The 72,089-nt window shown below is 33.9% G+C and overlaps 6 protein-coding genes across 6 annotated transcripts; 2 read left to right on the forward strand and 4 right to left on the reverse strand.

The window, feature by feature from the left end:
- Window positions 1-769: 769 nt before the first annotated feature.
- On the reverse strand, window positions 770-13,792 carry LOC149416708 (uncharacterized). The gene is made up of 3 exons (XM_089641304.1): window positions 13,671-13,792; window positions 12,531-13,583; window positions 770-1,826 (listed from the first exon to the last, which is right to left on the reverse strand). Exons 1-3 carry the CDS (start codon window positions 13,683-13,685, stop codon window positions 906-908), a joined length of 1,989 nt encoding a protein of 662 aa, XP_089497430.1. The 5' UTR covers window positions 13,686-13,792; the 3' UTR covers window positions 770-905.
- A 1,546-nt stretch (window positions 13,793-15,338) lies between these two features.
- On the forward strand, window positions 15,339-16,600 carry LOC149416709 (uncharacterized). The gene is made up of 2 exons (XM_089640900.1): window positions 15,339-15,387; window positions 15,471-16,600. The coding sequence occupies exons 1-2, from the start codon at window positions 15,376-15,378 to the stop codon at window positions 16,455-16,457; spliced, it is 999 nt and encodes a 332-aa protein (XP_089497026.1). The 5' UTR covers window positions 15,339-15,375; the 3' UTR covers window positions 16,458-16,600.
- Window positions 16,601-21,072: 4,472 nt separating this feature from the next.
- Window positions 21,073-22,113, reverse strand: LOC149416710 (uncharacterized). The gene is made up of 2 exons (XM_089640901.1): window positions 22,090-22,113; window positions 21,073-21,803 (listed from the first exon to the last, which is right to left on the reverse strand). The coding sequence occupies exons 1-2, from the start codon at window positions 22,099-22,101 to the stop codon at window positions 21,120-21,122; spliced, it is 696 nt and encodes a 231-aa protein (XP_089497027.1). The 5' UTR covers window positions 22,102-22,113; the 3' UTR covers window positions 21,073-21,119.
- A 9,158-nt stretch (window positions 22,114-31,271) lies between these two features.
- Window positions 31,272-38,778, reverse strand: LOC149416711 (uncharacterized). The gene is made up of 2 exons (XM_089641305.1): window positions 38,641-38,778; window positions 31,272-31,871 (listed from the first exon to the last, which is right to left on the reverse strand). Exons 1-2 carry the CDS (start codon window positions 38,776-38,778, stop codon window positions 31,272-31,274), a joined length of 738 nt encoding a protein of 245 aa, XP_089497431.1.
- A 14,397-nt stretch (window positions 38,779-53,175) lies between these two features.
- LOC149416712 (uncharacterized) lies at window positions 53,176-53,952 on the reverse strand. The gene has a single exon (XM_089641306.1). The coding sequence runs from the start codon at window positions 53,944-53,946 to the stop codon at window positions 53,176-53,178; it is 771 nt and encodes a 256-aa protein (XP_089497432.1). The 5' UTR covers window positions 53,947-53,952.
- Window positions 53,953-54,968: 1,016 nt separating this feature from the next.
- LOC149416713 (uncharacterized) lies at window positions 54,969-57,019 on the forward strand. The gene is made up of 2 exons (XM_089641308.1): window positions 54,969-54,980; window positions 56,264-57,019. Exons 1-2 carry the CDS (start codon window positions 54,969-54,971, stop codon window positions 57,017-57,019), a joined length of 768 nt encoding a protein of 255 aa, XP_089497434.1.
- The last annotated feature ends 15,070 nt before the right edge of the window (window positions 57,020-72,089 follow it).

Genomic DNA, 72,089 nt, shown 5'->3' on the forward strand with positions numbered 1-72,089 from the left:
TACCTGCTAACACAATTTTCAAGACATTAAAATAATTTGGTGTAGGAAGGTACAACAACCATTCAGTGATTGTCAGCATATAAACCATGTCAAGCATGACATGGTTTGTCATCTTGTATGTCAAGTGGAGAGAGCAGAGGCATCAGATATTTGAAGCAATTCATCTGGTAGCAGTGCTTCATCCGAAGTAGATTTGCAGGAGAAAAACAATGAAGATAAAAAAAAGGAGACTAAAGCTCCACAAAGCTGTATGACCATTGGACTTGAGTATTTGATTAACACTGGATATAAACATAATCAATTGTACTCATGTGCACAATATAATAAAAACTAAGTTGGTACTTGGTAAGTCGAGTGGCCCTGTTTGTATTTTGCTTGTTTGTGTATTGCTGTACCAAAACAATTGATTTTTTGTAGGTATGAGTATCTAACTGGTATTATGTCATGTTATTCTATGGTTTAAAAATAATCCAGGAAACAAACGTCTGTCGTGTGATCGCATGGTACAATTTCTATGGAACGGATGTTTGCATAGTTACATTAGATTAATTATTATTCTTTGGTAATAATGCAGTAATGTATTTTATCAAAAAATGATATCTCTTTCCGTGTCAATTACTTTGATGAACATATTATTAGATAACACGATTTTAATTATTTAAAAACTTATTTATTCAATACAGGTTCAAGAAGAATATAGAAATAATTGAGATCTCAAACAAATGCAACTCAATCATTAGTTAATAATATTAAATATAACATTATCCTAGCTTCAGGTAACAACACGGATGCGGACATCAGTGAGATGAAAAGTCGCAAATGGTAGGCGGGATGATGATGAATTAATGGTGGACGGTGTGCTGGTGGGATGAGACGCTCGAGCCGGAGTGGCCGGAGTAGCCTGATTACCCGGAGGAACCGTGAGACGAATATCCTGATCCTGAACCGTATCCGCCCGAGCTGTATCCACCGGAGCTGTGGCCTCCGCCGAATCCTCCAGATCCTGATCCGTATCCTCCTCCATAACCTCCAGATCCTCCATAACCTCCGGCACCTCCAAATCCTCCGGCTCCCCCGAATCTTCCAGCTCCTCCAAATCCTCCAGCTCCTCCAAATCCTCCATCTCCTGCGCCTCCGAAATCTCCACCTGCTCCTCCAAATCCACCACCGCCATTTCCTTGGTTGACGTAGACTGGCACTTGGCTCTCAACGACAACTGGTCGTGGAACGGGAACTGCGTAGGGCCTGTCGACTGGGACGGGGTATGGCCTGGGCACTGGGACCTCTACTCTCTGAATGACAGGGACTCGAATGGGCACTCTCACGGTGTAGGGGACTGGCCTGTTGACGGTGACGGGGACTGGCCTCTCTACGGTGACGGGGTATGGCCTGGGTACTTCTACGGTGTAAGGCCTGTCAACTGGCACCGAAACTGGGACCGGGACTTGCCTGTCCACGGTGACGGGGTAGGGCTGGGGAACTGGTACTTCGATGGTGTTTGTGATCACTTGACCAGCGCCTCCATCATTACCACCGAATCCACCGCCTTGTCCGAATCCACCGCCTTGTCCGAATCCTCCGCCTTGTCCGAATCCTCCTCCGTTGCCGCCGAATCCTCCATCACCGCCGCCGAATCCACCACCATGGCTGGAGAAGCCACCGCTGGAGCCTCCGTATCCACCGCTAGAACCTCCAAAGCCTCCGCCATGTCCAGAGAAACCACCGCTGGAGCCACCATATCCCAGGTCGTGGAGTCCTCGCTTTTCCTGTTTTTTCTCCGGAGCTGCTCCAGCGCAAACCACGAGAGCCACAAGCCCGATCCAAGCCTACAAGTAGAGTTTCATTTATTATTGTTAAGGTTTACATGTTTATGCAAAGGTTGTTAAATTTTCAAAACTTATAAATAAAGTTGGATGTTTTCAAAATACTTACAATTGATGCCATTTTCTCTCACGTATGGTTGTGAGTTGCTACCTGAAGCAACTGATGTAAAATAAACAGAGTACAGAGTATTTATAGTGAAATGATTAAGATATCCCTCTCACCAAAATTATTCATTTTGATTACATACAGTAAACATGAATTTGGAGATTTTTTCGCGGTGGACTGATTTTGATAGTTACATTATATCATCCATTCAATCAAAAGATTTTTCATGAATTTAATAATAGATTGGAATATTAAACGTCCCCAACGAATTCCTCAGCCGATTACAAAATCAAACCGGAACAAATAAATTATAATCATTATCTCTCCATATTCCGCGTCCGTGTTACAATTAAGTCGATCTTTAGTAAACGTCAGGTTAACGGTAGCCACAAATAAATTGCTTGTACGGATGTTAAGAAGATTAACATCATAGTTTAAAATACATTATTTCGATAATTGCTTGAGAATGCACAAAGTGCAACCATGCAGAAGATAGACCAACGTTTTTGGTTGTCACGAACAAGTTCACCAACCCATCAAAATAAGAATTAGAATTCTCTCATAATAAATCTAGGCAAACAAAAAAAACTTTTTGTCGATACAGGAAACATCGCAAAATTCGCAAACGATGGGAAATTTATAAAAAGACTGGAACACTGTGAACGGAGTAGGGTCACATGTCAAAATATTTATTTTTTTATTTTATTCTAATAAGTAGGTACCCATTTCTACAGACCAGGGTAGGAAGTAAGATGTCTGTGGCAATCAGTGGAATGCCACCAAAGTTAGTAGAATCTATTATCTTTGTTTGCCACCTCCTTTGAAACAACCCGCCAATACACAAACTCTTTAGTTTTGTTTTTTAACAGAGTGGATAGTTAACACATTTTTCCGAAACCTTTTCACCCGAAACCAAACATAACACATTTTACTTAGCTTGTTAATTTTGTTATTAGATCAACTAAATAGGTTTTGTTGTAAAGTTATTTGGTAATGTTTTTAAATACTTGCGTTATCTAAATATCTACCTATGTTTTCATTCATTCTATTTTTGTCTTAATTGCATCATTAAGTAGGTACACTTCATGGGTAGTTATCCTTTCCTTTGACAAAATTGGATCTATGTAATATTATGATGTACTTCAACATCTACTGACCTACTGAAACCGAAACCTTTTTACCCCAAACCAAACATTAGCTTGTTAATTATTTTATTAGATCAACTAAATAGGTTTGGTTGTATTGTTATTTGGTAATGTTTTTAAATACTAGCGTTATCTAAATATCTACCTATGTTTTGTTTCATTCTATTTTCGTCTTAACTGCATCATTAAGTACACTTCGTGTGGTAATTATCTTTTTTACAAAATTGGATCGATGTAATATTATGATGTACTTCAACTGCTACTGACCCACTGTGCATACAACACAGCCGCCATGGGTGTAACCACAGTAAACAACCCTCCTTGAGAATCTCAAAGATGATGCTGTGCATTTTTGTCATGACGGCATAATACAGTCTAAGATAAACCTAAACATGCGAATACCTCAGCAGTACCTCTCCTAGTGAGGTGTTAAAAAAATACTACTACTAACCCTTCAGTTACTGATAATTAATATGGGTAATTATTCGGAATCGCTGGACACGGATTATATGAAATATTTTTAAATAAAACCTTCTGATTTACCTTCATTACTATAAAAAGAATCTGACTGCATTAGGGATATTTTTAATTTTTAATTACGTAAATCGAAAATTCACTTTCGTTGTATGGGATGACAGCTGGAATGATTTCTGTTGATAACATTTTCTTTTGTTGGTATTCCTGATACGAGTGGCTAGATTTTTTACCATTTACTCTATGCAAATACTAGGTAGGTACTATTTTGGCCAAACTCGAATAATAAAATAAAGATATTTAGGTATGTTTTATAAATAAAGAAAAATTAAAAAAGGTAAGGATATTATAGGTTAGGTTAGGATAAAGGTTGGGTTATTGTAGGTTAGGTTAGGATATAGGTTAGGTTGGATTATTGTAGGTTAGGTTAGGATAAAGGTTGGGTTATTATAGGTTATGTTAAATAAAACAATAATTATAATAATACCTAAATATAAATAATTTATGTTTTTTAAGTAACATAAAAATAATTTATTTTTCGAGTTTGGGCAAAATATCAGGAATACCAACAAGAGAAAATGTCATCAACAGAAATCATTCCAGCTGTCATCCCATACAACGAAAGTGAATTTTCGATTTACGTAATTAAAAATTTGAATGCTAAAATCAAAAATATCCCAAATGCAGTCAGATTCCTTTAGAGTAATTAAAATAAATCAAAAGGTTTTATTTAAAAATATTTCGTATAATCCGTGTCCAGCGATTCCGAATATTTACCTTAATATGTTTTATTATGTAAAATGTATGTAAGAGAGTAGAAATAAATCCATCCTCTGCCCAACCGTACAGTGTAATGGCGTGATGTTTCATTAGTGAAATTAGTTCGTTTTTAACTGAAGTTAATGACAAGGTTAGAGCCGTGTTAATTATCCCAACTTGGCTGTCGATATTATTATGATAGAATGTAACATAACAATTCTCCAATCTAGAAAACAGCGGATGTCTAAAGAATTTTTAAAAGAAATTTCAATATGTTCATGGGTAAAAAACAACTTTAAAATTCAATACGCTTGCTTGAAGAATATTTATTTCAAATAAAGAATTATACAATTTGTCCAAAGAAAGGTCACTGAATGAAAATTCTTTTTTCAAACTTTCGGGCAGGTAGCTGTGTACGACGGGATAAGATAGTCCATAAATATACCACTCTCTAGATCGATATCTTCGGGCTTTTTGTATACAACAGAATTATACAGTACTTAACCACAGATATACAAGCAGTACCTACCGTGCGGAGAAGAGCAGTAGACAAGGTAGAGGAAACTCAAGGCCATTTAAAAAAAGATGCGACCATAGACAACATAATTGCTCTCAGCCTACTCTATTCATTCACTAGCCCAAAAAACTGTTATAAAAATAAAAATGTCCTTGAAGCAGAAAAATATTGAAATGTTTTCCAAGGGCAAGGTTCATCTGACTAAGAAAATAAACTTTTACAGTGCATTTCCTTAAGATGAAACTTGTTAATCTGAGAAGAAGAAACCCAAAATGACAAGAAATTTGCAAAAACACTGAAGAAAATTTCCAAAACATGATTTTCCGACAGTACGACGAAAAATTCCGACATTTTTCAGCCTCATGAACTCATGGTTACATATGTTTAAAAATCTTATATTTCACCAAAACAATAAGATAATACAGGATAACACTAATCAATAACATGAATAAGTTTATCGATATAATAAATAACATTTATACGTTGTGGAGGAAGACATATGTCAAGTATGAAGCATTGTTCAAAAAACCGAACGAATAACCTAAAACTGTTAATTCACTTTAAACTTGAACTTACGTAGGTAGGTTGAATATAATATGTTTGTAACTCGCTAACACTATACTGGCTTATATTGTATTTTTATCACGAACAACTTTAACACGCAATATTTTCGACGGAAATGATAGTATTTCGGCAGCAAATGACAACCCGCGTGTATAAATAAACCACTGTCATTTTGTTTGAATGATTTGAAAACTGTCAAACGGCAAAATTCCGTCATCTCTCTCTGTTACACGAGTCATTATGGTAGAGAGCGAGAGATCAAACCAATTCTTCTGCTCTCACCAATGAGATCTGAGCTTTTAGCCATATTATTCGTTTTCTATAAGAATTTTGAGGTGGGCGTGGCGGTTTCAAATGAGTTTCAAGGCCAAAGCTTAGTTAAATGCCCCTGAGATAGTCCAAATAAAAACGACGATTTCCTCCAAATTAGCGAAAGCAGTGTGATATATGAAAATCAAACTAATATTGTGATTTTTTATGTTGAATGAAGTGGTTATATATAGTAGGGTGACTAATAAGTTATGGAATGATATTTTTATGTAATAGGCCGACTTGATTCGGTGTCCTGGCCTGGGTTGAGGTGTTGAACCAATTAGGACAAGTGTAAGAAGATGAGATGAGATTAACCTTTACAAAGATTCTAAAGATATTACAATTGACTGAGCATAACGAAGTTCTGTTTTAACTCGACCTTTTGGCGTTTGATCTGTCTGTAAATTTGTTGTGTGTTCCGTTTCCGTCTTCGGAAATTTGCTAAATCCACTTTACTATTTAATAAAGTATCACTTTGAATAGATGGCTAGCATTTTTCAAAATTATGGTAGGTAGCCTGAAAAAAGTTTGAAAAAGGAAGTATCTTTAAGATTTGCGGCACATCTGCCCTGATGATGGACACTGTAACGTTGTCCGAAACGTTAGCTAAAGAAGGAGTTAGCGCAACACGGCATAACACCCCAAAAACAAATAACAAAATTTTTACTCATTAAGTTATTAAGTAAGTATCCAGGAAGGTAAGTACCTACTTACAAAACTAACTATCCAGGAAGGTAAGTACCCACTTGTAAAACTAAGTATCCAGGAAAGTAAGTACCTACTTACAAAACTAACTATCCAGGAAGGTAAGTACCTACTTACAAAACTAACTATCCAGGAAGGTAAGTACCCACTTGCAAAACTAAGTATCCAGGAAAGTAAGTACCTACTTACAAAACTAACTATCCAGGAAGGTATGTACCTACTTACAAAACTAACTATCCAGGAAGGTAGGTACCTTCTTACAAAACTAAGTATCCAGGAAAGTAAGTACCTACTTACAAAACTAACTATCCAGGAAGGTAAGTACCTACTTACAAAACTAACTATCCAGGAAGGTAAGTACCCACTTGCAAAACTAAGTATCCAGGAAAGTAAGTACCTACTTACAAAACTAACTATCCAGGAAGGTAAGTACCTACTTACAAAACTAACTATCCAGGAAGGTAAGTACCCACTTGCAAAACTAAGTATCCAGGAAAGTAAGTACCTACTTACAAAACTAACTATCCAGGAAGGTATGTACCTACTTACAAAACTAACTATCCAGGAAGGTAGGTACCTTCTTACAAAACTATGTATCAAGGAAGGTAAGTGCCTACTCAAAAAAAACTATGTATCAAGGAAGGTAAGTGCCTACTCAAAAAAAAACTATGTATCCAGGAAGGTAAGTGCCTACTTACAAAACTATGTATCCAGGAAGGTAAGCACCTACTTAAAAAACTTATTATTTCAGTGGATATTTTGGTTTATTAAATAAGAAAAAAATAGCAACATACTTCTTTGAATGCTAGGTCTACTGTTCATATACTAGTAGTACATTTATCATTCTGAAAACATCCACCAACGATGCTCAACATTTTCTAACCTATCAGTTGTTAATCTAAATCTACGACTTATTTTGTGTCTTGCCTTCGCCTAAAAACGATATTAAAATTGACATGATTCAATTTTTAATAATTAATGAGTGCGTAATTAACAATTAATATGTAAACTGCGTGTTTAATTGATTAATTTAGATTTTTACAAAATAATTAAATAAATTATATGAATAATGAAACTGATTATTTTTAACACACATTAAAAATAAATAATGATTTATTGCTTGCCGCTAAATTTGGTAATAAAAATAATGACTTTACATTAGCATATTTAGTATAATTCCACCTCAAGTGCGCTTTGTCCTAAATATGTAGATGTAGGTTACTATAATATACATCTATATATGTACCAACGTCACTAAACCCGTCCGTAAGTCGTCCGTCGGTAAGCAATCGACATAAACCAATGCTGTAAAACCATACGCATAAAAGTTCCACACTGAACTGCGCTGCAGACCGTTACTTTAATATAGGGAAATTAATTTTCTGCGCAGGTTCTTACAGCTTACCCCGTGGGGCAATGGGCTAAGACCCGTTTTTCTAGCTTGTCCAGCCTTTTGTCTTGCTAACGCCTCGGTACTTATTGTTATTAGCGAGAAAGGGACAACAATTATATTCGAAAACTGCTTACGCCAATTATACATAAAAAACACTACTAAACTACATTTTGACCAAAAAAAACAATATTTCAACATTCACAAACGATCATTAATAGACCAGTTAGACTAGCGCACAAAAAAAAACTCCTACGGTTAATACAAGCTTTGGACAAAGACACCTCAAATACCAGGTAATAAACGCACTCGACACAAAAAAGGGCAGCAAAAAACATTTCAGATACAAAGTTAAAATATGGTTAAAAAAACAAAAAAGGCAATATTACAAAATAATCTTTAAAAAGAAAGGTTGTAAAATCGTCACTCATGTACCTACGTCCTTACGGTGCGTATCGACAAAACTTAATAAGTGTTTTGATTTTTTTTGAAATTTCCCATTATTCCCACATTAAAAAAATGACGTTGTATTCTCGATACTTCATTCTTCTCGTTGAATGTGTTAAATAAAGATAAAAATGAATACTTCTTGAATTATTAGCAATGAAAACATAACGTCACCGTTCTGCCCCCTTCACCTACTTTCAAAATAACTCCGTATCGGTTGTCTGAAATATTAACCCTCAACTAGGACAACTTTTCTTATTTATAATGCAAAATTTACAAGCTTCATCTCCAAAGTTGTTTCCGTAGGTTATATATTATGTTTGTATGTACAATTCTCGCGTACTCTGGACCACTGTTATTTAAATTTATTAGGATTAACAACATATTGAAGCTTATAAACCTCAGTGCAATATTATATACAGTTACCCTAATAACTAATAAATCATTCAAGTAAAATATTGAAATCTACAACTCTCAACGAAAATATGAAACAGCCGTCACGGGATGATTCGAAACATCGAAATTGATTTGAAGATGAAGGCTTTCACACGTATACAATGTTTAAGGTAAGCTGATCAGAAGTACCATAATGAGTGTATATTACATAGTAAAATAGACCGAGTACAGACAATATAAGCAGGTAGGGACAATACAAGTTATCGTTGAGTGTTGCTGTACATTCTAAAGTGTAAGATAGGTACTTAAGTTTCAATGATAGTAGTATCGGACCAATAATTAATAACATTGTTGATGTTAGTAAAATAAATATGAAATGTTTATTGTTGAGGATGTTAGTATTTGGCTAAACTTTATAATGCCAGATTGGGTATTATATAGAATGAAGCTTTTCATTAGTACGGGAATAAAATAGTTGTAAAGCAAATTTGTAATCAACAAACATTGAAGAAAGTGAAAATATAAAACAACAAATCTTTAATATTATATAAATACTCAAAAAGAAATATATTATAAATTAAAAATTCATCATAATTTAGTTTAGATCCATTGCCAATTTAAGCGAGAATAGAAAGAAAAAAAATACCTCGCACAGAGTTTTGACTTGCCTTGCCACGCTTGTTACGCAAGAGTCTTAGTTCCCTAGGCGCGCCAAAAGATGTTTCATGTCTAAAAGGTAATGGTCGCAACTGGGAATCGAACCCAGATCCTGGACAGGGACTGACGTATTTTAGTATATTAGGCCATTCGTACACCGAGATACAGATACAAACGACTCTAGTTTTGTGCGCATAGCATACGCGTCGCTCATGAGTATCCGCCATACTATTTTACCAGTGTTCGAAAATGGCAGTTTGACGTCAGTTGCAAGCTACTCTGGGGATAAGTCCCCAGATTTGGGGGGGCAATTTTGAATGTCAATGAAAGAATGGGAGTTTTTTAGGAAAAAAGTAAGAAATCTGGAGATTTTGAAGTAGAGGATCTTGTGCAATCATGCATTTTGATAGTGGCTATCTGTGAGCGATGTGTCAAAGGCTGATCTGAAGAAACGAATGGTTTGTGTTTATGAAATATAACATGTTTTATTTCCAATGTTTCCATAAACTGATGTAGCCATCTGGCATATTTTTCCAGGGCTCCTACTGACGGACGTAAATCTTTCTCATAGCGAAGATAAATGGGCATGTATATCAGTTGCATTTTAAGCTTGGCTTGAAAGATATTTACGTCTGTCAAAAAAGTTTTGTAAGAAGATTTTTTTTAATTCATATTTCGTAATATTTTGAAAGCCAAAATATTACGAAATAAAACATTATTACAATAGAAAAATTCACTTTCCCCTGCTCTTCGATAGCTGTTGCGCCTGTTTTAATCCCGAATTTTGCACTTTCGCATATTTCTTAAGGTGCAGTACAGAATTTTTCGAATCTGGGGAGTTTTGGCGAAAAAGCTGAGGAAATTTGTTTTTTCGGCATACCATCATTGCCGGTGAGTTCCATCCGCATCTACTATTCGCTTAACAAAAATGACGTCCGAACATGATTTCAATGTTAAATTAGTTCTGGAGTTGGAAAAATATCAATGTTTAAATAACTATAATTTGACGGAATACGTAAGAAAGTATTTAGCGGAGAAGATGTGGATGTAGGTTGGAAAGAAAAGTCTATTTGATATTCATTTTTTATTTATTTATATATTCTACACCCATTCGAGCTTTTACAAACATTTAATGAACATAATAGTTTAGTGGAACAATAAACAAGAAGTAAAATTTATTATTAGATTGATATATAAAAATTCAATGCAGAAGAATAGTATTATGCTATGCTTAATTATTACGATTAATCAGGTATGTTTTGTTTTGTTCCTTTAAAGCGTAATCTAAACCTGCACTTGAAAATGTAGTTTTAATGATTTGTCTTATATTTAGCATTGTTCTAGTTTCTATATCATTTTATGTTACTGTTACATGTTTTACTAATATTGTTTCATATTCAGTTTATTACTTTAACGTTATTTCATGCTTTAAAAACTTCGCGTATTATTTTCGATAGCTCACTAGGTATGTTCTGTTCTTAAAATCCACGTAAAAGCCTGGCTGTGCGTAAAACAAAAAATGTTACTATGGCCTTGTTGAAACTATATTTCGTGCAGTTGAACACATCTACTATTTCTGCGAAAGTTTTGACAGCTGCATTTAATCTAGGTACAAGCGAGTATCTAAATGACTCATATAGTTTCTTGGCGGTGACGAATGCCGTATAATTAACAATTATTTCGTTGTATGGGTGAACCCAAAATCTTCTTTAAGATCGTTTTTCATGCTTGCAAATATAAATAAAAAAAGTCTTCGTCGGTAGAGTCTTTGCACTTCGCATTAATCACTTGAAAAATTGATCAATTTCTGTAAAATTGTGTAGCTTTAAAGCAGAGGTTCCCAAACATTTTTGCCCCGTAGACCACTTGCCAAATATTTTTTTTTCCGTAGACCCCCTGCCTGCCGAATATTGAATTTTCCTAAAACTATTAACGTCCCATGTGATAATCATTTATTTTTTTAGTAAAAATATTCTCTTCCCTTGCCTGCCCAACAACCGGGTGGCGGTATAGTTGCTCTGTCTTTACATTGTGCAGACAGGGGCCTGGGGCACCCTTGTGAGGTATTACACCAAATGAAAATGAAGCAGGATAAGCAACGAGAATTTCTTTCTGTAGCTGGCCCTACAGAACTGCCCCTTAAGTTCTTTGTCAGTGCTTATTCCGGTCAGTTCTTCTTGTCACATGATATCCGATTCTTCAACGTTGCATTTCCACAGTCGAAATGTCTTCAAACTTAGTTTTGAAGTCTGTGTGAAGTCCACTTAAATGTTGAACGTCATTATTACCCTGGACGTTTTTCAAAAACAAGTTGGGGATCTAGGAAAATTCAAGGCTTTCAATGTGCAATTTTTTGCTTGAATATATTAATTCTGATGAGAAAAGGAACGTAGACTCTATTTATATACCTCAATTAACAACTTTACGAAATATAAAAATACAAAAATCAAATAAGTAATTTCTTAGTCTATTATATTTGTGTTAGGTCTATTGTTTCATTTACGAAACTCCTAAATGTTGACTTGAGGTAAATGGGGGTCCGCTCGTATGTACCCCCATTTGAATCTCGTGGACACCCAAATTTTTTTCTCGCTGACATAGACCCCCAGCATCCCGATATCGACCCCTGGGGGTCCATATAGACCACTTTGGGAACCTTTGCTTTAAAGAGTAATATGTCAGTAGGGTACTTTTAGTTGCTTCATAGTCACGTAGCTTGTAATTATCTCTCTGTGGGAAGGGCCTAAGTCCTACCGGGACTGGCGTAGCGTAACGACGTCAGTCCTGGTGAGATCTAGGTTGAAGTCCCAGATACGTTCCGTTTAAAAATATATATTTTGTGACTTTGTTTTGATCCTTTCATTATATTCCTTGATTATTGAAGTGTTGACTTTATCTTCTTCAATCAATATTATTTCGTCCGTCTTCACGTGGAGGACTAAAGAAACACAGTACTTCAGAACACCTTACAGCCATGTCCTTCGCACCATAGAAGAAGCATCGTTGAATCCATAATGTTTGTTTGTAACGAATTTCTTTAAAGTATTAATAATAATATTAAAAAAAAACAATAAATGCTTGCAGGTTTTTTTATTGTGTAAGTTTGCAATTACAATAATTTAAATAAGATTTATGTTCATCTGTAATTCATGCCAAGGTCTGATTAAAGTATAAGAACACCGCTCTGCTGGTTTTGCAGGATGTTTTTCATGCACAGAAAATGTTTTCATTAATGATGGATGGTGATCTTTTGGGAGGAAACTGCCTTTCCGTGTCCCTGAGATGAATATCCAGATGACCCAGAATTTCCAGAAAATCCATGAGAAGAGTATCCTGATGACCCAGAAGAGTATCCAGAAAGTCCTGATGATCCGGAGAGTCCATGGGAAGAATATCCAGAAAGTCCGGAAGATCCATATCCAGAGAGTCCTGACGATCCATGAGAACCATATCCAGAAAGTCCCGACTGTCCCGAGAGTCCAGATTCATAACCAGACAGACCAGATCCGTACCCACCGGAGAGTCCGGAAGCACCAGAGAATCCAGAATCACCACCACCAAGTCCGCCCGAGAATCCACCCTGACCGATTCCGTTTGAGTTGCCGCCCTGGTTGATGTAAATTGGTACTTGTCTTTCTACTACGTAGGGCTGGGGTACTTGCACTGGTACGGGCCTGTCTACGGGCACGGGGTATGGCCTGTCTACTGGGACCTCCACCCTCTGTACGACGGGCACCCTGTACGGAACCTTGACGGCGTATGGCACTGGCCTGTCTACGTTGTAGGGCACGGGCTTTTCGACGCGGACGGGGTAGGGCTTGGATACATGTACTGGGTAGGGCCTGTCAACTGGAACTCGGACGGCTACGGGTACTTGTCTCTCTACAGTGACTGGGTAGGGTTGGGGAACGGGGACGGTATTAGTGATCACTTGGTTACCTCCTGCTCCTCCAAATCCTCCAGCGCCTGATCCTCCAAATCCACCACCGCCAGATCCTCCAAATCCACCACCGCCAGATCCTCCAAATCCACCACTGCCAGATCCTCCGTATCCTCCGCTACCGGATCCTCCAAAGCTGTGCCCTCCGTAGCTCTGACCACCGGATCCTCCAAAACCTCCGCTGCCAGACCCTCCGAAACTGTGACCTCCATAGCTTTGACCACCGAATCCTCCATCTCCGAGATTTGATAATCCTCGTTTCTCCACTTTGCTCTCCACTTTGCTCTCAACTTTGCTCTTTTCTGCTGTTGCAGACAGAACAAAGAGGGTTACCACAGCCCAACAAATCTATATAAAAAAACAGAATTAATATTTTGAAATGGTTTTAAAAAAAATGAAAACGAAGATATTTTGTGTTTATCTAGAAATACTTACAGTTTTAAACATCATGATTTATTTGTAGATCAGGAGACGAGCTACTGCTGTGAGCAACTGATGAAGATCTATTGTTGTTGGGCTATTTTATATCAGAATCCAGTTGGGCTACTGCAATCACGATCAACTCAGAGAGGTGAATGTTTCGGATCTAAAATGAATAATTACTTTGATTTTCCGCATTACAAGTAGATCCGCAATTGGATTAAAAACAATATTATTGTTATGTATTCTAGTACCTTGAAGCTTTTTTTTACTTTTCAAAATATTTGTACCTAATTATGAATAAATATTTATGAGATACCAAGACAATACAATTACAGTCAATTATTAAGCAACATCCCAAAATTAGTTTCGTTTTCATCAATCCTTAATTCGCTATTACTGTTTTTGTTTGTATACCTAAACAAATCATCTTCCTTACAATTAGTTGTCTATCGTATCGTATTTTAAAGGTATAAATTTTATCCTGATATAAGTTCGAATCTGAAGAAAGCACATGCTGCAATAAGAAGTCTTGCAAATAATTATTTAATTAAAAAATGTGTCGTGTTGAATCGCTTTCACGAAACTTTTCGATATGTATTAAAAAATTTCACTGAACTTAGAAAGAAAGAAAAACCCAATACTAAACTACTCTGAAATTTATTTTCCCAAAGAACTTTGTATTAACAACGATTAAAGTGTTTTTAACTTTAAAAATACTAGTCAGACGGCCTTCGTGGTTAAGGGGTAAGGTTCTCGGCTTGCAATCCAGGGGTCGCGGGATCAAATCCCGGCATTACTTCACAATTTAATCATTAAAAATAATATAGGGTGTATTTGTGGCAGGTTCCAGAGTGAAAGATACTCTCAGTTGAAACGTTGCTTGAATGGCTTTCGTCGTGTTTGGTAACCAGATCTGAATAGCCATGTACTTCCATGCCTTCCTCTTCCCCATCTCTTACCCCTCCTCACTACCTCCAGCATCTAAATATACCCCGATCGGGGATGTCATAGTCTAACTGAATCCAGACGGTTAGGAGTAGTTGAGACTCTTGTGAGGTAGGTATTCAGATAAAAAGTAGGATTTAATTTTTGCGTGAAATGAATTTCTTTCAACTAAATAAAGCTTGAAAATATATTGTCAATATATGCGACAATAAGCTGCCTAATAATTATCTTTGATTCATTGTTAATTTCATATTTAATACATCACCAAAATGATTGTCTCTCTTTTCTGCTTTTATTTAGTAGCACACACTCAAATGGGGGTGAATATAGTGACCTCATTGTAGTTGTTAACTTGTGCGATGTTGAGCCCAAATGAATTCCAGAATTCACTTAAAAATGATTCAAACGATACGACCGAAACACGAGAAAGCAAAGCTAGTAAATTATTCAATATAATACATAACTTCACTCTAAAATTCAGATCAAAGATAATGCACTCAGCATTTCACTTCGCAACACGAGAAAATTGTGGAATCATATATCTCTTAACCAAAGTAATTCTTCTGCGCATTAAATTCATACGATATTTTGGGAAATGCAATGCCATGCTCAGATGGCCGTAGATAATTCATTAACTAATACAATAATTAAATTTGCTGCTCTCATTATCCGGTGAATCATCGGAGGCAGTTAGAACTATAAAATGTGGGTGTTTTGTCTTATTCTGCATCAGTCGCACAGGTAGCGGCAATCAAACATCACACAGGATAACATGGCTTCGTGGGTTAGTCTAACTATTCCATCTGTTAAGTAATTTGAAAATTGGTTAATCCGAATAGAATATTAATAAACTTTTGATTGTTTCAGAAATTTATTGGTCTGCTGGCGCTTGTCGCTTGCGCGGCAGCAACGGAGAAGAAACAGGAAAAGCGAGGACTCCACAACCTGGGATATGGCGGCTCCAGCGGTGGTTTCTCTAGTCATGGGGGAGGATTTGGAGGTTCCAGCGGGGGATACGGAGGTTCTAGCGGGGGATACGGAGGTTCTAGTGGCGGATACGGAGGCTCCGGTGGTGGCGGATTCGGCGGCGGTGATGGAGGATTCGGTGGCAACGGAGGAGGATTCGGACAAGGCGGTGGATTTGGCGGTAATGATGGAGGCGCTGGTCAAGTGATCACAAACACCATCGAAGTACCAGTTCCCCAGCCCTACCCCGTCACCGTGGACAGGCAAGTCCCAGTCCCAGTGTCCGTGCCAGTTGACAGGCCTTACACCGTAGAAGTACCCAGGCCATACCCCGTCACCGTAGAGAGGCCCGTCCCCGTCACCGTCAACAGGCCAGTCCCCTACACCGTGAGAGTGCCCGTTCGAGTCCCCGTCATTCAGAGAGTAGAGGTCCCAGTGCCCAGGCCATACCCCGTCCCAGTCGACAGGCCCTACGCAGTTCCCGTTCCACGACCAGTTGTCGTTGAGAGCCAAGTGCCAGTCTACGTCAACCAAGGAAATGGCGGTGGTGGATTTGGAGGAGCTGGTGGAGACTTCGGAGGCGCAGGTGCCGGAGGATTTGGAGGAGCTGGAGGATTCGGAGGAGCCGGAGGATTTGGAGGAGCTGGAGGATTCGGAGGAGCTGGAGGATATGGAGGTGCCGGAGGTTACGGAGGATCTGGAGGTTATGGAGGAGGATACGGATCAGGATCTGGAGGATTCGGTGGAGGCCACAGCTCCGGTGGATACAGCTCCGGCGGATACGGTTCAGGATCAGGATATTCGTCTCACGGTTCCTCCGGGTCATCAGGCTACTCCGGCCACTCCGGCTCGAGCGTCTCATCCCACCAGCACACCGTGCACCACTAAACTTGACTGGACTGCCCGCTGCCTTGTGATCGCTGACATCACTCATAGTACTGAATCAATACGTCTTTGAGTTGCAGTTAGGCTGAGATCTCAAGGAATATTTATTTTGTCATTTTTTGCACCAATTACTGTCTTTTAAACCAAAAATAAATATCTGTTCATTCCAATATTTTACTTTTATTACCGGTTACTTTAATATGAATAGCAAATTAAAGCACGGCATAAAATGCAATCTTCATTATTTTATGCCACGCAACTGATGGTTTTTCTTTTACTCGCGGAGACCAATATCACTTCAATATGGTATTATTGACTGGGGAGGAACATATGAAAATATTTTTTTATCTAATTAAAATAGTTCCTACATTGATAATTAAGTTATCTTGAAATAAACCATCCACATTTTCCATCGAAATTCTCTTTTCAATATTCAATGTACTCACAATAGACAAAATTTATAAAAAATATTCAATTCAAAAAAATTTTGAAGGAAACGCAATTAAATAACTTACAATGCAATATATCAGAATAATACTAAGATCCCAAAATTGAATACCTAACACATTCAAAATACCTATCTCTTTCTAGTTATAACTTACTTTAACAACCTTCCTTTAAATCTAACAACTTAATTGACAATCCTGCCATCGTTGCCACTATTAAATTCCATATTTCGACTAGACATACAAGACTAAATATAACATTCTTCTGCAATACATGCACAACCAACTATCAGACACACTCACTGACCAATAGGATGTATGATCTGGGCAACAAGTATGGGGGTACTATTGATATATTTATTGACTCCATTTATAGAACTAAGCGTAATCTATACCAGTAATCTGTTGAATCCTAGAAATTTGAGTAGCGTTGGTAATGTAGTTTTAGTGATTTGTCTTATATGTAGTATTGTTCTAGTCTCTATAATATTTTATTTTACTGTTACATGTTTTACTAATATGTCACAAGGAGAAAAATAAGTAATTCTGATTTATGAAAATGCTGTTAAAATCGGGGTTGCAGTCCGTTTCCTAATAATATTTTTTTACATTCATAATATATCGGAACACGTATTCGTGCACCTGCCTCTGTCCTGATATAATGACGTCATGCGCAAATATTAGAATTTTTATGAACACGTTTTCCGATGTCGCGATATCACATTCGTATTTTATTTAAATTTATTATGAAATCTGCCAATTCATTAAATAAAGGCCTGCAATCCCGTTTTTAACCATATTACGAATAATTTGAAGATATTCTTAATAAATTAGCTATATTTTATATCAGTAAGTTTCTCCGGGTAAACTATGTAATGATTCGTGACAAGATTTTAAGTTTGGACTTGGGGACCTTAAAAATACTGTTGCAAATATGGACACACAAATTCAGTGAAAGAAGGCAGGCGTCAGACCTTGTGGTTAGGTTAGGTTAGGTTAGTATTAACATGTTTCCATTTCTTAACAGTCATTGGAGCCGATCTATCTATCCTGAAAGATCTAGGTCTAGATGGTACCTATCCAGAGATATTTTGGGGGGTTCCATGATAACTCAACACAGTGACAATTCAGCACACTTTTAAAAAGTGATATAAAGTCATTACAAACGATAAAAAAATATTTTTTTTAACCTAACCTAACCTAACCTACTTAACCCAGTTAATAAAGTTTTTGTTTCATCACTTTCCATGACTTAATATAACTTTTTAAAGATGTGATGAATTATCAGTGTGATGATTTATCCGGTGACCATTTTGGGGAATCACCAATACTCGAGTCTGGAAAACTCATAGACACTGGTTAAATGGATTTAGTTGACAAAGGACCAGTTTTTTGCAGATTAAAGTTAACGTGGCCATTTAGAGCAATTTTGTTTTTTGGAAATTAGAATCCCATCCCCATTCCATCCCTATCAAATTATTCGTTTTCCTGTTAACAATGGGACAATGGGTATTGAAAAAGTTCAGTAAAAAGTTAATGTTTTAGAAGAAGATGAAGAGTTCATACAAATACTGATGTGTGATCAGAAAAGAACAAGTGCTCTCGATATATTCTGAATGACTTATATTTTATCAGGATGTTTGAATGATGTCACTATTTAACAGGATAATTTTTCTCCATGTCGGTACGTTTCAGCTTTCTATTAAATTGTAATAATCTGACAGGCTTAACAACATGATAATTGTCCTCTTCTGCTGATCACAATTTGTTCAAAATCTGTAATAAACTTAGAATCAGCATTTGACGGGAACCTTTCGACTGTCAGAAAAAAAAATGGTGCTGATTAGCCATTTGTTGACTGTGTCAAAACGTGAATTTGTGCAAACATTTAGGCATAAGTCTCATAATCATCCAGTTATCCATGCAGCATAGAGTCGCGGGGAGTGAAAGATCCTGGTTTGCAACCTCTGTCTTCGCAACCTCCATGGCAGAGTGGAATTTGCTGCCTCACTAAGCCACAGTGCATAATTAGTAAACTAACTTTTTAGATACTTCCCAACCTTCATCTAACGCTTATCCTTCGCTCATCCAACTTCTACGAGTCTCTTAGCATTCTCCAGATGAGGATGGTATAGTTTCATTAGCTCACGGGTAGTTTGCACTATGAATGAATGAACAGCTGGAGAAAAGAAAAGGATTCATGTGCTTTCGACGTAGTAATTTCCTCAATATCTACCCTCAACTGCAAAAGTACGTTGGTAGATTTACGTGAACATCATCGACATCACATAATTATTAAGCCTAAAAAATGAAGCAAATGAAAGTAATTCAACCCGACAAAGAAATGAAAAAATCGAGTGAGAAAAAATTGGCTAATTTGTACGATGTGTGTTTATGATTAATGATTGCCGAAACATTTTGTTAAATAAAATAATTATCTAAGTTTACATAAAAAACGTATCAATTTATATATATGCTATAAATAACATGGATTAGATGCTTCAAATGAATATTTGAAATAATTTATAAATATTTTGAATATACCTGAGCAAAAGCATGCCAGCGTACCTTATGGCTAGAGATGGCAAAATATAGCATTAATTTTCAGATTTTTTAGCATTAACAATTGGAAATTTAGCGTTTTATAGCATTTTGAGGCATAATTTAGCGTTTTGTAGCAAAATAGAAAAAATGTATTTCCTGAATGTTTTTAGCGCATATTTTAAGTATTTTTGGCAAGTATTTCCGTATGAAAGATTATAAATAATTAATTTTAATATTAAATTAATAAGGAAGGAAACTCTAAGTACGGGTCGAACACAAACACAACAAATAATGCAGATTGCGATTAACATCAATAGGCGTAATTTATTTCGCACAAATTGTGTAATGTCAAAAAGCAATTTTAGCCTACAGTACAAAAATATTAAATATTTACACATAAAATAGTAACAAAATTATAAAAAATCGTAGGAAAGGCTTCCAAAAATGAAATAAAGTAGGCATAATACTTTTCCCTGCACATTCACATGAAACTACCTTCCTTATGCATTTTTCTCAATTCTTCTTTAGTTGTACTGAACTAAATATTACTGTATCAGCTTCTCCAATTTGTATGGTTCTTTGACTTCTGAAATACGCTATATTCTCGGAAAGGGTTTACGCACACAGTCGGTGGAGCGCGAGCTGAAGTTAGAGATGATTTTTAATCACTTATTTCCGCTGATAAATATCGATTTTTTGAAATTCTCACATATTATTTTAATACCCGGTATTTTCGGGAAATTCGCGCCTATTTCGCTAAATAGAATAATTTAGCTGAAATACGGCCAAAATCACGTTTTTCGCGTTAATTCGCGAAATAGAAATCACTGGAAACACTTTCAAATGCCTTGAAACGCAAAGAAAACTTATAAATGCCCTATTTTCGAACCATAAATATTTTTTCGCGTTTTTAGTTAAAACGCAATTTTGCCATCTCTACTTATGGCACCTTTAGTAACTTGCAAATCCGTTGTTTTAATCATTTTTCATGCATCCTGTTTAAAAAATCTTTAGCTGAAAAACTAACTAACTAACCATCATAATTTTTAGAGAGGAGGGAACGGCAAACAACTCCTCGGTCTAGGCGCACAGTCCTTGCCTCATTTGCATTCGTACATCGTTTCATACATACTCTTCTGTTATTGACATGATCCGAGTCAAATATTTATTTATTTATTGGTTCATTTGATCGTGCCATGTCTTCCTCAGGCGTCTCCGACTTTTTCACCTTCGAGCTATATATTTTCCTTACCCTCCTTCTTCGTCCATTCTTCTCTCCGTGCTCAAATCATCTTCACGCTTCCCTTTCATAATGTTACTCATGTCGCTTACATCAGCATTGGATTATTTGCGAATTTCACATTTTTTACACGAACATTACGCCTAAGGGACTTCATTTCTACAACATTCAGTCTATATTAAACGTAAAATATTTACCTGCTTACTTTGAAATCTAATCACGATCCAAATGATTATTCAATTTAATAAATTAAATTAATGAAATATTATTATTAAATTGAAAATTATTATTTTTCCCATTTCTGTTTGATAAATCGACACGATACCAATAAAACATTTTTTCATGACGTTGACATTTTTTTTATTTACTAGAAAAAACAGAGAAGGTAAAGCAGAGGCGATCACAACATTTACAGTAGATACGTGACATCAAAAATCAATGATGGATGGTAATCTCTTGAGCTGAAACGCCGCTTCCAGAGTGACCAGAGTAACCACCGTGGGAAGAGTAACCGGAGTGACCCGACAGTCCATGAGAAGAGTAGGAAGATAGTCCCGAGGAATATCCAGAGAGCCCTGAATGTCCGGAAAGACCCGAAGAGTATCCAGAGAGTCCTGAAGAGTATCCAGAATGTCCAGAATGACCTCCCTGGTTGATGTAGATTGGCACCTTCTTCTCTACAATGTAAGGCTGAGGTACGTGGACTGGCACTGGCCTTTCAACGGGAACTGGGTATGGCTTATCAACGCGTACTTCCACTCTCTGGATGACAGGCACCTTATAGGGCACCTTCACTGGGTATGGTACAGGTCTGTCTACCTTGTAAGGGACTGGCTTCTCTACATGAACAGGGTAAGGCTTGTTCACGTGGACGGGATAGGGCCTGTCGACTGGGATCCTCACGGGAACTGGCACCTGTCTCTCCACGTGGACTGGGTATGGATGAGGGACGGGAATGGTGTTTGTGATAACTTGTTGGTGAGATCCATGGCTGTAGTCATTCAGACCGCCTCCATAGTTACTGTGGCCTCCGTATCCGAGGTCTAGCAGTCCACGCTTTTCCTGTTTCTTCTCTTCAGCGCTTGCCACCACCACGAGGGCCAAAACGGCAGTACAGATCTGAAAATAAAACATACGATGAAATAAATTTTATAACACATATTGTTTATTTCTACACTTTATTGTTTTAACATTTTGATGCTGCCAATATTAAAAATAAGAATAGATTTGCTAATTCAAATCTAATATACTTTCCAACAATCACTCACTACAACGAAATGCCTACAATTTTCAATAGGTTAATGTCTTTTCAACACCAATTATTCTCTGTACTAGTGAAAAGGTTATTGCATTCTTGTATAGTTGATACATTTATATATTTTTAAAATATTATGTTTCTACTTACAATGAACTTCATTGTTGTATTAGTGCAAATAAGTGACTGATACAAAAAATGTAGGAGCTTTTGGTTTTATAGTAGATCAGAAATCATCCTACTGTGACGTTACGGCCCACACAGTGGGGCAAGTGCAAAAGGTTTACTCACATCTTTGACATAAAATAAACTAGATATACCCTCCGCCAGAGAGTCCGCATACAAATGTGAATACAGGCTTTTTAATTTATCATGCAAAATCGATCTCCTTGTCATGGCAGTAAAATGCTTCGTTATGAATCAAGAAGTCACGGATTTATAACACAATATACCGAAAATATTATGTATTTAAGTACATATACCGATGATAAGTTTTAAATTTTTAAAAGTAACAAAAAATTTATTAGAGCGGTTGGTACTAAAAAAACTATCACTACATAATTTATTAAAGTGGTTGGTACCAACAAACTATAAATATATAATTTATTAAAGCAATTGGTACTAACAAACTATAATTACATAATTTATTAAAGCGGTTGGTACAAACAAACTATAAATACATAATTTATTAAAGCGGTTGGTACCAACAAACTATAAATACATAATTTATTAAAGCGTTTGGATCTAAAAAACTATATGAACATAATTCATTAAAGCGGTTGGAACTAAAAAACTATATTTACATAATTTATTAAAACAATTGATACCAACCAACTATAAATACATAATTTTTATATTTATTTATTCGTGTCCCCCTTAAATCGGTTGTCCACCAATATATTATGGAAAATATAAAAAATTTAAGGTTTCCACAAGAAAAAAAATGATCAAAGAAAAAAATATTAAAATCAAACAAAACAATAATATTAAAATAAAATTAGGGTCATGATTCAGGATGGTCACGGCGTCATCTGCATCCATCTCTCATTAGCGATGTCTTTTTAATTCCAGTGTAGGCCAATCTTGCATATTTTACTTCATAGATAATCCACTAATATCATTAAAACATCCGCAGGCAATCAATTAAATAAGTTTAAAATAAAACGTTTTGTAATTCCGACAAATTTAGAGTTGCCAAAGTACGGTTAAAGTTACCAATTAACGAAAAAAACTGCGGGAGATCTCAGATAATAGCAATAGGTGTCGGATCGTCTGGTCCTGTTTCAGATTAGAAATTGTACTATTGCAGATTAATAAAAAACAAAATTAAACACAATTTTATAAGAGTGTGTTGTGGTAAAACCTAAGATTTATGGTTCACGGAGAAAACTTACCGATAAAAAATACTGTCAAGCGCCCTTTATGCGATTTTGCACCAAAACGGCGCTATGCAAATCATCCAAATACTATTATTAGGCCTTACTATGGGACATTCAGCATATATTTGAGAGATCACACCTAAGTAGGACAGTAAGTACTAGCTGAAAGGTTATTTAACCTGTTACTGACTACGTATAACTTATTTTCTGAAAATGGAGTAGGACAGTAGGTACTCGCTGAAAGGTTAGTTTTTGATTCGTTCGACTGTTAGCCGAGAGTCAAGTTAACCAGATCGATCACACCTAAGTAGGACAGTAGCTACTCGCTGAAAGGTTAGTTTTTGATTCGTTCGACTGTTAGCCGAGAGTCAAGTTAACCAGATTGATCACACCTAAGTAGGACAGTAGCTACTCGCTGAAAGGTTAGTTTTTGATTCGTTCGACTGTTAGCCGAGAGTCAAGTTAACCAGATCGATCACACCTAAGTAGGACAGTAGCTACTCGCTGATATGTTAGTTTTTGATTCGTTCGACTGTTAGCCGAGAGTCAAGTTAACCAGATCGATCACACCTAAGTAGGACAGTAGCTACTCGCTGAAAGGTTAGTTTTTGATTCGTTCGACTGTTAGCCGAGAGTCAAGTTAACCAGATCGATCACACCTAAGTAGGACAGTAGCTACTCGCTGAAAGGTTAGTTTTTGATTCGTTCGACTGTTAGCCGAGAGTCAAGTTAACCAGATCGATCACACCTAAGTAGGACAGTAGCTACTCGCTGAAAGGTTAGTTTTTGATTCGTTCGACTGTTAGCCGAGAGTCAAGTAAACCAAATCGATCACACCTAAGTAGGACAGTAGCTACTCGCTGAAAGGTTAGTTTTTGGTTCGTTCGACTGCTAGCCAAGAGTCAAGTTAACCAGATCGATCACACCTAAGTAGGACAGTAGCTACTCGCTGAAAGGTTAGTTTTTGATTCGTTCGACTGTTAGCCGAGAGTCAAGTTAACCAGATCGATCACACCTAAGTAGGACAGTAGCTACTCGCTGAAAGGTTAGTTTTTGGTTCGTTCGACTGCTAGCCAAGAGTCAAGTTAACCAGATCGATCACACCTAAGTAGGACAGTAGCTACTCGCTGAAAGGTTAGTTTTTGGTTCGTTCGACTGCTAGCCAAGAGTCAAGTTAACCAGATCGATCACACCTAAGTAGGACAGTAGCTACTCGCTGAAAGGTTAGTTTTTGATTCGTTCGACTGTTAGCCGAGAGTCAAGTTAACCAGATCGATCACACCTAAGTAGGACAGTAGCTACTCGCTGAAAGGTTAGTTTTTGATTCGTTCGACTGTTTGCCGAGAGTCAAGTTAACCTTGTCAATCACACCTAAGTAGGACAGTAGCTACTCGCTGAAAGGTTGGTTTTTGATTCGTTCGACTGCTAGCCGAGAGTCATGTTAACCAGGTCGATCGTACAAGAAGTTGAAAATCAGAATGTTTTTATATTTTGATTGATTTATTAAATTGATTATATGTGCTGTGGCTGAATGTTCAAATTCACGATTCTTTGAAGAGTTCAAGATTTGAAGGGATCGAGGTTTTAGAGTCTTGAAAATGGATAAAAATCAGTAAAGGGCTGGCGCCGGACTATAAGATTTATCGTAATAACGGGGGTTTGTAGCTACGCCACTGACTTATATAATTGTGAAAAAACTATCATTTGCTTTTAAGTTATGAATTGAAAATGGTAGTACACATACAAACTGCCATCTTAAATTTACTTAGAGGCCACCGATTCCTAATTTGATATCAAAATAAGTTATTTTAACCTGTTTTTTTCCACAAACTCAATGTCATTTTCAAACACTTTCGAGTGCATCCTTCAAACTTAATTAAAAACTACTATGACACATATATTAATTGAAGTTTAAATCCGTTCAATAATAATGATATAATCGTGTCATTATATTAATTACCACACGTATTACAAATAAACATTTCGGGCTATATAGGCGGTGTTCCTACTTGCAATGCCCCATTCGCAGTGCAAGTATGCGTAGCATTGGTGCACATATAATCCGTAATTTCGTAAGTAAATATTGCGGTATGTTGTTTTTGAAAGCACTAATTTAACTGTTATATTAATCCGCTTTACGTGGAATTACTAAACGACCTTGATACCACAAAAAAATAACGTTTGTTTGTTGCAAAGTGCATTATCATACATGAAATATGTGCCAGTATGTAACTAGGTACGAACACACAGTTAATTTTTCAATGGTCATCAACTGATCACCCTCTTTGGTTCATCTTAGACACTAATAATTGTTCATCGTATGAACTATCCCCGATCACAGAAACATAATTTATTTATTTATTGCATCTCACTATACATAAATCATGTTTTTTTCTCATATAAATAAACCTCACTAGGACTAAGCCTGTATCGAGGTTAACAATTTACATTTGAGTGAAGCAAACATAGAGTAATCACAAACATAAAGTAATACTATATACAGACACAAAACATTTCCAAAATAAAGGAAATTGTATATGTTATAATTATATATCAATATGTATTAGGTGAGTTACCAGATGGTATATTGACAGTATATTGTAAAAATATTTGAACTTTAACTAATCACTAGTCATTATTCCCAAAAAGGAACAAAGTAGATAATAAATACAAGGATAACAAAATATTAAGACAAAATGTCAATACGAACATCTTAACTAACTTTATGAAGACTACTGTCTACTATGATGATTATGTATCTAATTAATTATGTCCGTTACTTTGTCTTCTAACTTAAATTATGTTGTTTACTAATTTATGTTATGTTCATAATTTATTCTCCATGTAGGTATATGTCTAGTAGCATCCATTTTCTGTGTGGAGTGTAGCATTTCATTTTAAGTTTAGTGATCAATTTTGCAATAAGTGCCCAATGTAATCATGCCAATTATAAGATTAAAAAATATGTTTTTTTTAACTTAACATGAAAACACATATCACCCTCAGATAATCAAGCCTTTTTAAGGAAAGTCGGAACCCGTCACAACAACCGTGAATTCAATACTTAACAACGAACTAGCTTTATTGTATTATTAACTTTACAATTTTTTTATTAACAACTTCTTTATTGTACTACTATAATTCACTTATCAAACTCCATTGTACAACAACTTTCGATATATTATTATATCTTTCATACTTCATAGCGATTTTTTTTAAATTTAGCTGTGTTCTGTAAAATATTCAATCTGGCGTAACAGACAATGTTACTACACATTGCTCTCTAACTACATTCATAATAAGTACCTTTTTTACTTATTTTGTATTCTTGTTATCGTATAATTATTTTTCTCTTCTGTACAACATGACAAATTGTGTTGTACTTGCTTATATCGTTCATATTCAGCTTAATATGTTATGTACTACACACTTATTATTGTACTCCTGAGAAACTTACATATAACAATGTATACATGTAAAAGTCTTAAGGGCGTGAATAAATAAATTCGAAAGAATCAAAACATATAAAACAAACGATACTATATAATTAACCTGAAGAAATGCAATAATAATATTTCAACTTATTTCAGGGTATTGTCGCTACGCTGGCCTGTCTCGCAGTAGCGGCAATTTCTCCAGTTAAAGAGAAGCGTGGTTTGTTCGACGTCAACTATGGCCTAATTGCCTATGGGCAGGGCCATTCCGGGTTCCTGCTAAACTCTCCGGGCCACGTCATCAGCAAAACTGGTGGAATCCCCCTTGTACCACAAGCCTACCCAGTTACTTTTGGAAATCACATCCCTACATCTGTAATACCTGTGAAGGAAGTTTACAAATTACATGTTCCAGAAACCTACGATGTTAAAATAGACAAATACATCCCCATTCGTCACACTATTGGACCTGTGCAAAAACGCAAAAAAGTCAAGGCACTAAAACCATACACAGTAAAGATAGAAAAACAAGCGCCTATTCATCATGCTCCTATTCCTGTTGAAGTGCCTGTCGAAAAAATGATCGAAGTTCCGATCAACTACGTCAAAAAGCCTTTAGTTGTGCCCATTGTCAAGTTGAAGATTCCAGTACCCAGGCATTACCCAGTTCATTTGGATATACCCTATCCGGTGCCTGACCCACCTAGACCAATTTACGACGAGGAGCAGAACCCCATTTACACCAATGGTCACGAGGTCCCGGCACATGGACTGTCTTACTCCCATTACCTTTCTTCCAAAGGAATTACTTCTTCAGTCACTTATCATGGGAAACATCATGGCTACTACTGAGAACACATGAATCTTCTGAAAAATAGACCAAACTGAAATTGTTTCCGTGTTTCATTAACTCCATCAAATCTTATTCATAAAACCTATTGTTTATTTCTAAGATTTGTGATTTGTTTGTGAACTGCCCAAAGAAAATCGTACATCAGTACGATTTTCTTTTTTTGCTTAAAAGGTCTAACTTTGTGTTTATTATCTGACAACTAAGCCGATTGATATTTGTCCTGAAATTATAATGTACCTGTTTTAAACGATAGCAAAAATACTAATAAAATATTATAAAGCAACCAAAATATAGGTTTCAATATTATTCAACATATAATTCGTGATTACTTTTATGAATTAAACTTAATTCATGTGTATATATTGATGTTGTCGGATTGGTGAATGGTATCCATAATTTGTGGAGCGTTGATTGAGGATTTCCGAGTCTACAGGAAGGAATATTGAAAGAGATGAGTTGCAACAAAGTAGGTGAGTTAATCATACTTTTTATAATTTTGTTCAAAGTTCTTCCCACGTTTTTCTAAAGAAGAAGGATCTAATTTTTCTTTAACTTCATTGAATGATTAATGTGGAATAGAATGGAGACCAAATATCGCAGGCACAATCTATATTAGGGCGAACCAACTAACAGTAAAGAGTTTTTAGGGTAATTACATTATTGAAGTCAGAGGTAATTATATTGATGAAGCCAAGTAGCTGAGAAAAGATAGCTTGCAATCTAAAGTGACACCAAGGTCCTAAATAGGCTGCAAAGTAGATAATCAAAGATCATTTGGTTTATAATAATAAAAAATAATTGGTTTATCGCTCGATAAAATGACATAATTTTGCATTTGTCAACATTTTGTTCCAAGCAGTTGATTTTACACAAATGAGTTAATATCTAATTGAAAAGGAAAAAAATCTCGGTAGAATTGAATTATTTTGAGGATCTTATTATCGTCTGCGAAAAGCTAAATGAGAAAAATACCAATTAAATCATTAATAATTTAGTAAAAAAGAAGCGGGGCTAGATGAGCTCCTTGGGGAACGCCAGACGTTAGATAATAATTTTTTTTAACTCTGCTTCCTTTCCCTCAAGTTAGAATTAAAGAAGAAAAAGGATAGTGATGGATTTCTAACACCGATGGAATGTAGTGTGGCCATAAGGATTGAGTTGTTAACTTTATCAAAGGCTTTAAAAAAGTCAGTATAAAGAATATCTACCTGAGAGTTGTCTTCAAGAGCTTTGACAATGTATATATATATTTCGTATAGTTATTAGGTCGAATTTTCCGTTCAACATCGATTTTCCAGCAGTCAGGACACTTTACTTCTTAAATTGCTTATACACATGAGAAAATTTGCACCATAATTCGTGGCGCTGTTCGATTTTCTCGTGTGTATACGAAACAATTCTACACACCTTTAAAAAGTGATATAAAGTCAATAAAAGCGATGAAAAAACTAAACTATGTAATCTAGTTATTGTTTCATCACTTTTAATGACATTATACCACTTTTTAAAGGTGTGTTGAGTTGTCATTTTGCAAATACTATTATTTTTATAACTCTTTTTTCCCATTATTTTTAGATAGGTAAGTACGTACTTTTTCAAATAAGTGTGAAAAGTTATTAAAAAAGCAAGTAATGAGTAGCCACTAAGGCGTGTAATATAACCAAAATTAGCAAGTGATTAGAATAATTTTGATTGTTAAAAGTTATAATATACTCTTTGTAAATTACATCAATTTACAATATGCAGAATTCATGATTTTATTTTTTAAAGAAAATAAAACAACAAGCATTAAGAAATTATAATGTCCTGTGATTTTTCACGGGTCGGCGCTAGTAAAATAATAATAATTTAGTCCACTTAGTATTCCTAACCCAGTCACATTTCCTACTTTTATTATTAAAAAATATTCCCAATCCCTGAGCCAACCCGTGTATATAGCACGGTCGAGTGATATCGTTGTTTTTATCGATAACATCGGTAATTTGTCATCGTTCCCAAGCACGACTGCAGATCGCCAATGAACAAACAATCAATCAAAACGAATGTTCGAATATTCCTAATGTATTCGACGTGAATTATTGTTTGTACGTGGCAAACGTGGCATGATCCCTCAGAATCCAGTAAATCATTAATTTCGTCAAATTTATGGGCTTCTTCTTGTGGTGTCCTCTCATATCTTTGGTTAATACACTTTTTAATTTCAATTTAAAGGTTTCAAAAATAGAAATTAGATGGTTGGCTTTAATCCGGGCAATCCTCACCCCACGGACTACTGACCGGATCGACGCGAAAACACAACGATTTCGTGCAAATTCATTTCCACATGCACGCAGCATAATTTATCAGCAAATCTGTAGGTAAAAACAAGTAAACGTATAAGATGCAGACGCAACAAAAATTTTCAACTCTGCACTGCTGGTTTAACCCTTAAATGCATACTGTTGCAAAACGGCAACATACCGTTCAAACCACCTTTAACTCTTTGGTGTATACTTAATGCATGCCGTTTTAGAATTATCAAGTTCACGGTTATATATTTTATCGAGTGGCATCACCTTTTTTTTCTTTCGCGAATATCACTTTCTCTTTAACAAAGATTCTCGATTCTCGAAAATTGGCTGGAGGTTAGAATTACAATTTGGTTTTGCTGTTATTATTTTGATTTTCTTAGGTAAGTAGATACAATAATACAATACTTATATGTAATAACTCGTATTTTTCCGGTACACTTATTAGTTTTGAGAAATTTTTTTAGGTTTTTTATTTTTTTTTCATACGTAAATTGTTCATATTATTTTTTATTAAATACATGGTGTTGTAAATCTGCAACAATTTTTTTTAATCAAATATCATTAAAAAATTACAAATAAAATAAATTCTTTATATTTCCTTGCATATGCTTGTAAATATCTACAAAATATATGTTTTTCCAGAAAAATTAATAAATCATGCATTTAAGGGTTAAAAACATAATTTCATGATTTTTTACAAAGCCTCAAAAAAATTTATATTAATTTTAGTGTTGCACCTCTCGATTTCTTGGTACCCAGACCAAACAAAATAGAACGCCTTTGAAAAGTCGAATAAAGTTATGAAAAAAAAGTAGGTTAACTAGCTTTATAGATTTAAGTCTTTTTTTATGACGTTGACTTTGTATCACTTTTGTCACAAGTGTTCTGTTTTGTAATTATTCTGTTTTTAGTCATGGAATCAATTTATACAAGTTTCATTCGTTTACCAGTTTATATGAATGTGTTTTAGTGAAGATATTTAGATTTTGTATAGTTATATAATAAAATGTGTAATAATTACAATGAAATATTTTATTAAAGTGTTAAAATATGATAGAACAAAAAAAAATATACATCAACAAAAAATAAACACAAAATATGATAACACAGACCGATAAATAAAAATAAGAATATTGTATGATATAAACCCTTGTGTTGAGAACAAAAGACGATGAGAACAATTATTGTAAATAGTTTTTTCACAAAAAGAAAATTAACAAAATTAATATTTTGTATGAAATAAAAAATATTTAGATAACAACAGACATTATAATTATGAGATTAAAAATGCAATGCAAATTTTAATTAATAGATATTATTTAAATTGATCAAAAGCAATAAATTATGTTAAGCGAGATTTTTCAAATAAATTTCATCAATAGTGGCCATGGTGATTGTTTCCATGGTAAGTCACAGAGGAAGTCAGACCTGCAGGTTTATGGTATTGAGCGTAGGATAGTCCATGGGCTGGAGCTGCGTGGTTGTTGATATAAACAGGCACCTGCTTCTCCACGTAGATGGGTTTTGGCACGTGCACTGTGTATGGTTTGTCCACGTGGACTGGGTAAGGCCTGGGCACTGGGATCTCAACGCGTTGGATAACTGGGACCTTAATAGGTACTCTGACCTCATAGGGTACTGGTCTATCAACGTGTACAGGTACAGGTCTCTCAACTACGACTGTGTAAGGTTTCGGGACTTCAACCTTGTAGGGCCTGTCTACTGGGACTTTTACGTGGATCGGGACATGCCTGTCCACTGTGACCGGGTAAGGTTGTGGTATTGGGACTTCGACGGTCTTAGTGATGATGTGGGGTTCTTGAGAGTGGAAGGAGTGTCCATAGTCTGAGTTGTACTGGCCATAGCTGCCGTGGTCGTTGTAGCTTCCGTACCCGAGGTCGAGGAGGCCACGCTTTTCTTGTTTCTTCTCCGTTGCGGAGGCCATGGCCAGGCACGCCAACACCGCGAATATGCTCTGAAACACAACATATATTTTTTAACCTAGCTAATTTTTTCACTTTCATTTTGTCACTGTCATTTTTAGATGTTAAATAAGGTTATATTGGTCTGTTATAAGAAAATTCAATATTAATACGTCAGTTCAACAAATTTAAATATTCACGGCCACCTGTTTTTTAGGATAGGTGGTCTCATCGGAATTATATTAAATATGTATTAAGACTGTACAGATATTGTAGCACAAGTTTTTATTTATTTATAAATATATAATTTAATATTACCCAATTAAAGATTATAGGTATGTTAAAAATGTTAGTAGTGCAGTTCATGGCTTGTCTACACTACAAAAAGTTGCGACTATTCTAGGTTTTCGAAAATAAATTTATAAGGAATACAAAATAATATTTCTTATTGTTAGTGGGTTTTTAAAATGTTCAATGAAAATCCTTCAAATAAAAAGGAAGTTAAAAGCCTTACAATTTTTCGAGGGTTATGTCTCAACTTTGTGAAATCAATATTTTAGTACGTAGTAGTTTATTATTTTAGAAAAAGTGAAATTTATTTATTTATTCATTGTTTAGGAACATTTACATTTACAAAAAGCGTAGATGTCAACAGTCCACTTAAAAATGTTCACATCATGCACAGTTTAAGTATCATTATACACTATGTATTAACAAAAAATATAAACAGCAAAACGTGAACAAAGGCAAAAAAATGATATCAAAAAACAAAACATCAATGTATGATCCAAAAAAACAAAACCAAAAAAAAAAACAGAAAACAAATACAGTAAATAAAAAAAACAAACTATGTAACATTCACAATTCTAGAAATAAATTGTAAATTTTATAAATAAATAAGTTGTTTTGGGATTAACAAATGAACAAGTGACGTAGAACATTCATGATTCAGAAGATCCTATTAGAACCCAAACATATATTATGCTACTTTTATTGACGTTTTTTCAAAAATAATCGATTTCAAATAATAAAAAAATTAACCGGTAAAAAGCAAGTTAAATGTCTTTAAAAGATGGTTTGACTGAGGATTCTACCTTGGTTGGCTGGAGTCAATCGAGGTAACAGCCTTTGCCGATTGGATAGGACCGACTTTATTTTGTACTGCTGTAATGTCATCCGTTTTCAGAGAAATTCGTGTATGTCCGCGTATGTGTTCATGATTGCGACCAAAAGTTTATTGAATGCATTGTCATCGACAGCGAGTCTATTCGCCGAGTTTCAGCTCGATCTCGTGCCGGGAAGAGGATTAATTGCCGCTTAAAATTCATTCATTCCCAAAAACGAAAGTGATATTGAAATAGATTATTTAAAAGGGTCGTTAAATAATCCAAGATCCCAGGTTTCTGGAATCTTTATGTTTGCGACGAAAGATTTTGCGGAAACCCACTGGATGATAGACGGACAAGTCTGGAGATCTTCACGACTGTCAGAAATGAGCACTGCATCGTTAGTATCTACAAGGCAACATACTAGCAGATATGAGAATTCAGAAATTAGCACTGGATCGTTAGTATCCAACAGGCAACATACTAGCAGATATGAGTATTCAGAAATTAGCACTGCATCGTTAGTATCTACAAGGCAACATACTAGCAGATATGAGTATTCAGAAATTAGCACTTCATCGTTAGTATCCACCAGGCAACATACTAGCAGATATGAGTATTCAGAAATTAGCACTGCATCGTTAGTATCCACCAGGCAACATACTAGCAGATATGAGAATTCAGAAATTAGCACTGGATCGTTAGTATCCACCAGGCAACACACTAGCAGATATGAGTATTCAGAAATTAGCACTGCATCGTTAGTATCTACCAGGCAACATACTAGCAGATATGAGTATTCAGAAATTAGCACTTCATCGTTAGTATCCACCAGGCAACATACTAGCAGATATGAGAATTCAGAAATTAGCACTGGATCGTTAGTATCCAACAGGCAGCATACTAGCAGATATGAGTATTCAGTTAATTAAAACTTACCATAGACTTCATTTTTAGAATCCAAATCAAATTCACTGATCCACAAAAGCGATGCTTGCTTCTTGTACCTTACAATTAATGGAACTGATACCTTTTGTTGGTACGGTGTCCATTTTATACCTTTGTTTTGAGTGTTTTAACATTTTAAACACACGTCAATTAATTATTACATGATTTGCGTGGCTAATTTTATGATTAACACACTTTTTACGCATGCTGGCTGACATTGCGTAATTCTGCGATTTCCGTCGGATGAACTAGAAAGAGTTTGACATTGAAATTAAGGAAAGCGAACACCTGATGGCCATTGATTTTTTTTAATGTCTTTTGTGAACCATTCTAAAAATGAGATAATTATTGTTACTAAACATAATAATTTCGGGAGTGCAATTCATGCAGTAAGTAATATTCCTGCTCGATGATTTTTAAAATTGAAACTAATCAATTCAGACAAGCGATAAAGTAGGTACGAAATTATGTGTATTTTATTTGTTTAAATATTCGACTGATTTAAATCTGTCAAAAATTGAGAGATCTAAACATGAATCACTGATGATTTTTAATGTTTACTAACGGTATTCTTTCGAAGGTAATTCTGATGATCTCTTTAATTAATTGTCGACAAAAATATAAATACTTTAGGTAAACTTGTTGAATTGTGCTCCATGCAAAGGATCTTTAAAAAAACAACCATTGATTTCAACTTAAATATCTAATTGAGACAACTATTTAAGTGGTAGGATTAAGTAAACATGCTCAAAATCAGTTGACTGTGTTAGTTTGGGTTATTTTAATCATTTATGCGTATTTCCTAACCTTCAAACTTTACTTTGAGAAAAAATGTAACTTTAATGCATCTTTTATTATCTCCCACCACATAAATAGTCTGATATTTCTTGTAATAATTAAGTTGAAACCATGTGCTGTGTATATTTAGGTAATTATTTACAAACAACTACCGTTTTTAATGCGCATTTCAAAAAAAAGTATCTGGATCAACTTAATAACAATAAACAACAACTTTTTGCATTTACGATTTTGAAAAATAACGATATTTATTATTATCAAATTATGTCAACGTATATAATAATTTACGATAAAAATTGCCATACGACACACCATTATTGGTGTGTTAAAATAACCCAAACTAACAGCCTAAAAAAAATTTTTAAACAACTTAAATAATTGTCTATGTTAGATATTAGAGTTGAAATCAAGTGTTGTTTTTGTTTTTAAGAGTCTATGAACTAAGCGGAATTTTACAACGTTACCAATAATATAATATCATCACAACATTCACGATTGGCATATTCGCTGTTTATGAACGTATCCCAGATTAAATTCTGTTTCTAAAAACAAATTAAATATTCTTTTTTTTTTTAAACTTCCGATTTAGTTGTCCGGGTTAAGTCTTCCCCAAAGGAAAAACTTAACCCTTCCACTCACTTTTCCACAAATGATCATCTAGTCAATCAACATTATGTAAGTGCATTATATAAGCAAAATAAATACAAAACAATACAAGAACAACACGTCAAATCACCAGAGATCAAATGGGAAAATAATTCACCGTCTCCAGATATTTTCATATCAGAGGGTTCGGCTCGGTAGAATTTCTAACAGGGCCTATAAATCCTACTGATCCCTCAACATAAATATTTAAAAAATCTTTTGTTATCCTACATGTATTCAAAATGACCGACTTTTGCATCTTTATATATAATTTTTTTGATAGATCTAATACGCCTAAATTTTTAATTAGAGAGCTAGGTATAATGCCAGTAGCCGAAATAACGAATGGTAATATTTTTATAGTCTGAGAATGCCAAATTCTTTTTATTTCATTTCCTAAATCTGTGTATTTTCTTATTTTTTCACTAACAGATTTTTGAATATTACAGGAATTTGGAATAGCGACATCAATGATATAAGTTATTTTTTTAATTTTGTCATGTAAAACTATATCGGGTCTATTATGACTAATCGCTCGGTCTGTTAGTATAGTTTTATCATAATATATTTTATAAAATTCGTTTTCTAAAAATGAATTTGGTTCGGATTCATAATATGGTACTACATTACGGCAGTCAATCAAGTTATGTTTAATTACCAAATTTTGGTGAATTATTTTTAAAACTTGATTGTGCCTAAATGTATACTCGGACGGTGCTAATATAGAACATCCCGATATAATATGTTCTATAGTTTCCGGAAAAGCCAAACATTTTCTACACAAATCATCAATTTGATGTGTATCTTTGATTATATGCTTTCTATAATTTTTAGTATAAATGACTCTATCCTGAATGGCAAGCATAAATCCTTCTATTTCTGCGCTCAACTCTCCAATACTCAACCATTTGTTTGACGAAATTTTGTCAACATACGTTTGGTTGAGATAATTGAAGTGTTTTGCGTGTAAAATTTTATTTGACCAGGAATCTAATAATTCCTGGTTGGGATTTATAAAAATGTTGGCATTCTCATCGTATAAATTTAAAGGTGTAATATTTCTATCTGCCTTGCAAATTATTTTGTGCATTTCTGAGCTATGAGCTTTCCTATGGAAAAAAGTTCTTAGCATTTCTACCTGATTATGTTTCAAAGAAGTTATTTTGACTATACCTCTACCTCCTAAATTTCTAGGTAAATTAACTAGTTCTATAGCTGAATTTGGATGATGGCAATTAAACTTTGTTAGCGTAGTTCTAATTAATCTTTCTAAGTTATCTAAATCTGTATTAGACCATTTAATTATGCCAAATGAGTACGTTAATAGAGGTATTGCCCAAGTATTTATTGCTTTTACTAAATTTTTAGCAGATAGATTGCATTTTAAAATTTTCCTGATCCTAGTTTGAAATTTAATCCTAATATCATTTTTAATACTACTATGGTCTAATCTATTTGATTGTGGGTATCCTAAATACTTATAAACCTCATCCCTTTTCATACTAGTAATTTGGAAATTTCTAAATATACTCTCGTCCCCATCTACAATTTTGCCTTTCTCTATATGGATCGTTCTACATTTATCTAAACCAAAAGTCATTTTGATATCATCTGAAAAGTTTTTAACTACCTCGATCATTTTCTCTAAATTTTGTTCAGAATTCGAAAATAATTTTATGTCATCCATATATAATAAATGCGAAATTGTACTACTCTCCGTTGTATTACCCTTAACTTTTATTCCAAACTTGCTTTTAATTAACATTTTAGATAGAGGATTCAATGCTAAACAAAACCAAAGAGGACTCAATGAGTCTCCTTGAAAAATTCCTCTTTTAATTGAAATGCCCGGTATTACTATTTTCTTACCTTTTAAATTGATAAGTAAATTGGTATTCCAAAAGGACATAATATTTTCCAGAAAGCTAATAATAATGGGGTTAATTTTATATATATTTAATACTTTGATCAGCCACGAGTGCGGGACACTATCGAAAGCCTTTTGGTAGTCTATATAGCAAGTATGTAAATTACGTTTTCGAGTTTGAATCTGTTTTAGAATTACAGAATCAATAACTAATTGTTCTTTAGATCCCATATGTTTTCTGCGACAACCTTTTTGTTGTTCAGATAAAATATTTTTTTCATATAAATGAGTATATATTAAATCTGTCAAGCAAGAGGTTAATATTTTGTATATTGTCGGTAAACATGTAATGGGTCTGTACTGAGAGGGATTATTAATATTTTCGCTTCTGGGCAACATATAAGTAATGCCCTTAGTTAGAAAATATGGAAAATTTTGTGGTTGACTGACAAATTTTGAAAGATTTTTTGCCAAAAGAGGATGTAAAGTAGTTAGACGTTTGTACCAAAAATTATGTATCCAATCGCAACCCGTGGCTTTCCAATTATGAGTATTTTTAATAATTTTGGTTACAATTCAACAGATATATTAGAAAAACTCATTTGTTCAATGCCTGAAAAATTGAGTTCTTCATTTTCTATCCAGGGACTTGACTCGTTATGTTTTATATCTTTATAAAACATTTTCCTATTGATTTTGATTTTGCATTGATTTTGATTTTGATTTTGATTTTGATTTTGATTTTGATTTTGATTTTGATTTTGATTTCGATTTTGATTTTGATTTTGATTTTGATTTTGATTTTGATTTTGATTTTGATTTTGATTTTGATTTTGATTTTGATTTTGATTTTGATTTTGATTTTGATTTTGATTTTGATTTTGATTTTGATTTTGATTTTGATTTTGATTTTGATTTTGATTTTGATTTTGATTTTGATTTTGATTTTGATTTTGATTTTGATTTTGATTTTGATTTTGATTTTGATTTTGATTTTGATTTTGATTTTGATTTTGATTTTGATTTTGATTTTGATTTTGATTTTGATTTTGATTTTGATTTTGATTTTGATTTTGATTTTGATTTTATTTGAATTGATTTTGATTTTGATTTTGATTTTGATTTTGATTTTGATTTTGATTTTGATTTTGATTTTGATTTTGATTTTGATTTTGATTTTGATTTTGATTTTGATTTTGATTTTATTTGAATTGATTTTGATTTGTTCAAATTGTGTTTTTGAAAAGAAATGAAATACTCTTCTGAGATTTTGATTTTACAACCGGACATTATGCAATTAAATATTAAAATTTTGAACGCAAACACAGCAAAAGTTTTGAAAAGAAATGAAATACTCTTCTGAGATTTTGATTTTACAACCGGACATTATGCAATTAAATATTAAAATTTTGAACGCAAACACAGCAAAAGTTTTTAAAATCACAATTTTCCACTTACTGAATACTCAGGAAGATAGTACCCAACCATCATCTCCCCGTCTCCTTTCTCTGTACACTCCTTCAGCCCCACAACATACTCCCAATGGAGATGTCTTGGATCCACTGGTTCCAAGCAGTAGGGACCAATGGACGGCATTAAAATTAAAAATATATATAAAGAAAAATGTGTTGTTCTACTTGGTTCCTGCGTCTGATCTAAATACTCAGCTTCTAAGCTTTATATATGTCAAATTGCAATCTTCACTCATATACGGAATAATAGGATGGGGTGGTGCGCTTCATGCACATATAAAACCTTTACAAATAACTCAACATTATATCATCAAAGTCATGTGTAATCGGAAAAGAACATTTTCAACAGATGAGCAGATGAGAGATACAAAGAATCTAAACTATTGTGTCTCCGCAAACTATTTATTTTGCAAACTATGAAATACATATTTAAAAACAAAAATTAATTCGATATAAATGAAAACAGAATCAACATTAGAAATAATAATGTATTTTATACTCCCTAAACGAACACAAAACAAATGCAAACACACTGCAGTTTCATTGGACCTCGTACTTTCAATCATTTACCGAAAAATATTCAAGTGATTACTAAACTTCCTCAATATTTAAAAGAGTTAAAATTAAGGCTTTTCGATACAGCAGTTGAAACTTTTTTTATTTAATTTGTATCAATTTATGTTTCTCATAAAATATTCAACATATATTTGACCGGTCAGTGGTTGAGTGGGCATAGCGCTTGGGTCTCACCCGAGCGTCGCGTGTTCGATTCCTCGGCTGGCTAAGTCCTCCATCACAACACAAGCAACATTTTCGGCTTTCTGTTGTGGTAGTAGGAGATTTTCAAACATTGTTGGGTTATTCGTAACCTGGGAATGTTTGTCTTTCTTTTAAAAAAAAAAAAAAAAAATATTACACTAAACACTTATAACTTCATTATATACAATTGTAAACACTTTTTATACAAACCGCTTAGACAAATTGTAATCTTGTTTTTGTTTTATATGCCCACAGTTTGTTTATTTCTAGGTACAATAATATAATAACTTAAATATATTACCCACGCACAGGCTGCGCCTTAGTCTGTTCCCATTATTTGTATTAATTTATATAATATTGTATGTAATTTTTTTTTTTTTTTTTTTTTTCTTCATTCATGAAATATTAATGTGTACAGTTTTTACATGCTTTTCGACTACCACACTAGACACACGCCCGTATTATGGTAGTCGATTAATGTTAAAATTGGGAAAAATAAAGGAATTAAAAAAAATAAAGTAATATTTTTTTGGTTCCATGGCAACTCTGGAACACTGTCCTTTAAACCTAACGTATTTTATTCCCTCCCCTCCTACTACATGCCCCAATTGGGGATGCCATCGTTTTACTGGTTCCAAACGGTTGGGGGAACTTGTGCGGTTTCATTAACCAAATAAACCATCATCGAAATATAACCGATGATATAAAGTTAAAATTTTTACTTTATTAATTTACATTTCAGGTATTTATTTAATAAATTATTAATCTATAGACCGCTAAACTAGGAATCGAGGCACTTAGTTCGTTTTTTTATAGAGCGGAGATGGTTTACATATGATTCCCGTGATCACTTAGGCCATAGGCCCATTGTTCTATCTCCCATTTTACCCAGCCACCCGGTCCCTTTTATAAAGTCCACAGGGTTGTCATTGGATATGTGGCTATGTTTTCTGGTTCCACAATGTGAATTCTCAGGTCTCATTTCTCCTCTCCAATCCCCCTTGGTTCCCCGAAGGCCCCACAACAGAAGAGAGATGCGATGAGAATTTACATAGAAATAAAATCATTATTATGTTCCAGCTCTTTTCTACTTTACGCTACGTCATGCTATCTAGAAATAAGTAAATGACTCAGTTTTGATAGAATTCGGAATGCAATTAATTATAACCACATTAGGCTATCATTAGGCAAATACTAGGATACGGAAGAGGTAAATTGTGAGCAGGTTGATTTAATTGACAAGTCTTTAATGTAAAAAAACCTGAGGCTTATTCTATGTAGTGATCTATTTTTTTTTTAAATATTGAAAATTGTTTTATTGAGGTATTTTCACAAATGTACGGAATATTTATAGTTTATTTTTGTGATTGTTATCATCATAAAAATATCTAAAATCGCACATTCCAAAACGGTTCCAACTGGATACAACGTCAGTATGATGTAGACAACTGGTAAAACGGGTGCACATAAACAACGCCACATTTACGAACAAAAAAGTATCCGTTGTTTTGTAGCAAATCAAAAATGGTACATTTTAAATCGTTACAGAAAATATATTCGTCAATATAAAAACAAATGAATAGTGCGATCATTATCTCAATTTTTTTCTAGAGCAAAAAACAGTGAAACATCCTCTTTTGACATATTCTTCGCGCGTTTAATTTTTAACCGGATGTGCAATTATTTATCTTAACTTGGTAAATAAATGAACATGAACAATGCCTTAGACTTGGCTCCGGTTGGCGGGGAGCTGTTGGAACTCTGTTGCAGTATTCAATGGACAATCTGTGAAGATGTTGTTTTTTTTAAGAAACCTTCTATTCTTGAAAGACTAAGGACGGGTTTGTTTCGGAGAACTTGAACAATTCATCAAATTTCAACGTACATTTTTGGGTTCTGTGAAAGTCCTATTCAACTTCCGTTATTATACTATCATAGGCTAGTAGCTTGAAAGAACTGAAATAATAACAGAACTTGAAAAAATCTTTCACGAAACTTGAAAATTTACTTTGAAATTTGAAGAATTGTTCAAATCTCCGAAACAACCCGTTATTAATGTTTTTGAAGCACTCTGTACCTGCAGTTACAACGCGGAAGCAAGTGGTAAAATTAATTAATAACTCATTATTAAGAGACAGTTTTAATAATTAAATTTTGGAATCGCATCGTTAACACGTATAAATTACTAATATAAATATAGGGTCAACTAGGAAAATACAATTCAGTGTTACTTTTGACCTCATAGATTAATACATCGCATCAGGATGAGGTTCCCGGTTATTATTGTGAGTTCTTTTGTATTATTTTGAATTTTATAGATTTGATACTCAGTCAAACTAAAAAATGTTTTTTTAATGTTTTAAAGACATGTATTATAGTAAAAACTGATTCTTTTCTTTCTCTTTACAATATTTTGGGTTTATGCATGTAGTTATTCCCTTACGTTGCTTCGTTCAAATATGTAAGTTTTTAACCTCGATACAGGCTTATTTCTAATGAGATTGATTATTATGCTTTGTGTAAAATTACGCTTTAAATTCAGTGAAAAACGATAATATAGTATTAAACTTTTCGATTCAAGTGAGTCGTTTGGAAACTATCCTCTCTTTCTGATTTATTCATACGTAGCATACTAAAACAAAGAATCGAACTTTTTGATTGAATTCGAGTGAATCGTCTGGCAACACTTTTTCTGAGATATTCACACATTGAATAATTAATCAAATGAATCGAACTTTTCAATTCAAGTGAATTGTATGGGAAATACCCTCTTTTCCTGATATATTCATACTTACCATAATAAATCAAATGAGTGGAATTTTTTGATTTGATTGAATCATCTGGCAACTATCCTCTTTTCCTGAGATATTCATACGTAGCATAATAAATCAAATGAATCGAACTTTTCGATTCAAGTGAATCGTATGGCAACTAACCTCCTTTAATGAAATAATATTCATACGTAGCATAATAAATCTAATGAATCGAACTATTCGATTCGAGTGAATTGTGTGGCAACTACTCTCTGTTCCCGAGATACTTTTACGTGGTACTCAAAAAATTGCTATTAATATTTAAAATACCTAATAAAATTGAACTTTTTCCGAACTAATAATAAATTAGTTAGTAAATTAAAAAAATAAAAGTCGCGTAAAGCAAGTAAGCATCTAAAAATTAGTAATTTTATGTAAACTATTTTTAAATCCCACTCGTAATGATTCGTTTATTTTTCAGACGATACTCTGTTTGGGTGTTTCCCAATCGTCGGGTTACCCTCCATCAGAAAAGTTTTCTGTGTATGGACCTCCAGAATTACAGGTGAGTTACAACATATCTGCACCGAAAAATATCGAAAAATAAATAGAAAGCAACATTCAAACAACTTTTTTTATACACAATCAAAGTGTATTTCGTATTCGCTTGAAATAAATAGTAGTGCGTATTTTTGGTTTTCCATAATATTATCAGCATTCGAGTCAAATTTTCTTGATAATGTTCGCATTTTAAATTATTTTTTGTAGTCTGGTGCTTGAACTTATAATTATGGCATCCTATACTTGAAATGTTGATGAACAGAATTCATTTATAAAATAGTATTAAGGCTCCGTAGTAAGCGTTACAAAATAAGAAGAAGTTGGTTTAAAGCGAAGCTTAATGCCAAATCACTATTTTTACTAACGTTTATGACAAATTGGTGTACATTATGAATACAAAAAAATATACTTTAGATAAATTGAAGGTTTTCCTATCGTTTCGCTTGAGTAGGATACAAATAAAAAAATAAATTACTCAATAAAAAATATTAATGTAAACTAGTAAAAACAATATTTTTTCAATAAAAATGTATGAACGCATAAATGAAACAACTTAAAAAAATACAGTATTATAGCTAAGATTATCTGTGACAGTTTCACTTGATTAACATTTTTGCTTCCTTATAAAATTATTTACAATATAAATTACAACCAGTTTTGTGCCAGATAATTCGTGGCTCGGCCCGTGGAAATTTTGTCCTGTTTATACGTAGCATAAAATGATTTTAGTTGATTCTAGAAACCTAACTCAACATTTTTGTAGCTAACATCAAAATTACACAAAGACTCACATGAGGATAATTCACCAACACTAACAGCACCACCCCCTCCGCCGCCAAAACTATCTGATTATAAGGTAAACTATAAAAAAAATATGCGAAACTATACTTTTCAAAAAACTCTTTTCGTTTTCTACAAATAATATATTTTCATCCGTAATAGAAGAGTTATACTACTTGGACGGGTTAATTAATTTCTTTACGGTTTGGATTATTCTTGGCAGATGTTTTATGTAATTGATTACTTATGTTTGAAAATGTATTATTTATTCGTGATTTAAACCTTACTCAACATATTTTTAGCCAACATTAAAATTATACGAAGATAAACCTGAAGATTATCATATTTTGACCAATCCTCTGGGGCCACCTCCTCCACCACCAAAACTGACAGATTATAAGGTAACTCTTGTACAGGGTGTTCGAAAAATCGTAGTACAAACGGGAAAATGATGAATCTACATCACATTGAGATTAGAGAATCCATTTTGTATGATCATTTCGCTTCTACACATTTTAAAATACATCACAGCCGATATTAACCCCCGAACAACCGATTTTAACTTAAAAAATTCCAAGTTCAGACTCGAAAATAAAACTTCAAACTCAAATAAAAAAAAAGTCATACTTAAAAATCGTATAAAAATGTGATTTAGATTCACTATTTCCGGACACCTTATATAATAAATTAATAAATAATAAAAAATCTGGTTCATTTTACGGATTTTAAAATAATTAGCAATAAATTTATTTTTATTTCTTGATAAACGAATGCCCTATTGAGATGTGCAGATTATGTTTTTTATGGAAAAAACTCTTTTTTGAATAAATAAATAAATGATCATGACGTGTTTATTGAGTTAAGCAAATGATTGAAATTTTGATTCTTGATATTTTCAGCCAAACTTGGTATTACACGAAGACAAACCTGTGGATGTTCACAATTCACATAAACCAATTGCACCACCCCCTCCACCTCCTAAACTGCCAGAATATAAGGTAATATAGATACATCCCTACATTTTAAAAATACCGTTTACAATATTCTTGTTTCTTTGACATGTAACTTGGATTTCATCAGTTTATTGATGGCTTACTGCCAGAAGTCAATAAGTGACAATATGTTGATTCTGAGAAATATATAATTATAATAAATAAAATTATTATATTTTTTGTTGACGAATTAAGGCGATGATCAAAAATTCACCTTTCGAAAAAACATGAAATCTAAAATTTAACAAAAGAAATAAACATTTCTCATTTAGAATTATTAATTAATAAAAATAAAATATTTTTTCATAACGAGTTCCAATTTTGAAAATGACACTTAACGTTAAAGCAAATTAAAGTTCATTGAACGTGAAAAAATTCACTTAGGAATAACTAACATTTTACGCACAGACAATCGAAAGAAGTATTTTTAACATTCATTATTATTATTATAATCATTCAACTGTTCAATTAATTTTTTCATATATTTTCTAAACGAAATCCATGTAAAAGCTTATAATTAGTTTTCAAAATTAAACTAAAGTTTCACTAAAAATAAAGTTCGCAATAGTTTTATTATTTTAAAATGTTTCCGTCATGTTAAGAATAATAATTAAATAAATATTTTCAGGAAACTCCGCATTTTCAAGAAGACAAACCTGTCGATGTCCATAGTTCGATTAAGCCCTTAGGACCTCCTCCACCACCACCCAAACTACCTGAAGATAAGGACTTAATTTTACCGAAAGCAGAAAAAGAATTCATAATTATTGATGCTCATATTCCATCGGAACCAATTCCACCTCCTCCAACACCACCAAAACTGCCAGAAAATCAGGTGAATACAAATTTTAGTTCTGTTTTTTTTTTTTTTAATTTTGTCTTACTTAATAAATCAATACCGAAATTTCCTGTAAATTCACAATATATGTAAGCAGGTACTTAAATGGTCACCTACTTAATGGGGTGTATTCTCAAGACATTTTAAGTTTATTTTTCAGATTTGGATTATCTTACGAAGATTATGTAATTTTAATTCTATTATTCATAATTTTTTATTCAAAAAAAATATTTTAAAAACGGTTCCAATGGGCTACAACGTCATTATGACGTAGTAATCGCCAATGTCTGTAAAGACGGCTGTCCCAATCTTGCCGGCGTGACGTCAATACCGCCGAATTCACGAATAAAAACGAACATGTCGTTTATGAGGCGATTCGATAATGCACAATTTAAATTGTTGTACCTTCACCATAGCCCATAATAAACCGTAATATATTTTGTTCAATTAAAAAATTTAAAAAAAAAAGAATAATTATGCAAAATATATACAAAAAAGCAAGCTGTACCAATGACAATTTTATTTTCAATCTTTCTTCGGGTAATAATAATTAAAATGAGAATAGGAAAGTCCAAATATACTCGAAGATTCCATATAATTTATTTTTTTACTCAACTATTAAAACGGTCACCAACAGCTAACGGCAACCGATTTATAGATGTACAGAGTGCTAAACGGTCGAGTTAAAACAGAGCTTCTCTGTGCTCAGTCGATAATTAATATTCAAACTTCAAAACGATAACATACACACAGGAACAACTTTTCTTTAACTTTTGGAAGTTTATACTCATCAAAGTAATATATCATTGAAGCAGAAAATAATACTAAACGAAACATGAAACCGAACATATACAGGTATCCCATATGACTAAAAATCGGATATTTTTATCGGAGAAACTATCTAGGTAACAAACCAATATCATTAGAACATTGTGATCATCTAAAAAGGTTGCTGCCAAAATATGGGGAAAATAGTAGCAAGATGATATAGTTAATTCTGAATTAGAAATACGAGATATGACATTTAATAACTAAGTCCAAATGGTCGAGTGGTTAAGACACTGTCCAAGTAAGACAAGAATCCTGGGTTCGATTCTTAGTTGTGACCTATTGCGATTTATTAGTATTATCTTCTTCTTCAGTGGTAATATATATACTGTTAGTAATGTAGAAGTGTATATGGCACACGAATGATCTATGGCTTTAATAAAAATATAACTTATTTTCCAGGAAGCCGAGTTAATCCCATCAATTGATATTCGGGGTAAAGATGAAGATTCTGGAAATTTACCTGTACCGCCAAAACTGGAAGATGTCAACGATAATGAGTTTCCAAAAGTAAGAAATTTATAATATCATTATGAAAATCATAGGTATTACATCGTGGACAGAGTAAAACAAAATTGATTATATCTTTTAAAATGTTTGTTTACAAGAAACACTTTTTAAACCAACAGCTCTAAATCAGAAATGTCCACAAATTTGTGATGTACCGTATAGCGACATTACAAATATCACAGCCCTACATAAAAAATATAACCAATAAGTGACGTAACTATCTATTTATGAAAAATTAGTCTGCGTATATTTGTGTTCGCAAAATTCTTAAGGTAGTTGACCGATATCGCTGAAAGATTGTTCTTATTAGTGCCAGGAGTGTTTAGAATAGTGGTTTGAATGGTAGAATAAGTCTGGGACGCCCGAGGAATACTTAACGAAATATCTCTGCACCGGAATGAGAAAACCCTGTCGAATTAAAGACGATGTAATGTCGTTTTTACAGTAACATTGTGGTATACAGTCGTAAATGGTGGCAGAAGTTGGAGACGCTCGAGAAAGAAAGTAGAAAAAGCAAAGCATCACGGGGTACACCAGTAATTAATAAATTATTGTTTGTACGCATTTTTTTCGGTGCATACGCAACGAAAATCTACGCATTAAGTATTTCAACGCACTCTTAGTCACGAAACTTTGCTGAATGTATTGGAAAACGAGTTCATTCAAAATATGTTTGCTTTAGAACAGTTAACTTGCCACTAACCCAAAATATGTTTGCTTTACAACCGTTAACTTACCACTCACCCAAAATATGTTTGCTTTAGAACAGTTAACTTGTCACTAACCCAAAATATGTTTGCTTTAGAACAGTTAACTTGCCACTAAACCAAAATATGTTTGCTTTAGAACAGTTACCACTCACCCATTTCGATCAGAATCTTAAAGAGTTGGTTTAATTTTCCTTTGTAATTTTAAACCTAAATAAATAAACAACTTTTAAATACTTCGAATAACCTTTCTTGAAATCACTGTTTTGTTATAATTCCGTTGGCTTATTGATTTTATTAATATATTCAATCACGTAAAATTGGTGATTTAAATATTTTTGATAGGCAAACGAACAATGCGTCATATATCTTATATGGTCTACTCTGTTCAGGAAAAAAATAGTTCACAATTTCTTACGGGAGGCATTTCACCGCCATAAAAATAAAAACATACACAAAAATAAACTCGGCCAACTAATACTAATATATATATATATATATACGAGTTTATGTAAACAACATTCCTAGGTGCGAGCACCGGGTAGTAAACACGGACTTTAGAAATAAATAAATCGTAAATCCTTAGACACATTATCCTATTTTATAAATTGTACGTGGCATGTACGTATTATATGCCTATATGAGGGGGTCAGATCAATTGAGATACTGCCGCGGAATATCATTTCTTTGTATGGGATCTGTCACCTTGACAGATGACAGCCGCGTAATTACGGCGCTCCGTAAATTGTTCTGACTCCTTCTCCTGCCTTAGGTAATAGATGGGGCCAATAATTTTCAAACATAGCCTGGCTAGCATATCACAGCGCGTATCGCCGCCACGTCCACAATTATAGCAAATCATCTTTTTAAGTATGACAGATCTGTTTGGGATTGTATGGCGAGCAATATTGAGTTATATAAACCGCTTTATACAGTAACATGTCACCCCTTCAAATCGAAAATAATGCGTTAATCTATGAATAATGCTTATCGAGAGGATGGTGAAATATCCCCTAACTACAAGAAGAAAAAAGATTATGGCTAAAATATTAGTCCATTCAAAATAATTGTAACAGGTGTTCATGCAGCTGCCCTTTTCCTGATAAATATATTGACGAAATGCGATAATATTAGAATTTTTATGAACACGTTTTCCGACTTCCTAATAAAATATTCGTGGTTTATAGACCTGCAGTCCCGATTTGAACAGAAATACAAACAATTTGACTAGATTTTTAATAAGTTTGAACTCAATGTAAACAACTTAGACATACTTCGTTTAAATATATTTATATATTTTTTACTTTCTGTTTAACATTGTTTATCTATTTATATATATATTTTTTTTGTTTTACCCTCTAAATTTTTTCAAAAATAATTTGTAAATTCTTAAAAGGATATTGCGCATTTATTTCATATCTCTATTTGTAAAATAATATTCTTATGTATATATTTTTCCCCTATTTATAAGTGAAAATATTTGTAAATGTTTTCTGCTGTTTAAGTTAATTCGTGAGAAATAGTTTGGATGCAGGTGAATTCTCTAGTTGATGTTTCGTATATATTTTTGTCAATTGATATCTGTATCTGTTTTTTCTCCTTAATAAAAAAAAAAAAAAAAAATAAAAAAAAATAAAAAAAAAATGTAACCCTCCAGGTTGAGCATCTGCTCACTTTTTTTTTTTTAAATCATCACAAGTTTAGTATCTAATGACGTAGGATTTCGTGTCATGAGCTCCCATTCTATAATCAAACATCAATAATTATGTTCAAAAGTATAAGAAATGCATTCATTTGAAAATTTATTTTAATGTAAGGCTACAACTCTATTTTCAGGCAACTAATTTATCTCCCAATGAGTTCGTACTGAACCCTCTGCCAGATAATTTCGTGAGTCTCTCATAAAAAAAAATATTAAATTAAATAACTTATTTATTAATTACTACTTTTATCCGTTTAGATTTTTATTAATCGATTAAAACGTTGTTTTTCAGAAATACACTGTGAAGTAAAGAAAAATGACATTATATTGTTTTCATTTTGCACCACAGCAAATTCTCTTTGTGAGTTATTATTTTATTTTCTTTTCTACATAATCTGAGAATGCACCACAAAACGTTCGAAATAGGAAATTTCGCAACCCTTTTAAAATTGAAAATACTTTTATGTACAGCCATTACAATCTAAAGAGAACTTCCAAGTATAGGATACGGAATACAATATTTTATATAGAGCCAGTACAATCTAAAGATAACTTCCAAGTATAAGATACGGAATCCAATATTTTATATAGAACCATTACAATCTAAAGAGAACTTCCAACTATGAGATTCGGAAACCAATATTTTATATAGAGCCATTACAATCTAAAGAGAACTTCCAACTATGAGATACACAAACCAATAGTTTATGTCGAGCCTTTACAATCTAAAGAGAACTTCCAACTATGAGATGCGATAACCAATATTTTATGTAGAGCCATTACAATCTAGTGAGAACTTCCAACTATGAGATACACAAACCAATATTTTATGTCGAGCCTTTACAATCTAAAGAGAACTTCCAACTATGAGATACGAAAACCAATATTTTCTTCCCCTTCTCGTCAAAGTCCAGAATCAGCAAAAAATAAATTTATAAGTCATTCATTCACCTTTCATTAGTCTTAAGCAAGTAAATACAGGGTTTTCCAATAAGAGGTGTTATTTTGAATAGCCCGCTATTTCGGTAGATGTTACTTTTGAAGCTGTCATTTTTTGACATTTGACAAGTAGAAACTACGCCATTACTGTAGTATACTGTATTAACTGCTCCCAACCGTTTAGAGTCAGACTACGGAATCCACAATTGGGGTATGTCATGAGGCTGAAGGTAGCGGGGAGGGAAAGGAGATGGGGAAGAGGAAGATGGGGGATATTCAGATCTGGTCACAAAAACGACTAAAGCCATTTCAAACACCGTTTGAATTCGGAATGGTGGTGTGCACCAGGGCTATATTAAGAGTATCTTCCAAACTGGAACGTGCTACAAGTATAATATATACATATTATTTTAAATGAATAAAACAAATTCACCAAATAATATTTACATGCGTACTCCGGGATTTCCACGACCTTCGAATTGCTAGTCGAAAGTTTAACCCTTCAGCCACGGGGGCAAAAAAAGGGATAAAAAAACTTTTGGAGCCATCTTTTGGAGAAATTTTACCTTAGTACGTACTTGAATTTTTTTCGAATCTCGGATTTACTTGAAAATGGAAGTTCAAATCAAAAAAAGTTACACCACAAAGTCGACTCCAAATGTGATGTAGAATTGCCAGTTTGCAATGATGGAGAATCAAATAAGCCAATCGAGAAATTGAACTCACGACGCGTGGACACATTTGCCAACTCAGCCATTGACCGGTCGAATCACATCATTGAGATAAAAAATATAATTTTCTGTGTAATTCATTTTATAAAACATATTTTGTTTCTTCAACAGATTAATGCTGGCGGCTTTTATCCTTACCCAGAAGCAGAGCAAATTCAATAAGAAGAAACTTCGTCATTTTACTAACCTGATTCAATGTAATCCTGAAGAATCATTAGTTAAAAAAAGTATTACGTATAACAACTTATATTTTTGTATTTAAGCAATAAATTATTACTTAATTAAAACGTATTTTTTATCCACCACACCTCATGCCCCATTCTGATTTTTAAAAATGATTTTCTTTTTTTCTCTCGATTTTTTGGCAAGCGGTATCAATATACTATACAACTCGGCGAGCTGTTTCGAATGGTGATATTGCCGATGAGTTTACGTTTAGTTAAAAAAATTAAGACAAAAAGTTCAAGGACTTTGACTTTGACCTCATGGACAAAGGACAAGCCATTGCATATGGCATCAAGGTCTCGTGGGTCTGCGATTCGGATACCAATTACCTACTCAGAGGTCAAATTTGCACCGCAAAACTTCTAGATGCTGAGAGTGAAGTGAATCAAGGTGCACGAGTGGTGTTGGATTTAGTTGACAAGTATCACTATACCAGCATAACATACTGTGATAAATCTTATACGTCATTCGATTTCTGACGCCAGAATTCTGATGGAAAAATAAATTGCTATCGTTGTTACTGTGCGCGCAAACAGGGTGTTTGTCACGTTATATACACATATACAATATATTGACACGTTCATACACACTACTTGCTAACTAACTAACTAACCATCACGCCGTTTCCCCGCAGGGGTAGGCAGAGAGGACGGACCGCCAAACAACTCGGTCTTGGCACACACTCCTTGCCTCATTCACATTCATACATCGTCTCATACATACTCTTCTATTGTTCTGACTCTTGACATGGCCCGACTCAAGTATCTGATTCACTTGGTCGTGCCATGTCTTCCTCGGGCGTCCCCGACTTCTGCTACCATTCACATTTGCATCGTATATTCTCCTTACACTCCTTTCTTCGCTCATTCGCTCTACATGCCCAAACCATCTAAGCGTCCCTTTCTTGATCTTACTCATTACGCTTACATCAGCCTTGCACTCTTTGCGGATATCCACATTCCTCACACGATCATACATGGTTTTACCACACATACGCCTCAGGGATCTCATTTCAACAGCATTCAATCTACTTTCATCCTTTCTTTGCCAGTTCCATGCCTCACTTCCATACATCAGGGTAGGTACCAGCACTCCATTGTGGACTGCTAACTTCGCTTCTTTGGACAATTTTTTGTTAGCGCCAACTGCGTTCAGTCCTCCATTAATGGAGTTACCTGCATTTACTCTTCTTTCAATATCTCTGTCAGCCTTCCCATCTCTCACACTACTTGCACACCTCTTTATATAAATATATAAAATTAGTTTGATAGCTCACACCTCTAAGATGGCCTGGCCAGGCCACATTGTCCATCGGAGGGTTAAGGGATGCTTTTTTCGACCAGTTTCCATAAGTTTTCTTTTCATATTAAGTCGGGATGAACAAATGAAATTTTTTATTTTGGTACAGATTTTCGTACAGTTTAAGATAGCGGATATTATTTGATCATCTGTCATTGTTTTACGTAACTACTTTATGTGGAGATTTTGCATGTTTTATATTTAAAATATGAATAAAAGGCCTAAACTGTGTGTTTATTTCTGAATATGAACGTGTATTGTTAATTTCGCGTGTATTTTTGATGAATTATTTAAGGAAGCGGCGAAGGAAAACGATGAGATTCTTTTGATGTGATCTTTGTTTATATATTTTTTTATTTTAAAACATACGGCACATCATGTGTCATTAACATAAATGTGAAGTTATGTATAGATAATAATACTTTGTTGCCATTTTTCGACGATTTAGTACCTTCCCAAAATATTATTCTTTATCTAATGGCAACTCTCTGCATGAAAGCGTAAGTATGAAAATAATGATCGTGTAAAACAATTTTTTTGCTTATGTGCCCCGATATAATTTCCATGTGGGAATCGGTATGCACACAAAAGCTCACCAAACAAAAGTCGTCAGTCAAAACTACTTCTCCTGTAGTCAATTGGTGGGTTAGGTAGTAATCTATTACTATTTTTTTAAACATTCATAGAACGCCTACTTTCGCCATAAAAGTAGAAATTTTTGCTTTTGCAATTATCGAGGACATAATTTGAGGGGGATTGATGCCTGGATATAAGCCGATCAATAAAAATATAAAATGTAGTTCAGAATATATGTGTAACGTTAATTAATTTATTAATAATATGAGAAACAGCATTTCGTTGAGGTAGTAACAATTATTAATTCAACAATAATAATAATTAATGATGGACGGTGTGTGAATAAGAAGAAGTACCCGATTGCCCGCCACTGTAGTGTCCAGACGATCCGTGGCTGGAGTATCCTGAGCCATATCCTAAAGATCCATGTCCACCGAATCCGGAACCATATCCTCCAAAACCAGATCCTGAGCTTCTAAAGTCAGAGCCTGACCCTCCAAATCCACTAGCTCTGTTATTTCCCTGGTTGATGTAGACTGGTACTTGACTCTCGACAACAACTGCTTGTGGGACTGGCACTGGGTAAGGCCTGTCTACTGGAACGGGGTATGGCCTGGGCACTGGGACTTCTACTCTCTGTATGACGGGGACTCGGATGGGCACCCTCACTGTATAGGGGACTGGCCTGTTAACGGTGACAGGGACTGGCCTCTCTACTGTGACAGTATATGGCCTTGGTACTTCAACTGTGTAAGGCCTGTCAACGGGAACTGAGACTGGAACTGGAACAGGCCTATCCACAGTGACGGGGTAGGGCTGGGGAACTGGCACTTCAATGGTATTGGTGATTACTTGACCAGCTCCTCCATCATTGCCACCGAATCCTCCACCTTGACCAAATCCTCCTCCACTGCCACCGAATCCACCACCATGACTGGAGAAGCCACTGCTGGAACCTCCAAAGTCTCCGCCATGGCTGGAGAAGCCACCGCTTGAACCGCTATACCCAAGGTTGTGGAGTCCTCGCTTTTCCTGTTTCTTATCGGCAGCCCCATTGGCACAGGCCAGGACAGCAAGTAAACCAACCAGCATCTGCAATACAATAATTGATTATTTAATAATATTATTTAATAATACCGGAATCTTCCCCAAAAACACTCCAAGGGTTTTAGCACCACGATGATGAACATTTTAATAATTTGTATGCATTATCTTACACTCTTTAAGTACACTTTCGGTACAAATCTGAGCAAATGTGAGACGTCTCAAGAAGGAATAAGCACAAAAGGATTAAAATCAAACAACTCACAAATTTAAATGTCGTAGTAACTACCAAGTCCATTTAATGTCAATCAACAATCTTATGAATTCTTAAATGCATCCATTTGAATTTCACTTTTGTTTTCAGAAATGAATGAAGTGTAAATTAACCCACTTTACGACATCCGATCAAGCTGAAACTCAGTCGATGACAATGCATTCAACTTTTGGTGTCCATCACGAACACACATACGGTGGCAATCAGGCAATTTCTCTGAAATTGGTTACAAGAGTAGGCCCGAAAATTGGAAACACAAAGTTTTTGTAAAATCAGATGACATTACCGCAGTTAAATAATGTCGGTTCTACCCGATCGGCATTTGGCGAGGTTGGTATAGTTGTCGACTCCACTTCCTGGTAGGAAGATTCTATCCTCATTCGACAATGTTTTGTTTTAAAAGACATTTTAAAATAGATTTAAATGTATACAGGTTCTTTTTTTCTTATAACCAAAGTTATGTTGCGCTTACCAATTTAGCCATGTTGATAACAATATCCGTGTGTTAGCACTGATAATCTCAATATCAACTCGCTTCTTTATATATTGAAGACATTTGCAATACTCAGTTACTACACGCGTACAATGCGAATTTTTAAGATACGCAATTGTTTTTGCAATGGGCTTAGGTAATTAAATTGCATTCAAATGTGTTCACGGTGTATGATATGTTTTTGGTGTATTATGCGTTGTATGACACACAGTGAAAATAGTAAAATTTTGTATAAATACCTTCACTTGCTTATGGTGAGTGTCAGTCACGTTTAGGAATTCTAACGCACAATAAGATAACGCCATGGCATTCAAGGTAAGTTGTAAAACATCAACTAAACACAGAAATATGAAATTGACATATACATACAACTTTACAAATGTCTAACATTCTCACATCTTTACATTATTTATTTATTTCTAATTTCACGCCCGGCTGGGCTTTTACGTGTTATTTTTTTGTATTGATTACAAAAAACATCTAAATAAGCACAACAAAATCAAAGCAAGAACCAAAAAAATTAAAGCAAAACCAATCAACAAAATCAAAAAGAAAGTTCAAGACGAAATAAAAAATAGCCTCTTAAACAAAGACGAAATAAAATCAAAACTTGATACTCCACCATGCAAGATGGAAAAATATAACACTAGGAAAATTAAAATACATTGGTAAGATAAACAGAGCTAAGTAGTTTGTATGGTTAAATTATATTAAATTTGATGTTCTTCTATCTGAAAGAAATTGGGTAATGACTTGTTTATATTTGGTGAATGAATGTGTTTAATATATCAACAACATCTTTAGTATAGTTTATTATAACGTCTAAACATTATAACATATATACATTATAACATCTATACATTATAACATCTATATATTATCACATTTTTTATTATTATTCAAATTTTTACGGCTCCCACAATCCAGCTTGAATCTATCAATTGGTGCAGACTTTATATTGCATTTCTCTGTATAGTAAACTGTTTTTTGTATTGGCTTTGTCCTTTTTTGATAGCCTAATTTCATTGCACGTTCTTGTGATACGTCTTGTAGTACAAAAATTTGTTTTAAAAGTATTTTGGTTGTAGGTTGTTTATTATTTCATGTATATCATCACGTTCAAGAACAAAACCTGTTTCACTGTTTTACCAATTTAGTTCCTTTAAAATTTCAGTTACTTTCGAAAATCTATTTTATTATTTTCGGTGCTCTATTTTGGAGAATTCGCGACTTATTTTCTCTGGCAATACTTGTGCCACAACAAAAAATTGAAACCATGGAATTAATCATCTAACACACTAATTTCGGTGGTTGTCTGTGAAGATGCGAAACTGTTCACGTTCAATGAATTTCGAATTTTCAAAATTAGAACTGATTGTAGGAACCAAGTGATAAAGTAATGAGTCCTGGTGAGACACGACTGCACAGAATCTGCTTTGCTTGAATTGGAATTATTTAAATTTATTCAGTGACTAGATCTTTGCAGCCAGGTTTCCAAACTCTCCCTAGCCTTTTTGCTTGTCTATCACACTCGCCTTTACAACATTCCCTAAATTTCCGTAATCTCATTGATTCACTTGACAATAATTTATTTTCAGATAGTCATACCGTTGATTGTGGCACTAGCCGTTGTGGGTGCGGCAGAAGTTAAGAAACAAGAAAAACGTGGGCTGGAGCATGGTTTTGGAGGACACAGTTTTGGTGGTGGCAGCTCCAGCGGTTCTGGATTTAGCTCCCAACCCCAAGTGATCACCAACACCATCCCTGTGCCCCAACCCTACCCCGTTCACGTGGAGAGACAGGTTCCAGTACCCGTCAGAATCCCAGTCGACAGGCCTTATCCCATCCACGTGAACAAGCCTTATCCAGTTCACGTGGATAAGCCCGTGCCCTACAACGTGGACAGGCCTGTACCGTACGCTGTGAAGGTTCCATACAGAGTCGAGGTCATCCAGAGGGTGGAGGTCCCAGTTGACAGACCCTACCCCGTTCCCGTAGATAGGCCCGTACCAGTGCAAGTACCCCAGCCCTACGTAGTAGAGAGACAAGTCCCAATTTACATCAACCAGGGCGGCAACTCCGGGGATATCTCCCAAAGCTTCGGTTCTAACTCTGGTGCATACTCCAATGAACTTTCCGGATCAGGACTTTCTGGGTCAGGATTTTCTTCGCATGAACTTTCCGGGTCAGGATTTTCTTCTCATGGACTTTCCGGGTCAGGATTTACTTCTCAGGGACTTTCTGGGTCAGGGTTTTCATCTCATGGACTATCCGGGTCAGGATTCTCATCTCATGGACATTCTGGACACTCTGGAAGCAGCTCATCTTCACACCAAATCACCATTCACCACTAAGCAATACACACATTAGTATTTTGAACCAGTTGGTTAGATGTAATGTGTAACCTATTCATTAAATGAACCAATTACAAACGAATCCACATTTTTTTATTCTTCCATCCTTCCTGATAGATCTTATTATAGTGTATAAGCGCGATTACTGCGGTAAATTTTTATATTTATTTTTTACAATTAGATACATAACTTTACAAATTTTAAAACATATTTTGATTACAGTAAATTCAAGCTTTGGACAAAGACACTACCAATACCATGCTATAAAAGCTTTCAACAGTGTAAAACTTGAAATTAAAATTGAGGAAAATAAAAATAAATTCACACACAAAATTACAAAATGGATTAAAGTACAAAAAAGACAATATTACCAAAATGTCATAGCACAAAATAAAAATAAAACATACACGTAACACACAAAACCAATATAAACACACATCACTCACAAACACACAAGATTATATTTTAAATGTATTATTTTCTCTTTAAATGTATTATGTAGATTATATTTTCATATTATAAAATGAAGGCCTCAGCACGGGCAAGCCACCCAGTGAGGCCAACATTACTGGAAAACTTTGAAATGTTAAAAATATTGTACCAAATAAAAAAAATGTGGGCCTCGCTGGGTACTTTATCCGTGCTGAGGCCCCCATTTTACAATTTAATAATATTCACGAAATGACGTGGAAACATACTCTCTACTCAGAATCGCTCTTTTTTTAAGTGTATAAATATCAGTTTTATGAAAAATGAAAAACTTTGTACGGCAAAATCGTCAATCTACTGCCCTTTTATTATTTTTAAAAAATTTATCTAATTACATATTTTGTAACGGATTGCCTATCTCACTAAGAGTCAAACGCCTGCGTTAAGATGACACTTCACAGGAATGGTTGTTAAGGCGATGCATCACGTCGTGTAACATTTGGAATCGGACCGCTATCAATAACACTCCTTACGTAGATGGCGATAAGGTTTAAATTCCCGCTCAACACCATTGGCCTGTTTTGATTTATGCAAGAAAGAACACATCACCGAAAAGTATGTTTTATTTTATTTTGCAAAGTTCAGGCACAAATATTTTACTTGTTATACACGCCATAAAAAGGGAAGTGACAGTTTTCTTACTAATTCCTCACACAAAAAGAAAGGGTTTTCTAAATATCGTATTCGTTCAAAATTATGTAAGTTTCGTTTAAAATTTTTTTTTTGTTAAAATTTACACGATTAAAATTAAAATATTAATTTTTATTCAACATCTCAAGTTTCTAAAATGGTATTTCTACGAAAACTTGAAAAAAATAACATTTAAAATTCCTAGGCAGCATTTTGAAAATCCATGAAATTTCACTGAGTCGCTGGGACTTGTATGTAAAAATATTTTAAATAACTTTAATTGATATAATAAGTCGGCTAAGAACTTCCTCTTCTATATCCATGTCTCTCTTACCCTTCAGTTTCACAACCATCGCAAACTGGAATGAATGAATGGAAATGAAAAAATATTGCTTTCAATGATTCCTTCATAAGACTGGGCCTGTACTGAACATGCGTCATCTTGTTACGAGAGATTTTCTGCACACATAAATAGTAGCGAAATTGGTCCGTGCGTATAATTGATACACATTTCTATATAGATAATAATTAAAACACACCTATTATTTATTTGTGCGAGTAATCTTAATTATACCAAGAAATTTACATAAATTTGAGTTGTTTGTCTAAGTAACTTCCTTCACTTGCGCTTTCTATCGGACCACTGAACCACTGAATCCCTAGATGTATGATTTTTTTTATATGAATACTGTACAAGAGTACGAACTGGTCCCGACTGTCTGGACCCAGCGGGACGGAGTCATCACTAATAGTAGGATATTTTCACTGTTTTTTTTTTTTATTTAAAAAAAATTGAAAAACGACACAATCACATATTCGTTTTGGCGGCAATTCGGCTGCGACGACGTCGCACCAGGCGTACAATATGCATTTTATATATCGTAATGACGTTGTAGCCAGTTGGAATCATTTCGGAATATGCAGTTTCTGATCGATTTTTTAAATCATTTTTAAAATTACACATTTTTGGTACAATAATCAGAATCATAAAAATAAACACACTCACACACCTTTTAACGGTAGGTATTCATAGTATGCGAAGATACTCCATTGGGGTATATTGCGAAGCTGAATAGAGTGGGGAAGGAAAGGAGACGAGGAAGAGATTTGGAAATACCTGGATATTCAGATCCGGTTACTAAACACGGTCTTGGCCATTTCGAGCAATGTTTCGATTCTGATCGGTTATATTACTCGCTATGAGCTTGGAAGATTTAAAAAAAGGAGAAAAAATTTCACTCATTTAAAATCCTATGTCAGTCTTTTTCCATAATTAGGTATATATGTACGTAGATCTAAAAGGTTTTCAACACATTACTGCACTAGAGATTAAAGACCTAGCAACAAGATATAACTAGGCGATTCACTAAGGCGTCTGTGACTCGTGAATATAAATTTGCAGGTTACAAGTTGTTTTAAATTCGAAAAATCAATTTACGCAGAAAACTTTTCGATTCTTAATGTAAAAAGTAACATCAATAAATAAATTTTGTTAGTAACAACTTTATCACATCAAAAATCTGCGGATTCGTGCAGAATAATATTTCTCACGAATTTGGTGTTAGCAAATCTCGTAGTCACTGCTCACCTATGCAGCTAACTAATTTTACTGTTGAAGTGCCACGAGCATTTTTTTGTACGAACTAGTTATTTCTTATAGTCGCTGAATTTGAAACGCACTCATGGGATTCATTTAGCAAGGAATTTAATTTTTTTCAGATTATTACTAAAGTTTGTCTTATTTTCATATATCTTTTTTTAATGAGAGTTAACTGCACAAACGCACTTTAAGGAAAACCGCCACTGATTCTGTACAGTGATATTTTACTAAGACGATATACTAAAAGCATTATCTATCGATCTACCACTGATAAAAAAACTGAAAATTCACATAAGGCTTTTGGACTCTAGACCCCAGACAAGCCAACGAAATGTTTCAGGAGTGGATTTGACATTGAAAATGTGTGATTAATTTCAACAGAAGAAGGAAAAAAATCAACCCATTAAAAGAGATTTTTTTAAACTTTAGTACATCTATTTTAAAAGTTTTTTGTTATTGTTTATCTCAGTATTAAACCTTCTTAACAAAAAACTGGAGTCTTTAACCATACCAACTTCGCCAAGTGCCGATAACACCTACACTTATTTCGTATTATTACTGTAATAATGTCATCCAATTTCAGAGAAATGCGTGCATGCGTGAATGAGTGATAGACAACGAGTCTACCTGCCGAATTTTAGATCGATCGGATTCATTTTCTATTCAAAGATTTGAATTAATTTATTCATTATATAGGGCACACGAATATACCCATACTACCGCTCTAGAGGTTGATGTCTTCAGTGTATCGGACAGAGCGCAGGTACGGTGCGGGCTCGTTACGCCCAGGTGAACTCTGCAACTAATTACATGTCATAAATCCCCTTACCAACTGCATTAATTATATTTATTTTGTAATAATTGTTATTCTCTTGTCTTAAATGCGATGCTACACATTATTTTTTGCAAGTAATGTAAACAAATTACAGTAAAGGTCAGGTGTAGATTAAATTTAATACATTCAAAGTACATACATTTTTATGCCTATTTACACCATTAAATTACAGAAAAATTGTGACGTAATCAACCTACTCTATACAAGTTGGAATAAACATTTTGGGAAGAACGGTATTATTTATGGCCCAAATAGCGACCAAATTCTTAAAAAAGGCTTGTGAATCTAATATTTAAGCTACAAATAATTACCTACCAAAACTAAACTAAATGCAGAAAATCACATAAAGAGGAAAGTTCTTGCAGCACTGTATCACTTCTACATCCGTAAAACCCCACTTAATACAATCTACATATATGCCCTGATAATGGACGCTGTAACCGCCTTTAACGCTGTCCGAAGGAAGCGCAACACGAGAACCCTAAAATTACACATCACAATTTTTATCTATTTCACTTGGCTAAGATCTACGTAATTTTGTTTTACAGCGCTACGGCAATGAATCAATTGGTAGCACTTATTAGAAATAAAGAAGATAGGAAACTGGTATAAAGTTCTTACTGTTATTTTGAGTAAATTTTATGAATACAGAATATTATTGACCAAGATCTTTCTAGGATACGATTGTGGCATGGTCAAGTGAATCAAATGCTACTGGAGAAGGGCCATGTCTGAACAACAGAAGAGTATCGTAGATCGTACGGGACGACAAATTTATTTGCTGATCTGTTAATAATAAATGATTTTTATATTATTTATTAATGTGTGTTATAGTTACAGTCAATGACTCATTTTTTTTACAAGCTCTACACAGGAAACCCTGAGGAAAATAATTTCATTTAGGGCCTGTGCAATCTTGTGTGGGAGGTCTTGGAAACGAAGGAGAAGAGGTACTTGGAAACAATAAGATTTGAGAGGTGTGTAAGAATCTGTGGTCAAGGAGTGACAGACGTAAAAATTCATTCGTCCCACTGCTGCGCAATGGGATGGGTCAAAAGAGCCCGGCTGGAGAGGTGAAAGGATCTCCCTCAACCTTCCCTTTCCGTGTTCAATTGTAAGCAGCACAGACTTGAAACACACACGGGTTTAATTCTCTTTCCAAACCCGTGTTCAATTCAAAGCGCGCGTCCACCAATCATGCACGGAACTGGAAAGAAAATTAGCTAAACAAACCCTGCAGCATTTAAAGTTAAACCTAACCTTAATTAACCTAACATAATCTAGCCTTTTTATAAAATAGTCAGCAATCCCTAAAGATTACCCAATTTATTTTAATGGTTCCACAATTAGGATTTATTTGAAAGTCCACTATAACCTCAAACGCTACATAATGAAAAATAAATAATGTGACTGACAGACGAAACGCGTGCGGCGTAAAATAAGCGCGCGAACTTCATGGCTATGTTCCACGCAACGTTGTTTGGAAGAACAGTTTGCATTGCAAACCCGTTTCTTATTGAACACGGAAAGGGACATACAAAGACAAAGACATGAACCAACCTCACCGTATGAACTCAGACACCCCTGCTAAGTCACAAAATGTTACGAACCATTTGTGGCGACCTATGGCAGAGGTTTAGGTTATCCAACGACCGGATCTGTGGTACCCATCCCCGCCTCCCAAATTGTAAATAACAATTATTGAGAATTATTTTTATTTCTATTTTTAGGTGCTTTTTTCGACAATATTTATTTGTTACTTAAAGTTAACTAATTATGTTAGCTGTCTAATTACTATAATTTTGATAAATGAATATTTATATTAATCAAACGATGGAAGCTGTCAAAACCTGAATATTTATTTTTGTCGTCATGGAATATATTTTCAACGATTTCAACATATCAGCATTTCATTTCCGAATGGCGCACGGAGAAAAATGATCCTGTTGAAAAGTGAACACGTGTTCTTTTCCTAATAAATCTCATGACGTAATGCAACAATATCAGTTTGTCAATATCAATATTTGTATGAAAACGTATTCAGCGATCCTTACAAAACATTAGCTTTTAACAGATACTTTGTTAGGAACTCTGTCAATTCATTCGTTAAAGTCCTGCAGTCCCGTTTATAACCGGAAGATGAATAATTTGATCATGTCTTAAATAAATGAACAGTAATTTATATCAGTAAGTTTTCTTCGTGTGGTTATCAGGGCTATTTAATATATAACATGAGTTTAAGGTCAAACGCGACGCTCGTTACAATCTGCACGTTGGTAGATGGCGGTAATTTATTTATTTTATTAAATACGCAATATGAATATTAATTAAAAGTTTTATCTGTAAAAATCTCAATTCATTTAAGGAAGGCATGCAAATAAAATATTGGATTGAATCATCGGTACAACATTGTATTTGTATGTATTTCTTGAAAGAATTTAGTTTTTAAAGGAACAAAACTATTTATTCATATTTCGTATTTACGGGCGCAAACAAATAATTAGTCTTAATATTGTAAAGCAATAATAACCCGCACCTTCTGATTGCCGGTCAGGTGCTCTGAACCACTTAGCTACGTCGGCTTATTCCCAACACGCCAAATATTTCAATATTAACTAGTATTTCAATCAACAATTATATATTTCCGTCATCGTCGTCGTCAATTCCCGTCAGTGGCATTTATTTTTACTCGGGAGATATTTTCAATTTGTATGGATATTTCAGGCGAGTAATTATTGCTTATAATAATTTGTTATCCTTTGTGCATGCTTAACAAACCTTGTCTTATAAACATTATTTTATCATTAAAACAAATATATAGTAAAGCAATAAATTGAAAAAAGCGTATTTTGTTCAAATAATTAAATTACCGCCATCTATGAACGTGTGGATTATAACAAGCGTTGCGTTTAACCTTACAACGAAGTCATTAAAATCAAGTGTCATTATTTATGAATTCCCACTCATTTTATTTTATTAATTAAAATGTCATTAGGGTCGATGCACAAAAGCACGTTTATTTTTACGGTGTTACATGACATGTAACATAACACTACGAGTAATGTAAATACTATCAGTTCATTTAGATCAAATCCCAATCTCAACACTTCAAAAGAGATATCTTATAATTATAATACTTTATATTATTCCTGATATAAAGCGAATAGAAAATTTGAATGATTACAAATCAAGAATAACAATCTGGCTGAAAGAGATTAATGAAAACACTGATAAAAAACATTAAAAACGACATAGAAAACTAATAAAACAGAAATCAATAACTTTAGTCCGCCTCGGCACAAGTCACCCTATTGAGAAGTACTAAGAAATACAATTTTCCATACATGTATCTAATAAAATATTTTGTATAAACAATGTTTAAATAGTAGCAAAAAATATATCAATTAACTAATATTTTTGTTTCTCTTTAAAACTTTATTTAATTATGGATGTTATGATCCGATAAATAGGTTGAGCCTATTGCATATTCATATAATACTTTTGTTTTAAACTCCAAGAGGTACCATAGGGCTTCTATTATATTCATTATAATTTTTAATTTTTCAAGAAATTGTAATGAAAATTATTAAATGAGATAAAAAGAATTTGGCATTCTCAGACTATAAAAAGATTACCATTCGTTATTTCGGCTACTGGCATTATACCTAGCTCTCTCATTCAAAATGTATGCGTATTAGATCTATCAAAAAATTTATATATAAAAATGCAAAAATCAGTCATTAAATACATGTAGGATAACGAAAGATTTTTTTAAATATTTATGTTGAGGGATCAGTAGGATTTATAGGCCCTGTTAGAAGTTCTACCGAGCCGAACCCTCTGATATGAAAATATCTGGAGTCGGTGAATTATTTTCCCATTTGATCTCTGATGAGTTGACGGGTTGTTCTTGTATTGTTTTGTATTTATTTTGCTTATATAATTCACTTGCATAATGTTGATTGACTAGATGATCATTTGTGGAAAAGTGTGTGGAAGGGTTTAGTTTTTCTTATGGTGAAGATTTAACCCGGACATAAAATCGGAAAATAAAAAATGTACAAAAGTTGAAAAAATAACAGGAAACGGAAAATATACATTTAAATATCCTGGCAACATCCTCCAAATAAACGTTAACATTAATAAAATGTATAGATTTGTTTTCTGCAACGAGAGATGGAAGGCTGACAGATATATATCTAAATAGTATAAAACAAAGTCACTATCCGTGTCTGTCTGTTTGTGCGCTTAGTTCTTCATTAAGAGAATTTTTCCGAAAGGTTAACATATACAATACACGCATATAATATTTATAGAAAATAGAGAGTATTCGATCTTTTGTAACTTTCCTGTTATTTTGTTTTTTGACCGTTACTGGTTTCAGCTTATTATAGCCATTATACATATGGGAATATCGATATAATTTTTATTTTTTTAATTTTTTTATTGTTGATACATTTTTTTTTACAATATTTCATATTTCAATTTAGTAATGTTGGCCTCACTGGGTTGTTTACCCGTGCTGAGGCCCCCATTTTATAATTTAAGAATTTATACATTTAAAAAAAATAAAAGAAAAACAACATTAAAATAAAGATTAAAAATTAAAATATAATTATAACACTAAAAGAAAAATATCGAAAGAGAATGTAAATCGGCATTTATAATGATATATGTGTTTGTGCGTGTTGCGTGTTTTATATATTTTTTTTGTGTTGCGTGTATATGTTTTATTCTTTTATGTTATAGTATTTTGGTAATATTGTCTTTTTGTTCTTTAATCCATTTTTTTATTTTGTGTTTGAATTTATTTTTATTTTCCTCAATTTTTGTTTCAAGTGGAAGACTGTTGAATGCTTTAATAGCGTGGTATTTATGGTGTCTTTGTCCAAAGGTAGTGTTTACCGTCGGCGTTTTTATGTTTTCTTTGTACGCTTGTCAGACCGGTCTATTAGTGATATTTTGTGTTTGTTGAGGTTTGTTTTTTTGGTCGAAAATGTAGTTTAGTAGTGTTTTAACATATAATTGGCGTATATCAAGTACGTCACAGCTTTTAAATATTTGGTCTGTGTCGGTTAGTTTATGTTTTTTGAGTATTACCTTTAATATCGTTTTCTGTGCGATTTCTATTTGAGCGATAGCTGCGTTTGTTGCTCCTCCCCAAGCAATTATTCCATATTCTATTATTGATTGGCATAGTGCATAATATATTGTTTTCAATTGTTTTATTTTATATATGTTTCTTATGTTTAGGAAAATGTGTATTGTTCTGAGGAGTCTATTTGTGATTTGTTTGATGTGATGTGTCCATCTAAGATTATGGTCAATTAGGATTCCTAGATACTTTATTTGTTCTGTTTTTTCTAGAGGGGGGCAATCGCAGATGTTGATGTTTATGCATTCGTGTATTTTTATGGTGTTTGTATTGTTTTTTGGCTGTCCTGTGTTAGTTATGCTGTACGTTGTGAATTTTGTTTTCGATATGTTTAGTGTGAGTGTATTTGAGTCCAACCATTTTTTCACTTGCGTGATTCCTAGATTCGCTATGTTATAAACCTTATTCCAATCCTTAGATTTAAATAATAAAACTGTGTCGTCTGCGTAACTAATTATTTCTCCATCTATTTCCATGCTGCAAAGTTCATTTATGTAAATTATGAAAAGAACGGGCCCTAGTATGCTTCCTTGTGGAACTCCGTGTGTAATCGGCAGTGGTTTGCTAGTATAGTTATTAATTTTGACTTGTTGTGTTCTGTCGCTCATGTAGCTTTTTAATAGTTGTAGTTCTTTGTCTTTGATACCCATATTTTCTAATTTTTTAAAAAGTGTTTTGTGGCATATTGAATCAAAGGCTTTAGCCAAATCTAAATATATCGCTATGCATTTAAACCCTTGATCTAAGTTGCTATGTATATAATCTATTGTACTTGCTAAAGCTTCTTTTGTGCTTCTTTTTTCTCTAAATCCATATTGTTTGTCCGACATTAATTTGTTTTCTTCCAGGTATTTTATTATTTGGTTTTTTAATAGTCTTTCGAAAATCTTTGATAGAGAGTTTAACAAAGTAATTGGTCTATAGTTAGTTATTTCCATTTTATCTCCGGATTTATACATAGGGATTACCAGTCCTTTTTTAAGAGTATTAGGAAAGCAGGCATGTGTTATGCTAAGGTTGATTAGGTGTGTTATAGGTTTTAATATTTCATTTTTTATTATTTTAATGCAATCCGTTGTTATCTCATCTAATCCAGGAGCAATCTGGTTTTTTAATGTATTTATTATTTTGTTAATTTCCATTTCCGAACTTGTTTTTAAAATAAATCTGTGTTGTGTTGGTTGGGTATCGATGTTTGATCTGTTTGTTTGTGTTAGTGTGTTTGTGCTGTGTTTTTTACGATTCGCTAAAACTTTCCCTATAGTTGCAAAAAAGTTATTTGCGTGGTTTGCCATCATTTCTATATTTGTTTTGGCATCTATTTTTTTCGAGTTAATATTTAGATGTTCGATAGTATTTTTTTGTTTGTATTTTTGTGTGTATGTAACTTCCTTTAATATTTTCCATATTTCCTTTGGGTAATTGTTTGCTTTTTTAAGTTTTTCTTTGTAGTACATCTCCTTAGCTACTCTAATAATTTTCGTGCATATGTTTCTATATCTTTTATAGTAATTAAGTTGTTCCATGTCATACGGTGTTTGTTTAATTTGTTTGTGAATTTTGTCTCGTTTACGAATACAGTTTAATATTCCTTGTTTTATCCATAGTTTAATTTTTTTTGCTTTGTGTGTAAGTTTTATATGTTTTATTGTAGTGTAATTATTTATTTCTTGCGTTAGCGTATTTGTAAATAAATTCCAGGCTTCCTCGACATTATCTATTTGGTATAATGTATTCCAGTTTATTTTTTGGAGTTTTTCTTTTAAGTTTGAGTAGTCAATTATTTTTTTTGTAAATATTTTATGTTGTTTCGAAGTAGTGTTTTCGGTGTCTATTGCTATCATATTCATGTAGTGATCAGTGATTGTGCTTTCAAGTACTACTGTTTTGGTTTTTAGTTTTGTCTTGATCATTATATGGTCTATGCAGCTTTTAGTGTTTTGTGTGACCCGTGTTGGGACCTTTATTATTGGCTCCAGTCCGTAATTGTAATGAAGTCATTGTATACTATTCCTGTGAACTCCCTCCTCCAAATTTTGTGTATGTAAAACAGAGGTTCCCAAAGTGGTCTATCACCCCCAGGGGTCGATATCGGCTAGTTGGGGGTCCATGTCAGCAAGAAAAAAAATTTGGGGTTCCACGAGATTCAAATGGGGGTACATCAGAGCGGATCCCCATTTACATCAAGTTATAAACATTCAGGAATTCCGTAAATAAATAAAACCTAACCTAACACAAATAACACAGTTAACATAATACTAATAATAGACTGAGAAATTACTTATTTGATATTTGTAATTTTATATTTCGGAAAATGGTTTATCGAGGTATATAAATAGAGTCTACGTTACTTTTCTTATCAGAAATTATATATTGAAGCAACATATTGCGCATTGGAAGCCGCGAATGTTCCAAGTTCCCCAACTTGATTTTGAAAATCGTTCAGGGTAATGTCGTTTTGGTCTATGTCCAGCTTTTAAAAGCAATACATAAATACTTCAAGCAGACTTAAAACTAAGTTTGATGAAATTTTGACTATGGAAATGGAACGTTGAAAATTCGGATATTATGTGACAAGAAGAACTGATCTGAATAAGCAGTAACGAAAAACTAAAGGGGCAGTTCTAGCTACATAAAGAAAAATTTCCGTTGCTTATACTGCTTCATTTTCATTTGGCGTAATACAAGGGCGCCCCTGTTTGCACAATGTAAAGACAGAGGAACTATACCGCCACCCGGTTGTTGGGCAGGCAAGGAAAGGTAATCTTCTTACGAAAAAAATAAATGATTATCACATGAGACGTTAATAGGTTTAGGAAAATTCAGTATTCGGCAGGCAGGGGGCCGACCAAATATAATAAAATACAAGCATAGTATCTTTGGGGTCCAGTGGTCCACTTGGCAAAAAAGTCTGGAAACCTCTGAATAAAACCATAGTTCAAAAATATATTATGAAGAGTTGAAATTTATAGTGTATGTATGTATGTATTCAATTGAAAAATATTTAAATATTGGGACAGTGTACTCGTTTGTAGCGTGTGTATCACAGTAAGGGAAGAATGTTGCTTGTATCGTGATGGAGGACTTAGCCAGCTAAGGAATTGAATACACTACTGAGCCACTGACCAGGCTTGGGAACTGTTGGGAAGAAAATGAAATGAGGTAGAGTAAGGTTCGAACGTACCAGGTTATTAAGATCTGGTAAACAAACATGACTAAAGATATTTCAAGCAAAGTTTCGATGGATCCTGAATGATCCTAAATTGTGGTCTTTCACCGGCATCGGTGTTACAATGCATTATTCCATTTGTATGCATTTCTTGAAAGAATTCAAACATTGAACATTTATACATGCAAAACAATTTATTCATATTCACATTCCGTATGTACATGCGCAAACAAATAATTCATTTTAATATTTGCAAAAAGTGTATTTTTCTAAAATAATTCAATCCGCGCCAACTGTGAACGCATAGATTACTCGTGTCTCTACAAATAAGTGAGTAATATGTAATTCGGTGAGTGATACGCTTCCATCGTGACCAATAATTATTACTTATATCTCTGTATCTTGGATAATATCATTATTGCGAAATGCTTTAAAATTCACAGTGCAAATGTTGAAATGCTAAGTGGAAGTTCGCTAAATAATTAAACAGGGGTTTGCAACACTATTCAGACATCGTGCATCGCCTGGAGTCTTTCTTGGCTGCATTGTTAATGGGAACAGTCCGCTTCATAAGTTGCGAAACATCAACTGTTCCGTCAGCCAGCTGAATGTAGGAAAACTAATAAAAAGTATTTTTTTTATATGTTTATACAGTGTATTTTATTCGGTTGTGAAATAATCATTTTCTTAAAGAAAGGCACACATTCCCAGGAAACGTATCGTCTAACAATATTTTTAAATATCCTACTACCATCACGCTAAGCGGAAATTTTGCTCGCATCGTGATGGCGGACTTGAAGCCGGCCGAGGAATTGACGACGCCCTTGTCACATAATACAATTCGTATTAACCTTATCTTAGTCCTGTAATATTTATTAAATTATTCTTAGTTAAATCATGATTTTCACAAATTAAAGCCGACATAAACCAAATGCTGTAAGACCCTACTCAGAAAAGGTCCACACTGAATTGCGCTGCAGAAAATTAATTACCTTACTATAATGAACTTCATTTTCTGCGCAGGGCTTTACAGGTTTATGTCGATTACTTACCGTCCGTTAAAGCATAACTCACGATAGATTGCGACGATTCTTGGATTGTTTTATTTGTCGGTAGATCATTAAACATTCTGAATTCGGTGTTCCACAAGAATCTGTTTTGGGACCACTCATATTTAATATTATATATAAACGTTGTAGTTAAGTTAGGTGTTTCAAATTTTATGATAATTTATTGGGCGTCACTTCAGCGACATTAAAATGTTTTGACATTTGTACCTATTTTCACTGCTAAATGATGATTCTCTGCCCGTTACAGCTTTCATGAAAATGGTATTCAGTCATCTTACTTATCAGCGTGGTCGTTATGCTTGACCACTATTTGATCAAAAGCTGAAATGAGTCGAGCATAAAGCATTTGCTTTGCTGCAATATTGCTTTTTCGATGATACTGTATTTTTATTTTAAAATCATCTTACCGCACTGAAGAAAAAAGTGTTCATTGGATGTCCGCCATTATTGTAGCCAGCTGTAAGAGTTTGTGTATATTTTATTTAAGGCCTTCTATAAAATTCCAGATAACGAAAACGGAACTAAACCAACTGTCGATGAATTAAAATTTGCCTGATTCTATTTAAATTTTTACCAACAATCCTTAACCATACAACATCTTTTGCATCGTACCTTTTATGACTCCAAATAATTGATTTTTTAAAGTATGTACCTAGCAGAGACGTTCATTGTTCCATCACTTGTTCGTTTATTCGTTGCTCTAAAGACTGTGTGAAGTTTCAGAGTTGAAAAAATGAACCCATAATTTTCTAACCAAATTCACGTAATTCAATAAATAATTATGGCGCATATTAAACATTTATTTTAAGAGTTCATTTTCATTTTTCTTAAATTTTCAACCATAGTGGACTGCACGCTCTGATTCCTTGACAAATATACGAGAAAATGAAGACGAAGATTTTTTTTAACCACATTAGAAAATAATAATATTTAGCTGGGTTTCATCATATTTGTAAATTTTAATTTACTTAAATAAGACTCCCGTACTAATAAACGTATTTTAAATTTAATACAACTGATGAACAACAATTATTTCCTACATTTTGATGTTTATCATAGGTAAGCGTAAAATTTAAAACACGTTTATTGAAGGCCCGCATTAAGGTGAACAAAAAACCAAACCCTTAAAAATACGTTTACAGTTCTATTTTTATTAATGCATTTAAAAATACATATTTTTATTTGACAGAGGATTGAGCTTTCCCCCACATGGACAGGAGTTAACCGCAAAATCGTCTAATCTTAATTGGGTTATATTTTGTATATTGACTGCTGTAATGTCCGCCAATTTTAAAGATATGCGTATATTATGTCCTCGTGTATAAGCGTGATTGCCACTAAAATGTGATAGAATGCATTGCCATCGACATCAGGTGTATCTGCCGGTTTTCAGCTCGATCGCATGTCGGGAAGTGGGTTAATTTACACTTCCAAGATTCCGCTTTATTGATACAATCATTCAAGAAAACATACATGAAATTCAAATAGACTTAATCGTATTTAAAAAGACAGGAGCGGCCATTCGTTGTTGTGTACATCTACTTATATGTATAATCTACATGCTTGCTCTTTTTAAAATGATATACATGATTTCTTTTACGTAAAACTATTTCATTATGTAGGCATTATTATTAAAAAATATACATCAAGATCAAAATATGTTTGTCCTTGAATATTTAGAAACCTAAAATGCACTTTTCTCAAAAACGAGGCCATGAAAATGATTCAACAAAATCGCATTTCTTTCAGCTTGAAGTCATGTTGGAAAAGCCATCGCAAGGCAAAATTATAAATGTTCTCTTTGTACATTCTACAGTGAATATTCGACCTAGGTTTTTAATACTCTTTTATTTCCCTTCTATAAAAAGCAAACATCTTCCATAATAAATACGCGTCTTCCTTCACCAGTGACATCTATACGATGGGCGGCAAAGCAATGACAAGGAATTATTAATGCCCAAATTAACCGCATTTCTTGCTTTTTATACCGGTTCCAATTTACCAACGAAACAAGGAATTTTTCAATGTATTTATGGTGTGATTCTTCGATTTAGTTATTGCATAAGTTTGTGACGTTTTTGTTAAGAAGTTTTCAAGAAGTAATTTTATATAATTCAGAACT

Source organism: Hesperophylax consimilis, chromosome 16 (assembly GCF_061612785.1).
Source record: "Hesperophylax consimilis isolate HC1 chromosome 16, BYU_Hcon_1.0, whole genome shotgun sequence".
Classification (NCBI taxonomy): Eukaryota; Metazoa; Arthropoda; class Insecta; order Trichoptera; family Limnephilidae; genus Hesperophylax; species Hesperophylax consimilis.

Bases quoted from the DNA above. Each gene is read 5' to 3' on its own strand.
- LOC149416708 (XM_089641304.1), bottom strand. The intron at 1,827-12,530 runs CATTAATGAAAA...CTCTACTTGTAG, and splicing joins CCCAAAAGATCACCATCCAT to GCTTGGATCGGGCTTGTGGC.
- LOC149416711 (XM_089641305.1), bottom strand. From the start codon at position 38,778: ATGCCGTCCATTGGTCCCTACTGCTTGGAACCAGTGGATCCAAGACAT. The intron at 31,872-38,640 runs GTAAGTGGAAAA...GTTGTGTTTCAG, and splicing joins ACTATCTTCCTGAGTATTCA to AGCATATTCGCGGTGTTGGC.
- LOC149416712 (XM_089641306.1), bottom strand. From the start codon at position 53,946: ATGCTGGTTGGTTTACTTGCTGTCCTGGCCTGTGCCAATGGGGCTGCC.